The sequence below is a fragment of the Chiloscyllium plagiosum genome, unplaced genomic scaffold (genome assembly GCF_037043375.1).
Source record: "Chiloscyllium plagiosum isolate Xiang-an unplaced genomic scaffold, Cpla_swu_hap1 HiC_scaffold_27, whole genome shotgun sequence".
NCBI classification, from domain to species: domain Eukaryota; kingdom Metazoa; phylum Chordata; class Chondrichthyes; order Orectolobiformes; family Hemiscylliidae; genus Chiloscyllium; species Chiloscyllium plagiosum.
In genome coordinates this window covers 65998981-66071069 of record NW_028270165.1, presented here as the reverse complement: position 1 = coordinate 66071069, position 72089 = coordinate 65998981, and the positions used below count along the sequence as shown (strand labels likewise).

Here is a 72089-nt window from a genome sequence, read left to right as displayed (position 1 = left end):
TGAGCCTCCACCACATCCATAACTGGAGAAGAACACCTCTGTGTCCGCCTCGAGAGCTTCCAACCACAAGGCCTCAACATTGAATTCACCACTTTCCAAATCTCCCCCGTCCCCCCAACCCCATCCCAGATTCAACCCTCTGACTTCTCACCGGCCTCTTGTCCTGATCTACCTGCCCATCTTCCTTTCCACCTATTCGCTCCACACTTCCCACCAACCTATCACCATCACCTCCTCCCTGCATCCACCTTTCACCATCCCGCCTACCTTTCTTTTAGTCCCACGCTCCCTCCCACTATTTAGTTTTCAGCCCCTCCCCCTTCCAAGTCCTGATGAAGGGTTATTCCCGAAATGTTGACTTTCGTGCTCCTCAGATGTTGCCTGACCTGCTATGCTTTATCCAGCGCCACACCTTATTAACTGAGACATGGTTATTAGGTTTGCAGATGACACCAAGACCGTTTGTATCTCAGTTAGTGAAGAAGGTTGTGCTGTGCCCTGATGAAATACTCAATGAGATTATATGGAGTCTGAAGTATAATTCGGAATTTGCCACATTTTTCCTTGTGCAGTTTTTAATTTTAAAGGACAAACTGGCGACAACATTTGAGCACAGAATTTACCACAGTGCCAGGTGTTTCCTGTTGATTCAACAGAAAATGCAAAGCGCACAGTGACGGTTTTGTGGTTCTTTGGTTGTGCCGACTGCGAAACTGTTTTTCACGTATTGAAACTTCCATAAATGTTGTCGAATTCCAAATTATGGCTTGCTGTCAACTATGCTTCTGCGTGTTTTCAGGCATCATTCCATGTCTGCCTGGGTGCGATTTTTGCTGGAGAATGCCCTGCATTGCTTATAATAGTATCTGTGTTTGTGTGTTTTGCTTCTCTCTGAACGATGATGTTTCTTCACATGGTCGGCAAGTTGCCTTCTATCGTGACACAACCCATATATGGTGTGAAGTTCTGCAGCACGTCTGTCAGACATGGCTCAGCCGCTGTCTTGTGAACAAATAGAGCAAAACAGCGCAAGTGAAGCTGAATATTGTTGGTAATGTGGGTGAATGTAACCAAACAGACGAAACTGGATGCAGTTTTGTCAACATGATAACGCGATTAATGTTTTGCGAGTGTTGGAAATTTGAATTGAGAACAGAAAAAGCTGCAGAATCTTGGAACAAATACAGAGTTAATATTTCGAGTCTGCAATCTCTTATTCAGAACTGAAGGGGGCGATGTACTGCTGGTTTATGTGCTGTTCATCTAAGATACTCGAGTAAAAGTGATTGCAAGTGTAACCAGAGCAAAAGGCAAAGATTGGTTTTATCGTAGGAAAGGGATAATGTGGACCTTAAAGAGGTACTAATGATAATTGTGGTTACCAAGAAGTTACTGATCAGTCCATTTACATTTTCATCCCGATCACCTATTTGCGTTTCAAACAATCGACGACCCAGCACTGACCGTGTTAGAACAATATTAATCACAGATTTTGATAGCACACTTCCAAACTTGCTTCTGTCTTCTGCGACCAAGCTAATTTTGTATCACAAACTATGGGACCCACATTTCAACAGGAAGTGGTCACTTGGGGAAGGGTAATTGGACACACTGGCCTTTGTTTCAGATTGTCTGATTTTTTTTCTGTCTACTGTCCATGTTGAAAATTGACCATGCGTGGTCTCACATAAACAGCAGGACAAATCTAACCAGGCCAATTGTTTTCAAATCAGTATACACTCCTTCAGCAAAAGATGTATTTGAACGGGTAATCAGCAGTGCTATCAAGCAATATTTACTTAGTAGTAAAGTGCAAACTGATGCCTAGTTTGAGTTCTCAAAAACAATCCCTCAATTAATCTTAGACAATGCTGGACAAAGCTCTCTTCCCATTCAAGAAGAGAGAGACTGGTGCATGTAATATTCTCCAAATTCCGTGGTTGCCGTGCAGCTCCAACAAAAACAAGAAGCTTGACACGATGGAGGACAAAGCAGCCCGCTAGATTGGCACCATATCCACAGGCATTCACTGAAAACACTCAGGTATAGCAGCGTGCGCTAATTTCAAAATACAGTACAGAAATTCACCAAAGCTTCTCAGAGTACTCCTTCCAAACTCATGACCATTTCCATCCAGAAGGACATATGGAAACACTGCCTATCACCACCACCCATCATCCTGAGTTGGACATATGTTGCTATTCATTCACTATTTCTGTGTCAAACACCTAATTTCCTCCCCTCGCGGTATTGTGGGTGCACGTATACCATACAAATTGCGGAGATTCAAGAAGGCGCAGCTCACCACCGCGCTTTCAAGTGGCAAATACTTGATGGGAAATAAATGCTGGCCGAATGAGTGATACCCATATCCCATGAATAACATTGAAGTAGTTATGTGAAGTCAGCTGCAGAGACATTCTTTGGAGTACACAACATAATCTGTATTTCCTTTCTCGATTGAATGCACCACAAACTCTGATCTGTCCCTCTTCCTGCTTCACATGCTCTAAAGTGCAAAGAAAGAATTGCTCAAACTTTGAATTGGTCTAAATTTATTGATCATCACCTCCTGCATTTCTCTCCTAATTTTTTGGAAACTGTTGCCAGACTAAAGTGAACTTAGATATGGCATGATTCTGATGGGCCAACAGGTTTCCTAAGTTGAAATTCAATATTTTGTATTCACGAGGTCGTGCATCGAATGGATGAGGTGAGACAGTGAAGGAGATGAAATTATACTCGACCAGTCATCTTGAGGCCCTGGAACTTGATCACAAAGCACGACATGGCAGCTGGTGGAATTTCAAACCAATATTTAAAAATACAAGAGCTGGTGTCTGGATATGAATCAATTGTGGTAACAATTCACCTGATCTACTTATGTAACTGAGGGAAGGAAATGTGCTATCCTTAATATGTCTTTCCTATTTTTAACACTAGAACAGGAATAAGGTGTTATCTGGTCTCTGAATGTGCTTAGCAAGCCTCTGAGTGCAAGTCTAGTTAGGAGTGGGAAAAAATGCTGCAAGGTAAAGAATTCTAAATCTCATCAAACAGAATATAAACGTATGAATAAGCCTCTGTGGTTGCCTGCCCAACTGTTTAGCATTGGACAGTTTGCAAGGAAAAAGCATCCACTGGCTAGTTGACTGAGCATGTAAAATTGTTAATGTACGTTGGATTCACGTAGACAAACACAACATAGGCGGCAGGGTTAGGCTATTCGGACGGAAAATACTGCTTCATCTTTGTATAAGTGAGATCAATGGAATAATGCATGCAAGGTATTTCAGCTTCGCTTATATTACCTGGCATCACGTCAGTTTGAAACGATTAGCTTCCCTACAGTGTGGAAGCAGGCCCTTCAAGGAACCCAGCCAGACACATTTGCCCTCTGACTAACGCACCTAACACAAGGGCAATTTAGCATGGCCAATTCACCTAACCTGCACATCTTTAGACTGTGGGGGTGGGGGAACCGGAGGAAACGCACACAGCCAAGGAGAGAATATGCAGACTCCACACAGACAGTTGCCCGAGGCTGGAATCAAACCTGGGACCCTGGTGCTGTGAGGCAGCAGTGCGAACCACTGCGCCACCGTGGACAGGATTGAAACTTTATAGTGTCTCTAGGACATCATTTTGAGCATCATTATGCTGCGTCTCTTGACATCATTATGAAGATTGTTCTTTTAGAGATAGGGCAGTGTGAGACCTAATAAGAAAGAAATGAATCTTCTCAAATTATCGCAGCATCTTTCAGCGAACATTTTTGGGAATAATGATCGTAAATCTACAGGTTTCAAAGTCATTCTGGAAAGAGATAGGGAGAGTGGAGAAATATAGATGTCTGAATTGAGATAGGAATAATTTGAACATGATTAGAAAAGAGCTGGCAAACGTGGAATTGGAACCGTTAATTGTAGCTAAGTCTACTTTTGGAAAGAGGGAGTGTTTAAACGTAACATGGCCGGTATACTTCGGTAAGAGTGAAAAGCAAGCACATGAAAGTCCAGGAATCAAGAGATCTCGAGATTTTGATAAGGAAAAAGGTGGAACGATATGTCAGGGACAGCGCATGAAAAACAAAGCTGGAAAAGACATCAATGATATTAAAGTGTGTGTGTGTTTGTGTATCTGAGTGCCTGCATGTGTGTGCATGAATATCTGAGTGCGTGTGTGATTTATGTGTGTGTCTAAGCGTGTTTGAGTATGAGCGTGCGGGTATGAATGTGTGTGTGTTTTTGCCTGTGCGTGGACCTAAGTGTGTGTGTTTATGGACTGAGGAGAGCTCGGAGGGGCACAAACAAAGCCTAGGCGGGAAGGATTAGGGAAAACCCAAAGGCTTTATACACTTAGACTAGAAATAAGAGAATGATCAGACCGTGCGGAGAACCAGTCAGAAATAGTGGGGGGACCCTGTGCCTGCAGTCCGAAGGGGTAAGGAGAGGCCGTAAATGAGTTTTTTGCTTCAGGATTCACTGGGGAGAGGGACCTTTTTGATAGTGAGAACGCCGTGGGCCAGATTAATAGGCTTGAACACGTTGATATTAAGAAATTCGATGTGCTGGAAATTCTGGGAAGCATCAAGATAGGAAATTCCCAGGGCCGGACCAGATGTATCCAAGTGTTCTCCGGGAAGCGAGGAATGAGTTTGCTGCGCCTGTAGCGATGAACCTTGCATCCTCACTTTCCACGGGAGCATTACTGGATGATTGGAGGGAGGCGAATGCTGTTCCTCTGTTTAACAAAATGAATAGGGAAATCCCTGGGTCAGTCTTACGCCTGTGGTAAGCAAAGTACTGGAAACGATTCTGAGAGATAGGGTTTACGAATATTTGAAGAAAGAAAACATAGTTTGGTCCAAGAGAGTCAGGAAGGCTTTGTGAGGGGCAGGTCATGCCTCACAACCCTTCTTGAGTTTTTTGAAGATATGACAACCCAAATTAACAAAGGTCGAACAGTGGATGTGGTGCATATGGATTTCAGTAAGGCATTGGTAAGGTTCCCCACCGGAGACTTATTCCGAATGTTATCGGGTATAGAATATCGGGAACGTTCACTCTCTTAATGGAGAATTGTCTGGTCGAAAGAAGGCAGCAAGTGCTAGTGAATGGAAAGCATTCTACATGGAGGTTTGTGACCAGTCCTGTCCGCCAGGGATCTGTTCTTGGGCCTTTGCTCTTCGTAGTTTTTTAAAATGACGTGGATGAAGAAGTGGAAAAATATGTCAGTAAGTTTGCCGATGACGCAAATGTTGGTGGTGATATAGATAGTGTGGAGGACTGTTGCAGGCTGCAACAAGACATTGACAAGATGCAGAGCTGGGCAGAGAAGTGGCCGATGGAGTTCAACCTGGACAAGTGCAAAGTGATTAATTTCGGAAGGTCGAATTTGAATGTTGAATACAGGGTTAATGACAGGATTCTTGGCTGCATGGAGGAACAGTGAGATCTTGGGGTCCACGTACATCAATCCGTCAAAGTTGCCACCCAAGTGATAGGGTTGTTCAGAAGGCATATGGTGCTTTGGCTTTCATTAACAGGGGGATTGAGTTTAAGAGCCGCGAGGTTATACTGCAGCTATATAACATCTTGGTTAAACCACACGAGGAATATTGTGTCCAGTTCTGTTCACTGCATTGTCGAAATGATGTAGATATTTTAGACAGGTTGCAGAGCAGATTTACCAGCATGCTGCCGGGATTGAGGACTTGTTTTATGAAGAGAGGTTGAGTGCGCGAGTGCTTTTCACACTGGAGAGAAGAAGGAAGAGAGCTGACTTGCTGTTGGTGTACAAGGTAACGAGAGGCATTGATAGAGGTGATAGACAGAGACGGTCCCCCAGGGCAGAAATGGCAACCACGAGGGGTTATAATTTTAAGGTGATTGGAGGAAGGTTTAGCGGAGATATGAGAGGTAGATTCTTTAAGTAAAGAGTGGTGGATGCGGGGAATGCACTCTCAATGGTTGTAGTACAGTCAGAGACATTAGGGACATTTACGCGACTGCTGGACAAGCACATGGACGGCGGTAAACTGAGGGCTGTGTAGGTTACGTTGATCTTAGATTAAGAGAAAGTTTCGGCGCAGCATCGTGGGCCGAAGGGACTATACTGTACTGTAGTGTTCTACGTTCTTTGTTCCACTTCAATAATCGAATACATGAGAAGTCCGATTGGTACCCCTTTCTGTCCCACGTGTTCTAAAGTGCAAAGAAATAATTGTCTAAACTCCAAACTGGCCTGAATGTATCGCTAAATTTCTCATTCACTACTCCATCCATTTCTCTGAAACTGTTGTCAAATTGAGATGACCTTAGCTAACCTTTCACACGCATCAGTGGTTTTCGGGGGTCTACTTCGATATTTTCCTTCCATGAGGTCGTAGACCTATTGGGAACGTAGGTTCCGAGGCTAGACAGCGACAGGAATGAATTGACACTGCATCTGTAATCCTGAGGTCGAAGGGCCTTGATTACAAATCATGCCTTGCAGGTGATGAAATTTCAAATCAATTACTGAGAACAATTACTGTAGTAATCCACCTGATATGCTCATAATACAGAGGGAAGGAAATCCTCATACTGTTGCCAATTTCTATATTTGGAGCCACAACAACTTTCAGCGTTGTATCTGAACTGAATTCTGAGTTCGCTTCGCAAGCCATTCATTTCCAAGTCACTTCGGTGTGAGTCAAAACGCCGACCAAGCTGGAGAATTCTAAATCGCATTGAAAGATCTATAAATATATGAAAACAAAATAATGGTAATTGCCTGTCTAATTGTTGGCAATGGGAAAGTTGAGTTACCGTGTCAATTTGTATCAAGAGTTCACGTAGATAAACACACAATAGGAGTAGTCTTAGGATTTTCGACCCAAAAATTCTGTTCCATCACATATAACGTGACAGGATACTTGTCAAGTGTTTCACCTTTGCTTATTTAAATGAGCTTATGTCAGTGTGGAAGGATGAGACAGCGTGGAATTTTGAAAGAGTATCGAGAAGAACATTCTGCAAGGCCGTACAAGAGATGGAGCAGTGGCAGAGTTTTTAGATTGAAGTGAGGATAAATTCAGTATCATTAGACAGGAAGTGGCAAGCGTCGACTTGGAGTCGCTACTTTGTGTAAGTCTACAATTGGGAAGTGGGAGACTTTCAACTCTGGCGCAATGAGAATTCGTGTGAAGTTATGAAGGGCCAGGGACTAAGCTTCCAGGCAAATTTGGATGTAAAAGGACTGTTGAGTTTTTGATAAAGCAAAAGATAGAGCAATATGTCAGATAGAATTGTATGCAAAAGGAAGGAGAGGCCTTTCAAAAGGATAAAAATGCAGAGAGGTTCTTAAAGTAGAAGTTAACAGGCAAACGAGGAGCAACGAGGTATCTTTGGCAGATAGGATTAAGGAAACTATGTTCACCTACCACCCCAGTCACTTTATAAGTATACAATGAGGAACAGGGAAGAATGCAGCCTAACGGAATGCAAAGGAGTGACCTGTGCGTGGAGCCAGAAGACGTGAGTGGGGTTTCAAATGAATATTTCTCATCTCGATTAAGAAAGGGGAAAGACATTGAAGCTGGGGAATTCGGTTAGAATGGTGAAGTTCCAGTAAAAGTTAAGATTAATAAGGAAAACGTGTTTCATGCTGTGGCGGGCAGCAAGTTGCTTTCATCATAGAGTATGGTGACATCTATCCCAAGCCGTTATGTGAAGCAAAAGAGGAGAGTATTGGAGCCCTGGAGGACATATTGAACACTTTGCTGGCCCGAGGGAAGTGCCAGGTGACTGGGCGATAGCTGACGGTGTTGTTTGGTAACGGCAGGAGGGACTGGTGAGCTAGTATATCTGACAAGTTAGCCTGATGTCAGCGCAGGGAAGTTATTGGAAAATAAGTCCTTATGATCTCATAGGATTAATTAAAAACTTGGAAAGGCATGGGTTTGACCAGGAATAGACAGCATTGATTTGTTAGAGAGAGAGGGAGAGAGAGAGAGATCCTGTCTGCTTAATTTAGCTGAGTTTTTTGGAAAGGTGATTAAATATCTGTCTGAGATTATTGCAGTTAATGTAGTTTACACAGACATCAGCAAGGCCTTTGTCTGGGTCAAACATGGATGCTAGTGATTGGAGTGATAATGTTAAAATGGGTTTGGCCTGCTAAGAGCAAAGCCGAAAAGAGACAAATATGTAAAAGAGAAAGAGGGTGAATAGTATTCGAAAGGAAGGAGAGAGATTCTGTTCTGAAACTGTTGGATTCATTTTGCGTCATGAAGAGTGTGGAGTGTAGAAGCAGAAACTGAGTTGTTTCTCCACCTGCCCGAGGAGATGTTGAGTTGTAAAATGTTTTCAAACAAGCCAGAACAATAACCTCCTGGGGTCGTGTGATTCTATGACATGGATTCCGGAGTGTGGACGCGCTTCCAAGTCGAAATCTTAAACGTCGTTGATTCTCTCAAAATGAGCTGATGTTTGGAACCCGGTTTCATTGTACCCATTAATGGTCACATCACCTCTGATTGGTGGAGAAGACCCGAGTTAATTTCACAGTGCGCACACGTCAAAAGCTATTGGTTGTTGGAAAGAAGCACGTGCCTCTCCACAAACAGTGGCTGACGAACTAACTCTTACAGGAATCGATGAGTCAATAGATGCGTTAAATGAAGCTCTGTATGTCTAAAGTATCATTTCGCTAATGTTCAGATTTCACCTGTTACCAGCAGCTGGGACGATGCTTGCAAGCCTCCTGAACTTGCTTCTTCTGCAGCTATTGAACTGTGAGTTATGGTCTATTTTACCATATTTCCTTAACCATCGACACGTCAATCATTAGCTAGAAGCAGGTAGGAATAACTTAATGACCAGTTTTTGCGAGAGAAAATATTGATACAACGTGTCATGACAATTATGTTCTCTTCATTATTTTTCTGATTGTTTATGCAACTGTTCCTGAGGGATCACCACCCCCAGGAGAAAGTGAGGTCTGCAGATGCTGGAGATCAGAGCTGAAAATGTGTTGCTGGAAAAGCGCAGCAGGTTAGGCAGCATCCAGGGAACAGGAGAATCGACGTTTCGGGCATAAGCCCTTCTTCTTGGGGGATCACCACCCCCAACCCTACTCCCCAATCCTGGCATTTTATTCACGGTTTCTGTACAGGTATTGGAGTTGAAAACCTCCTAAGCCAATTTGGGTCTGTTATTAATCGTGTCTCTCGTTTGTTTAACATTGTGTGTAACAGAGAACCCTGTTGACAAACAGAAAATTTCCTTCATTTATTTGTCAATACCTGGGACAATGCAAAATATAAACTGACTTTTTTGAATTTTTAGAAGCATGTGCTGGCAGTAATTTTGCACAGTATTTCGGCCGTTTAATTCCACCACCATTTTGGAGAAAGCATTGCATTTATTTTGCGCCCTCCATGGAATGAAGGAGTTGCGCCCTCCATGGAATGAAGGAGTTGCCCGCCAGTTTGATACACTTTCTTGTTGAGACAGTTGTGTAATCTTGGAAAGGTGACAGGCAATGTGTTCGGAGGCAAGTGTTACAACATTACTGTGATAAGGGGCGCAGTTAGCTGATTATCTTGGAAAGACAGAAGGGGCTCTGAAACCGGTAACGCTCACTCTGCTTTTCTACCACAGATGCTGACAGACCTGCTGATTATTTCCAGCAAGTTTCTGATTTTGTTGCCGATTCCCAGCACGTGCAGTTCTTCTTTATCCTGAGGTGTCTTTCTCGTTTTTTTTTGAGTTTGTTCGAAAGTTTATGACTGACCAGCTCAACGTGTATAAGGTCCACTGCTTGTTTCGGCACAGTTGTCTTTAAGAGTTCAGGCAGATTATCCCGTTTAGCGTCTTTTCCAAAAAAAAAGTTATTTTCTTTTCTTATACAACAAAAAAGGTTGCTGTCTTGATAAAATATCTTTATACGTAAAAGTAGTTATTCGAACACTTCGGTTCTGTGCTGTCGCATGTTGAAGTTAAAAACAACCCCACTAGAGTTTGATTCTATTCAGCAGAGAAACCAAAGTCATCTCTTTCTTGGACAATATCATATTTACATATATTTGAGGCATCATAAGAGTCCGATACCTGAACGGATCCCCATTTGACTGAAGCAGGAAGACCTCAGGCAGTGGTCTTTCCTCACTGCACCCCATGCTTGGTGCATCCCTAAGTGCTTAATCCTGGACTTGGAATCACCAGTCGGCAACACTCGGCTGAAGTGGTCTCTTTGCTTTGGAAGATGAAGACGTTTCAGACAGAGCAAATAATGCCTTTCAACAGTTCATGGCCCTCCAGACGCAGTTGCTATTTGTCTCGGTGTGTGTCCCAGCAACAGATTGATGACTACACCGTCCTGCGTCACGGAGCTGCTCAGGATCACCTCGACAAACGTCCCGAATCTTCCTCCAGACTGCATTTGCAAAGGCGCACTTCAGAAGGAGATGCGTGATAGTCTCATGTCCTCCAGTCAACCCAGGCGGATGATTCGAGGGCACCGTGTGGTGGCACAGCCCTATTGACTGTGCATGAGGGATTTCACAGAAATTGCCCTTCACACCACTAGCCAAGTGATGTCTTGTTACATATTGGAATGTTCTCGTGATGAGGCGTTCTGCAAAATGACTTGCAAATGCTGCTGAGGGAATAACCCAACACTATCCAACCTCTTCTTTTCCAGCGGAATCTCCAGGACATTAAAACGTATGCAAAATACACCCACTACTGCGCTGTTAATTCAGCGTTGTAAATTTACCTCACGCTGCTGGAAATGTGTTTGAACAAATGCCTTTCCGAACCAACAGCGAGACTGCTGCAAATTGAAGCAAGGCTGATAATCGTACCAGGTTTTGGCGGTGTTAGCGCATCGAAAATTTAAATAAATTTTAAAGATATTTCCTTTTCTCTAGTTAGAGTTGTGCAAAACTTAGTTTTAGAGACGATCTAAACTAAAATATCGAGGCAGTTTTCGTGTCCTGTCTTGTTTGTTTTATTTTTGCCAGGAGTCTTGTTAAAATAATCTAAACGTCGAGAACGATGCGGGTTCAGCAGATTCTGGGCTAACAGTGAACTTGGTGTCTGTAAAACACTAGCCAATACTGTGTTTAATATGTTTGAACTGACACAGGCATAGACTTTCTCTCAGTTGTGCTTATAGCAAGGGCTGCTTGACCAGGTTGTGACATAAGTAATGGAACTGTCATTTTAAGTCACCGATTCTGCATTCATGATTTGTATAAGCATATTGTTGCAGTACAGATATTTTGCTATAGATAGTCGTTAATACCGTAACTGATCCAAAAGCCATATCACTGAAACATCCTGAATGAAACATGTGCTTGTTTATTTTTAATGATGAATGGATTAAATGACAAAAAATATTAGTCATGATTCGGAGATGCCGGTGTTGGACTGGGGTGTACAAAGTTAAAAATCACACAACACCAGGTTATAGTCCAACTGGTTTAATTGGAAGCAAACTAGCTTTCGGAGCGACGCTCCTTGTGTGATTTTTAAATAAATATTAGGATAACAATCCTGCGATTTTTTTTAAATGTTTGTTCAAAAACATGACAATATCTGATTTGGTCAGCAATACTGAAATTCCAAATTCGTGTTGGCGATCTTAATTCAGGAAACACTGCATTCTATTGAATCTGAGCATATCCACAACACCCGAGGAAGAGGATTACAAAGCCTTGTTCAAGCATCAGTCAATTAATACCAATATCATTCCAGTCAGGATTGGCACTTCCATTTGGCAGAGTTCCATTTCCTGTGCCCCTTTGTGGGTGGCGTGCCTGCTGTTTGGTTAGGTTGTCTGAAGGCGCTGAGTTGGGTTGTGTTAGTCAACTTTTCAGGTGCTAATTCCAGAGCTGAGCATTGATCATGGATTCATGATGTTTTCGAGGCCACGGGATAATTTTCATGAAGCAACTGTTTAATACATAGAGAACGAAGTTTTATGCCTTTCTGCTAACAACAATTTTTGTTGTGTTTGGATAACAGGTTCGTACCTTGAAGACATGTAGAGAATTCTGGAAAAACTCAGAAAGTCGAGCAGCATCTATAAAGACAGAAGCACGGTTAACATTTCAAGTCTGGTATGAATATTCTGCAGACGTGAAGCACAGAGAATAAAACTGTCCTACCAGACTCGTAAAGTTAACACTGTCTCTCTTTGAACAGATCCTGCTAAACCTCCGGGGTTTCTCCAGCGTTTTCTGTATGTGTTTGAGTCTTCCAGACGCTAAAGTACTTTTCCATTCACCCAGCAGATTTGTTAGACTAGTGAAATTACTCTGGGTCTGGGTCTCTTGTATATTTTTATTTTCCATTCGAGTTCAATCTTTCAAAGTTGTGAACGGTTAGACACGTTGGTTTGTTTCATGTGTATGTTGGAGAAAATTCAGAGGCATGAGATTGAGGGTGATTAAGCAGTTTGGATTGGAAACTGGCTTTCTGAAAGAAGACAACGAGTGGTGGTTGATGGAAAATATTCAGCTTGGATTTCGGTTACTTGTGGTGTGCCACAAGGATCTGTTTTGGGACTACTGCGGTTTGCCATTTTTATAAATGACTTAGACGCAGGCGTACGTGGATGGGTTAGTACGTTTGCAGATGACACTAAAGTTGATGGAGTAGTGGACAGTGTGGGAGAATGTTACAGGTTGCAGGGGGACTTGGATAAACTGCAGAGTTGGGCTGAGAGATGACGGAGTTCAGTGCAGCTAAATGTGAGATGATTCACTTTGGGAATAATAACAGGATGGCAGAGTACTGGGTCAATGGAGAGATTCTTGGTAGTGTGGATGTGCAGAAGGACCTTGGAGTCCATGTATGTAGATCCATGAAAGTTGCCACCCAGGTTGATAGTGCTCTTAAGAAAGCGCACGGAGATTAGATTTCGTTGGTAGATGGATTGAGTTCCGGAGCCGCAATGTCATGTTGCAACTGTACAAAATGCAAGTGCGGCCGCACTTGGAATATTGCGTGCAGTTCTGTTTGCCCCATTACAGGAAGGATGTGGAAGCATTGGAAAAAGCGCAGAGGCGATTCACTAGGATTTTGCCTGGTCTGGAGGGAAGCTCTTATGAGGAAAGACTGAGAGACTTGGGTCTGTTCTCTTTGGAAAAAAAGGGCGAAGAGTGGATTTGATAGAGATATACAAAATGATCAGAGGATTGGATAGGGTAGACAGTGAAAGTCAACTCGTACGAAAGGGCATAACTACAAATTGAAAGTTGACAGATTTAAGACAGATGTCGGAGGCAGATTCTTTACTCAGAGAGTACGTAGTTAGCTCCGCCATATTAGGGAGACTTAAACAATCTTTGGATAAGTACATGGGGGATGAGCTTAGATTAGTTCACAGGTCGGTGCAACATCGAAGGCTGAAGGTCTGCTCTGCACTGTATTGTTCTATGTTCTAGCTCTTTTTTTTCTTTTATTTGAATTGAATTCCTTATTTCCAAAATTACTCACTATCCGGGGATAATTTAAAATCCAGTCAGGACGTTATTTTCTTTTTGATCGATGACGAAAATCAGACAAAAGGAGCGGTAAATAAATTGATGCCGACATTTTGAGTGTAATTTATGTTCAACGTTAATCCACAGTGACTCAGTGGTTAGCGCTGCTGCCTCAGAGCACCAGGGACCCGGGTTCTATTCCTGCCTTGCGTGACTGTTGTGTGGCGTTTGCACATTCTCCCCTTATCTGCGTGGGTTTCCTCCTACACTCCAAAGATGAGCAGGTCAGGTGAATTGGCCATGCTAAATTGTCCATAATGTTAGCTACATTAGGCAAGCGTACATATAGGGTCGTGAAATCGGGCTGGGTGGGTCGCTCTTCGGAGGGTCGGTATGGACTTGTAAGGCCTGTTTCCATACTGTAAGGATTCTAATATAATCCACATGCAAAAGTGACGACGGACCTGTGTTTCTGGCTAGTTTCATTTGATATATTGTCCATTACGACTGACTGTTAATTGAATTACAGAGATTTCAGACAAATTGCAATTACATTTGAAATTTAACTATACTGTCCAAGTTTCTTGATAAAAATATCTGTCCCCCGTGTCTCGCTGAAGTAGTCACGGAAAGAATGTGTCATCATGCTAGTTACGCGGATTCAGCTGGAAAAAGACAGCAATAGTCGTAAGGATAGAGTATGTTGGAGTGAAATGAGTAGAACTCAGTGATTGCACCCATTCTCAGCGTATTCCACATTGAAAATTGTGTCCTCCACAATATTGCCAAAGAATTATCATGTCAAGTAGTAAATCTTGAAAGGTGTTCAAACGCACATGCATGTTCTGGAATAATCGGAATTATTCTGCAATAACATCCAGTCTCGTGTTGCAAACAAAATTGCTTCTGTAGCCTTAGTTTGTAACAGTGCTCCAATGAGTTACTGTGTTCGAAATGATGCCACTGATCTGATGTGGATTTATTGTTTACAAAATGGCCCAGTTAGTGAGACATGGTAAAAGTCTGATATATCACATTGGGGTCAGCAACCAATCTGCTGCAACATTGTGCAGAGAGTTTCGAAAGATATTTCATATTGCAAGCTGTTTGGAATATATGGAACAGTGTACGAAACAATTGTTACAAATTCTCACAACCAAAGGTATTAATTAGTAGTATTTGGGAGAACCGGTGACCCAGTGTGTGGTTTAATGAAGTGAATAAGTTCAGTCTGAGAAAGCAGAAGAAGTGAAATTTTACTGGATGAAAAAATGCAATAACTTGGTGCATGCGTCAGGCAATAAAATACTGGATTAGAATTTTGTTGTTCGTTTACCATGGCTAACTGCATTCTAAAAAAAACAACAACATATATTTAACACATCATTGTAAGGACATTGTCAAATCACAATAAACGGGCAAGAAGATGGTTCAGGTCGATGAATGATTTTAAAAGTGAATCTACAGATACGGGTCTGAATAAATCACAGCCAGTGCTGAGAGACCATTTGTGAACACATCTGACAAACAGCTTAAAAGCTTAAATAAAACGATTTCGAGATGGAAATCAATGAATTAGAGTCTTACAGATTATTTAGAAGTTGTATGGGAGAGACTTCGCAGGAAACGAAAAATCCTCAACGTTTATGACACATGCGGGAAAATTGGGAAAGGAGTACAAAATATTATCAATGGTAATAACTAACAAGGCAAGCTCAGTAAACATTTGAACTTTTATAAAATGCAAAATGGCTTCGTAACCATCCTGTCCTCAGTGCAAATGAACGTGAATAGTATATACTCAGAGCAACGATATAAGTGTGATGAGAAAAGTCACTGCAACTAACTAGGCAGTCTGTTGAAAGAGGGACTACAGGCTTCTTTCACAAAACGACCATCTTTTTTTGGTTTGAACACTAAAACTCTTGTTTTAGACAAAAACTTATCAAACTCTCTCCATTTATCAATAGTAGAATTGCATGTCTTGGAGTTTGAATGATAGAATCATAGAATCTCAATAGTGAAGAGGAAGGCCCTTCGGCCCCACAAGTCCAAGCCGACACTCCAAAGAGTATCCCACCTGGACCCATTCCCCGACATTTCCTCTGACGAATGCACCTAAACTATACATCCCAGAACACTATGGGCAATTTAGCACGGCCAATTCACCTAAACTGCATATCTTTGGATTGTGGGAGGGAACCGGAGCACCCGGAATAACCCAACACAGACACAGGACTAATGGACAAACTCCACATAGGCTTTCACCTGAGGCTGGAGTTGAGCACGGGTTCCTGGAGCTGTGAGGCAGCAGTACTTACTGCCTGTTAGGCATTATTCATGACTGACCCTTGCTGCTGCTGTGTAGACGGGGAACACGATAAATTCTAATGTCTAAGATGCCAAATGCAACATTTAGAAAGAATCACTCATTCGGAATTTATTTGCTGACTAGTTATTGTGTATCATTGTCTCTTCCAGTATTGTTCGAGTGAAAACCTTACACTACAGCAAATGTTTGATGGGAGCGCCTTGCTTTGGCCACGAGGAAATATTAATGCTCTGCATGGCGTTCATAATTATGTTAACTATGTAGTCAGTGCAGTATCGAGCAGAACAATAAGTAATTTTGTGAAAACTCCAAGCTGCCAACTCATGGATCACAAAGAGGCTCGCCAGCGTCCAAGTACTGTGCCTGCCTGTGTGAAAACCACTCGGTTAAATTCTTGCAAAGAAATGAGCATCGATGTTTGCTGCATAAGTCACAATTCTTGTTTTCTATGTATTGCTTGACATCATGATTTCACACTTCAATTTTTCATTTATTTCGAAAATTAATGACTATTATTACCTACAGTTCAGTTGCATATATCGAATATATTTCCAAGTGTTGCACTGATTCCTGACACTTTATTCTGATTCCTCAATTTCAGGCAGACTTGTCGACACTCAAGCCGCTAGCACAGGTAAATGCACGTCATTATCACATGGAGTAGAACCGCTATATTCTGGTGTAACCGTCCAAATACCATTCTGTGGTGTTCATCCTCATGCATTGAACTTCATGTGTTAAAATATCATGTCTATATAACTGAAGGGGATGCATTACACCTGAAGGTCTGTATTTCTAAGGTTACTGGTGATGACAGTGTGAGCTGTGAACTCCCACTCACACTGCTGTTCTCAGGTAGAAAGTGAATGAATGAGGGTTCCTGGAGAGGAGAGTGTGAAGGATCAGCTTCCACTTATATTGCTGTTCTCAGATAGAGAGACAATGAATGGGGAGAGTGTGAAAAATCACCTACAAACACACAGTGCTGCTGTTGGAAACTCAGTTTTATTATTTCAGTCACTACTGAGCGGTGAGATCGGTCTCACATAACAACACAACCCAGAATATTTCTGGCTGCAATAGGCGAAAATGCCGTTGCTTTTTCTGATGTTCCCAGGGCGTGTCCATGGTGCTTACTCGGCAGTGAGTGCTGAGCACGATGGAAAACAGACCATTCCTGGCCCGCCCCTTTCGGCTTCACTGAAGTTGAAATATTTTCTGAACACTTGCCTGGATGGGTGCAGCTTCAACATTACACAAGAGGTTCGACACCATTTAGGACAATGCAGCCCTTGCTTGATTGGCACAATATCAATAAACATCGACGCCCTCCATCATTGACGCTCAGTTGCAGCAGCGTGACCCATCGACAAGAGGCACTGCAGAAATGCACTAAAGCTCCTAGGTGAGCATTTGTCAAGCACTCGACCACTTCCATCGACAGGGACAAGAGGCAGCAGATACATGGGATAATCACTGCTCGTGTACTCCCCATTCTGAACCACTCACCGTCCTGTTTTGGAGATATATTGCTGATTGAGAATCCTAGAATTCCCTCCCTAAGGACATTATGACTCTACCGACAGCAGATGGACTGCAGTGGTTCACGTAGGCAGCTCACAATGACCTACTGAAGGAGGCGGGGAGGGATATTTGATAAATGTTGACTCAGGAAGCAACGTCTATGTCCCATGAATGAATAATACAAATATTTTCAAGTTGGCCCGTTTAGAATAGCTGATTCTTTGGAAACATTTCTCTGACCCTCGCTCTCTGTGAGTGAGCCCCATTCAATTAAACGTCCCTTCCACATTCAACATATGTGGTTCATTTTCTGAGTTACATTATTGCAGAGTGTAGGGTGTGCCATCCCCTCATAGCTATTGCACGGTGAAGTGGGGATTTGGGCTGTGATAAGAGGTTTCATGTTTATAAGTTGTTAACCTCCGTTGCTATTCCTGTGTTTTACAGAGACGGTGAGGCTGAGACTTGAGAATGGGGGCAGTCCTTGCGCTGGTCGAGTGGGGATTCACTACTTTTCGCTGTGGGGGACTGTGTATGATGATGAATGGGACCTTCTGGATGCTTCTGTTGTTTGTCGGGAGCTGGACTGTGGGAGTGCGGTCTCTGCCCCAAGGCAGGCTTACTTTGGAGAAGGATCCGGACCCATTATGACCTGGAACGTTGAGTGCAATGGGACCGAGCGCGCTATGCGGGACTGTCAATCAGTGACATGGGGTCATTACACCGGGTCATACACCAATAATGCTGGTGTCATCTGCTCAGGTAAAAATCGGCCGCCGTTTCCCTGCAGTTGTATCACAACCCGGCACTGTGTGAATCCAGAAAGTAATACTGTGACTGAACAGTAGTTGTTCAACAACTGTCAACATCATTACAACAGTACCACTGATTTATTCGTTACCATTACATAAAGTGTTGAACATTTGAAGATAATGTGAGAAATGAGTACCTGCTGTTTACTCTCCGGTGAAGCAGCAGGAACAGGTGTCCACTGTGATGTCATTTGAAGCCACATTGAGATAGCTGCACCGCTGCAACTATCATATATACATCCCAATGGAAAACGCGATTCGATATTGTGCCTGCCGGCAGAATCACTTTGTGTCATTTATCTGCAGGCTGAAAGTGTTTTCATCCCTCTCTATCAGACTAGCTAAGGCTCCGGTATCTGATGGTGACTATAAACGAGGTCGACAGGACACCAGACCCACACAGAATGATGGAATATTTCATAAACAAATGCACCAATCTATCATTCATCAGATGAATGTTCATCAGTCAATTATGTCAATTATTGTTCCAGTTACTTTTTTTTTCTGATTCAGTGGGTTTTATTTTCAGACCACGTCCTTCCAAGATTGGTGCCTGGAAGTGCCGAATGCTTTGGCAGACTGGAGATACAGTTCGTTGACACCTGGAAAACAGTGTGTGGTCTTGACTGGGATTTAAAAAACGCCAACGTGGTTTGTGCAGAGCTTAATTGTGGCGTCGCCGTGTCTGTGTCAAGCTCTGCTCATTCGGGAGGCGGTAATGTGCTCATGGCTACTGAGGTCATTCAATGTACGGGCAACGAGACTCATCTGGGGAAGTGCCCTCGGTCTCCAGCCAATCACCAGGATTGCAATGCACGCAACAATGTCACCATGATATGTTCTGGTGAGTCCAGAGGTAATGAAAGAAAATGAGATACATTTTGCTTTAACGTTTGTGAAAGTGATGGCGCAGGGATTCCTGAATTGGTCTAACAGTGTCAAATCTAAACCAATCCTTGTGATTTCCAATGTGATCACGCGCTAAATTATTGGAAATTTAAGATGTTTTGAAATGTCTGTATTTGCATTGGAAAAAAATATTTTCAAGTTAGTTAACTGTCTGCAGTCAACATACGTTATTGTCTAGATTATCTAAAGGTAGATCATCGCGGTAATAGTAAGCATGAGTGAAGACATTGAAGTGAATATCGAGCAATTAAATTTATGCCAAGACGGTCTTTATTGCCCGTCTTTTTTAAACTGTTCGAAATTATTAAACATCACGCTTTCCATAAATTCTTCAGCAAGAATTTCCATCTCACAATACGTCATCATCAGACGTGTATCATCATGGTCATTTGTTCCACCATTGTATTCTGAACGGAACGTGCGTCCAAAGCCGAATATTTTCGATCCCTCATTTTCTATGTTGATTTTCAGCGCCCTTGCCGTAATATCACTATGCATTTTACAATAATGCCCATATCATCCGGTATCCCACTGAGTATCATTCCAATTCACACCACAACTCTTCCCGTAACTTTAACATTTATGTCCCTTACTCTTCCAATGATCATCTCATGAGATCAATTATTTTTCTTCACCTGCCTTGATGGAGCAAGTCACAATCTTGGGTGACTCTATCTGCGCCAGCACTACCGCTTAAAAGCCAACCACCTCAGGCCCAAGACAACCTTGTCGCAAATAGAAAGCTTTCATATTTTTATTCGAGTATCGCTCATTTGCGCTTCCAGAAGGACGATAACAACTTTTGTGAATCACGCATTTGCATATAATTGTGCACAATGTTTTTCTATCGGCCTGAGGAGAACTAGATAAAAAATCATCATAACTTCTCTGTTTATTCACGAATTCATTCTATTGACAATTTTAACTTTAAGTTGCATTGCTGATTATTCTGCCAGGTATTCTATCAAATTCAACTATCTCAGCCTTTGAAGGTCTTGGTCCTTCTGCCTAAGCACACTTAATCAATAAGTAAACGTTGAAGAAATGAAAAAAAAACTTTAAATATACCTTACAAGTAATTTTCTAGGTTGCCAAAATTTTCCCCACCACCTTTATTTGCCTTACGTTCCACCATTTGTCTATCCTTCTGCTGTCCTTTGCACGCCCAACTAAAATTGGTGCTGAAAATGTGTTGCTGGAAAAGCGCAGCAGGTCAGGCAGCATCCAGGGAACAGGAGAATCGACGTTTCGGGCATGAGCCCTTCTTCAGGTGTTTCCAGCAACACATTTTCAGCTCTGATCTCCAGCATCTGCAGTCCTCACTTTCTCCCCAAGTAAAATTGGTCGCTGTCATGGTTTGAACACATCAATATCTGGTATCATGAGCTAATTTTGAACTTTTATCCGCATGTGAATGCAAATTTTGGGAAAGTCTGTGCCCCATTCTCAAAAAAATCACAATTGCACGGCTTGTTGTCCTTTGGCAAATAACTTGTAGGAAGCTAGAAATCACCAATGTTTGCCACACAATCAGAGAAATTTTAACTTAATTTAAATCTCAAAGATGTTTCAACTCCTGCGTTGACTTTTGGTAGGAGTCAATGGTATTAATAATGAACATCATTAACAGGGCAAGCTCGGCAAACCTTTGAATTTTTACAAAAGTGCATTACGGGTTCGTCACCATCCTGCCCCCAGTGCAAACCAACGTGAGCAATGCATACATGGGCAATGAGGAAAGATGATGGAATTAATTAAGCAGTGTGTTAAAAGAGGTAGCATCATATCCTTAGACCGAATACATTTCGTGGTTTGTTTTGACCACTGGAATTGTTTGCAGACATTTATATATTGAACTGTTTGTCTTGATCCACGGTAAAACCGCATGTCTTGGAGTTGGGGAAACTGAGAATTCCTATTAGACATAGACATTATTCATGACTGACCCTTTGCAGCTATGTAGATAGGGGAACAGAATGTAACCTAATCTTTCAGGTGCCAAATGCAACACTTTGAAAAGAGAATCGCACTTTCTGGATTGATTTGCTGACTAGTTATTTGAGTCCTGTTGCTCGAATAAACATCCTAAGCTTATGCAAACTTTCGGTGGGGGCGCCTTGCTTTGGTCATTGAGAAATGTTAATGCTCTGTATGGGGATCATAACGATGTTGAGTAAGTCGGCAGCGCAGCACCGAGCAGAACGTCCAATAATTTTGCGAGAGCTTCACACTGACAACTCATGGATGCAAAGGGGCTCATCAGTGCCCCATCGCATTGGGTTGGCAGTATGTCTGCCTGTGTGTAAACAAATAAGTTACATTTAGGAAGATAAATGACCATATGTGTTTGCTACAGAAATTTCATTTCCTGTTTCCTATATATTGCTTGAAATTATGATTTCACATTGGTGGTTATCATTTATTTCGCAAAATGATGACAATTGCTACTCTCACTTTATTGGTATTTGGTGAATTCATTTCTAAGAGTTGCATTGCTTCCTGACACTTTATTCTTATTCCTCTATTTCAGGCAGACCTGTCGACACTCAGGCCAATAGCAAAGGTAATTCCATGTCATTATCAAATGCATTGGCATCACTAAGTTCTGGTACATCCGTTCAACACGGAAGGGAGATGCATTACTCTCGAAGTTCTCCATAGTCAGGATTCCTGGTGACGAGATTATGAGTAGCAATTGCCCACTGGGCGTTCTCAGATAAAGAGACGATGAATCAGGAGAGTGCGAAAGGTCAGCTAGAAATGCAGTTCCGCTTTTTGAAACTCATTCAAATTATTTCATTGTGCATCGGTCTAACATAACCATACATCGGACAATAGTTCTGGCCGTGATAGATGAAAGCACCGTTACATTTTCTGATGTTTCAGCGTGGGTCCAATTTTTTTCTTGCCAGTCAGTGCTGTGCACAATGGAACGGAAACCATTACTGACCTGTCCCTCTTGGTTTTCCTGAAGTTGAATTATATTCTGAACACTTGCCTGGATGTGTGCATCTTCAACAATACACTGGAAGCTCGACACCATTCAGGAAAAATCAGCTTGCTTGATTGGCACCACATCCATTCCCTTCACCATCGATGTACGCTCGCAGCAGTGTAAACCAGCAGTGGGTGGCATGTGGCATGTGGCACTGTAGTTAGCACTGCTGCCTCACAGCGCTAGAGACCCGGATTCAATTCCCGCCTCAGGAGACTCTCTGTGTGGAGTTTGCACATTATTTGCGTGGGTTTCCTTCGTCTGCTCCGGTTTCCTCCCACAGTCCTAAAATGTGCAGGTTAGGAGAATTGGCCAAGTAAAATTGCCCGTAGAGTTAGATGTAGGGGAATGGATCTGGGTGGGTTGTGTTTCGGCTGGTCGGTGTGGACTTGTTGGCCGAACGGCCGGTTTCCACACTTTTAGATTAATCTAATTTCAACAAGAGGCTCTGCAGAAATTCACCAAAGCTGCTGAGTCAGCACCAGCCAAACACCCGACCTCTTCCATTTAGAAGGACAAGAGTCAGCCGGTACATGGAGTAACCATCACCTGTAAGTCCTCCCTCTAAACCACTCACCATCCTGTGCTGGAGATGTAATGCTAGAATTCCCCTCCCCACCCCTCCCCTGAGGCCAGTGTGACTCCGGCTACAGCACCTGGACTGCAGCAGTTCGACAAGGCAACTCAACTCCACCTACTCAAGGAGGCGACTCGGGATGGGTGATAAATGCTGACCCAGGCAGCGACGCCCATATCCTCTGAATGAATAATAACTATCTTCTCAACTTGGCCAGTTTAGAGTAAGTGTTTCTGTGGAAACATTTCTCTGACCCCCGTGTGCGATTATCCCTTATTAAAACGTCCCTTCCTCTTCCACCCAATGCAGTTCGGTTTCTGAGTTATTTGCAGCAAAGTGCATTTGTCCCACTCCCTCAGAGCCATTGCATGCTGAACGGTGAATCTGGACTGTGTTGAGAGTTTTCATGTTAAACATTGTCAATCTTAGTTGCTATTTCTGTACTTTGCAGAGACGGTGAGTCTGAGACTGAAGAATGGGGACAGTCCTTGCGCTGGTTGAGTGGAGATTCACTACCAGGGACAGTGGGGGACTGTGCTTGATAATTATTGGGACATGCAAGATGCTGCTGTTGTGTGTCGGGAGGTGGACTGTGGGACCGCGCTTTCTGCCCCACGTGGGTCTCACTTTGGAGAAGGATCTGGACCCATTGTGACTGGAATGTTTTGGTGCAGGGGGACAGAGCGCACTCTGCGGGACTGTCCATCATATGAATGGGGTCACTACACTAATCCACATTCCAATGATGCTGGTGTCATCTGTTCAGGTAAAAATCTTCTGTTGTTTCTGTGTCATTGCATCAGAACCTGTTACTGTCTAAAACAAGAAAGGGATATGTTAACAGAATGGCAAATGCCAGTCATAATTAATGTCGGAATAATAGAATCACTAATTTATTCGGTATCATTATATAAAGTGTTGAATATCAAAAGGTAATCACAGAGTTGAGTACCTGTTACTGTTTTCACTCCGGTCAAGGTGCAGGGCAGGCGTACTTTGTGATTTCACTTGAAGCTACATTGAGAGAGTTGCACCGCTGGAACTATCACACATGGAACTCAATGCGTAATAAGATTCTACGTTGTGTTAGCTGACAGAATCAGTTTATATAATTTATCTGCAGTCTGAAAATCGCTTTCAGTTGGACCCGCTGATGGGAAGGAATCTGGGAGGTGAATATAAATTTTAGTGTAGGGGGACTACATCAGCATAGAGTGATGGAACGATTCACGTTCGAATCTGACATTAATCGAATGAATATTAATCGGTCAATAATGTTAATTATTGTTTTTGCAATTCATTATGATTCAGTGATCTTTCTACAGAGCAAGTCATGTTAGTACCTGAAAATTCTCAATGCCACGGAAGACTGGAAGTCCTGTTTGAAGACACCTGGCAAACTGTGTGTGGTCTTGACTGGGATTTGAAAAACGCCAATGTGGTCTGTGCACAGCTTCATTGTGGAGTGGCCGTATCTATTTCAAGCTCTGCTCGTTCTGGAGACAGTACCGTACTCATGGGTTCGAAAGTCTTTGAATGTACGGGCAACGAGACTCAACTGGGGAATTGTCATCGGTCTTCAACAACTCACTTCGATTGCAATAGACACAACAATGTCACCCTGATCTGTTCCGGTGAGTACAGACTTAAAGGGAAAAAAGACACATTTCACATTAATGTTGGTGAAAGTGATGGCGCTGGGATTTCTGGCATTGCTCGATCAGTGCCAAATTTAAACTACTCCCAGTGTTTTCCAATGTAGTCACGCATTAGTTTTAATGTGGTAAAATATACATGCAATTATCGGAAATTAAGATGTTTTGAAATGTACCACACTTGTATTGGAAAAGAGATTTCTTCATGATTGCAAATTGTCTGCACCCAACATATTGTATTGTCCAAATTGTCTAAAAATCTATAATGAGAATACTATGATTTGGAGGTGCCGGTGTTGGACAGGGGTGCACAAAGTTAAAAATCACACAACACCTGATTACAGTCCAAAAGGTTAAATTGGAAGCACTAGCTTTTGGAGCGCTGCTCCTTCATCCGGTGGCTCCTTCATCACAACCACCTGATGAAGGAGCAGCGCTCCGAAAGCTAGTGTACTTCCAATTACACCTGTTGGACTATAACCTGTCGTTGTGTGATTCTTGAATGAGAATACTAGTAAGCACAAGTTAACATAGGTATATTGGAGTGAATATCGGACAATTAAATTCGCATTAACACTAGTTTTTGTTTGCCTTCCTGGCCCCAGAAATATTTTGAAGGACGGTTCCAAACTCTCCAAAGCAATTGGATACCTTTCTTTCCAACAAATTCTTTAGCAAGAATTTCTAGTTCACAATACCTCGTCACCTGACATATGTCGTCATGGTCATTTGTTCCACCATCGTATTCTGAACCTAATATTGATTCTAAAGGCTATCATTTTAGTTCAATCACCTTTCACGTTGATTTTAATTTACGTTGTTTAATATCAATGTGTATTTGACAACAGTGTTCACTTGTCCGAATCAATATGATTCAAATGCAGACCACCTCTCTTGCCCTCGACCGTGACATGTGTGTCCACCATACTTCTGGTGATCAACGGTTGTGATTAACTTCTTTATTCTTCAACTGCCTCGTTCAAACAATTCATATTCCCACATAAGTCTATCTGTGCACTTATATTTGCTCCCAAAACAGGAAACCATGGGCCCCGGTTGGTTGGTGGGGAGAACAGGTGCTCTGGGCGAGTGGAGGTCCTGCACGGGGAGCAGTGGGGAACGTTGTGTGGTGATTTCTTTGACTCAAAAACCGCCAGTGTTGTCTGCGAGCACCTTCAATGTGGGACTGTCAAGTCGATCCACAGAGATGATCGATTTGGGAGGGGATCCGGACCAGTGTGGACGGATAAGTACAATTGCCATGGAAATGCGAGACGATTGTGGGACTGTCCAATTTCACAGGGAGACATGCTCAACTGCTCCCATGGAAATATCGCCAATGTCATCTGCTCGGGTGTGTCTGGTAAGTCTGGTAGATGTCCTTCCTGAGGGAAAATAGTTAATCCGGTGAAATTTTGCGATAATTAATGTTGGTTTCCATGTCACTTGGACAAAATTTCATGCTGGGATTATTCACTGAGTTTGAACACCATCAGCTGCCATTTTGAAATGTAAAAAAAGTGACATCCTTCCTAAACTTCACATTCCATCGCTTTAGTAATCAAAGTTCCATGCTTGATTTGGTACAACGATGTTCTGATATATCACAGCATTTTGTTTCGGACTTAATGCGTCTGAAATCCACACTTGTGCCGAATTTCTAAATCTTTTACAAATACTGCGCGACATGGCAATGAATTATCTTCATCTCTGCATCTACCTAGAACATACTTCAAAGTCAAATCCCCCTTTCTCTCCGACGATGTTTCCAGACTCACTGCGTTCCTCTCGCACATTCCATGCGTGCTTCAGGGGTGGTGAGGAAATCCGAGTTAGAAATACTCTGACACATTGGCAGGATGTCGGTGGGGGGGGGGGGGGGGGGAGTTTGCAACTTCAGAATGGACATGTCAAAAAGAAAGACGTTGATTGCATTGTTTGGAATCTTTACTAATGTTTCCTGGGATAAAATGTAGCCAGACCACAGTGATCTGTTGGGAAAAGGCAGGGATCATTTGAATTCCCTGCTTCTCAGTTCCTTCGTATCACCTCCCAACCAACGTTCTGTGCCCTTCACAGGCCATTTCATTTCCTCTTCTCAAATGTTTGGAAAAGAAAGGTGATAGCAATACTAAAACTTTCTGTAAAACTGTCGGAACAGCTATCTCTAATGATTTTTAAACATCATACATTTACCTTTAATTGTTATTTCTCGATTGTATCTTGGTCAGTGCAATGGTTGTTCTAAATAAATCTCATGTTGCAGATGAAAGTTGGTCACCAAGACTGGTGAATGGGAGAAACCGCTGTGATGGCCAAGTTGAGGTTTACTACAATGGAAGCTGGGGCAGAGTGCAGGACTCCCTGTGGGATGAGAATGCTGCTCATGTTGTCTGCAGACAGCTGGGGTGCGGTTATGCCTTAGAAACGCATAACTCTTCAAACTACGTGGACAGTAATGAGGGTCCATTGGTGCATGGTATCCAGTGTCACGGACAGGAATCACAGCTCCGGGATTGCAGCATCTCCAATTCTTTGAAATCGTCTGTGACTGACAGTGGGGGCGTAGGCATCCTCTGTTCAGGTGAGAAGATTCCTCACAGATAAAGGTCTGATTTAGTCTGTTAATGTTGTCAGATATTCTGTTTCAGGGTTTTATTCCATCTCGCAGGAAACTGTAAAACTCGCTTTACCAGAATCAATATACCATGCTGGATTGAACGAAGCAGGGAGTGGGTATTGAAATTATAATCATCTGCGTTATTGTCCAACAGAACATATCCAGTTAAGGCTGTCAGATGGAGGAACCCGTTGTGCTGGTCTATTGGAAATTTACTACAAAGGGACATGGGGATCAGTTTGTGATGACTCCTGGGATGTGAGAGACGCTGAAGTGGTTTGTAAACAACTGGATTGTGGAGGTGCACTGGAAAGGGCACTTCCTTCCTCCTGCGGACCGGGCACAGGGCCAGTTTGGTTGAAAGATGTGAACTGTTCTGGAAACGAATCATTTCTCTGGGAATGCCCTTCAGCACCATTCGGTCAGCAAGACGACTGTTCTCATAAAGAGGACGTAAGAATAATGTGTTCAGGTGAGAACACGCTCAATGTTGTGAGTGGCATAGAATGTCATCAACCAAGCTTCATATGAACGATTGTATAGTGAATTATGAAGTATTTACAGCAGAGGCAGCAATTGAATGCCGTGTTCCAGATCAGGCCAATGCTACATTGAGTTCAGAGTTTACTATGGAGAACGACATGGAAGACATAGAATGTAGGGAAATTGATGGCGACATCTTGAAAAATGTTCATATTACAGAGGAGTTACTGGATGCCTTGAAATTGATAAAAGTGGTTACATCACCAGAACATGAGCAGGTGTACCCTAGAACCCTATGGGATGCTAGGGAAGTGATTGCTGGCCGCCTTGCTGAGACATTTACACCATCAATAGTCATAGGTGAGGTGTTGAAAGACTGTAGGTATGCTGACGTGGTGCCACTATTTAAGAAATGTCATAAGGAAATGCCAGGGAACGATAGACCGGTGAGCCTGATATTGGTGCTGGGCAAGTTGTTGGAGGGCGTCCTGAGAGACAGAATTTACATGAATTTGGAAAGGCAAGGACAGATTATGGATAGTCAGCATGACTTCGTGCACGGTAAATCATGTCTCACGAAATTGGTTGATGCTTTTGAAGAAGTAACAAAGATGATTGATGGGGCAAAGCAGTAGAGGTGCTGGGTTCACAACTTTTCGTCATTTACAAAAACTGATTCGGATGTGAAAATAGGAGGCCTAGTTAGTGAGGTTGCAGATGACACCAAAATTGAAAGTGTAGTGGGCAGTGAAAAATGTAACCTCAGAATAAAATGGGATGTTGATCAAATCGGGCAATACGCTGAGGAGTGTCAGATGGATTTTAATTTGAATGAATACGAGGTGCTGCATTTTGGAAAAGCAAATCAGGGCAGGAATTATACACGTAATGATATGGTCCTCGGAAACGTTGCTGAGCAAAGAAACCTTAGAGTTCATGCTCATAGTTCCTTGAATGTGGAGTCGCAGGTAGATAGGATAGTGAAGAAGACGTTAGGTATGCTTTCCTTTCTTGCTCAGAGTATTGAGTACAAGAGTTGGGAGGTCATGTTGCAGCCGCAAAGGACATTGGTTCGGCCAGTTTTTGAATATTGCGTGCAATTCTGGTCTCTTTCCTATCGGAAGGATGTTATAAAACTTGAAAACAGAAAAAAATAATTTGCAAGGAGATATTGCGAGGCTGGAAAATTTGAGCTATAGTGAGCGACGATTCTGGGGCTATTTTCCCTGAAGTGTCGGAGACAGAGGGGTAACCTTATTGAGGTTTATGAAATCATAAGGGGCATGGATAGGATTTCCCTAGGTGAGTGTGTTCAGAAATAGAGGGCATAGGTTTAAGGTGAGATGGGAAAATATAAAAGGGAACTAAGGGGCATCTTTTTAACTCAGTGTGTGATACTTGGATAGAAAAAAACTTCCAGAAGAAGTAATGGACGTTGCGACATTTGCAGTATTTGGAAGGCACCTGGACGGCTTTACGAACAGGAAATGTTCAGACGAATGTGGGCAAAGTGCAGACACATGGGACTAGATTAGGTTAGGATAACTGGTCGGCATGGATGAGCTGGACCAAAGAGTTTGTTTCTGAGCTGGACATCTCTATGACTCTCTGGTTTTATTATCAGTAATAAGCAGTCTTCCCATGCATATATTTATCCAAATAATACGTCATTCAAAGTGGGAAATGTGTAATTGATGGACCAGCGTCACTAGTCTGGGTGAAATGAATATTCTCTGCAATGTCCAAAAGGACTTACGTGTCACAGACTGTTATTTATGATTTCAAGTTTTATACACAGCCACTGACCAGCCCAGCCTTCTGTGTCTCCCTTGATCTCTCTGAAACCAAGTATCAGAAGGACTTCTTGCTTACAATTAGTGTCTGCCCTCTTCATCCTTTCTGTCAGATTTCACCACATTAGACTTAAGTGAATTAAAATTTTATCACGCACTGGACACCCATACTGCCCATTTATTACTATGCATTTGTCTTTGTGGTGATCGTCTTGAACTTCAACCATCCTCTGTAATTTGTTGTCAATCAGAATGTTCGTAATTTGCTTCCTGCAATATTAAATAGCCATGCGATCTGTCCCAATTCCAGCAGATCACTTCCAATCTTCTGTAAAGCTGACAACCTATTGTGACGCCAGACTTTCGGTTTGCTGTCAGTTTCTTTACTCTACAACTTTGCATTATCAATCCTTTCAAGGTTCTCGTGGCACATTGTTCAATGTCTTTTCAAACTCCATGAACAATGCATCTTCTGTCTTGCTTCCCCTTTATATATCTTGAACTTCTTCCAATCGCATAAGATTGCTTATGTATCACCTTAGTTTATGACACCTGTGCTGCATATCAGAGGATGGTCACTGTTTCGTACTGAAGACATAAACTATCTGTCAATATGGCTGTCTGTTATTATATAAACAGAACACAAGGAAATGCGGCTGGTGAATGGAAAGCATCGGTGTGAGGGGAGAGTGGAAGTGTTCTACAATGAGGCCTGGGGAACGGTGTGCTCAGAAAGTCTGGACTTCCACGATGGGGAAGTGATTTGTAAACAGTTGCAGTGCGGTGCTCTCCAGTCCATTGATTATTACACTCAGTTATTCGGAGCAGGAACGGGACCTATTTGGCTCGATGACGTGGAGTGCCTGTCACACGAGCCAACCCTGTGGCAATGTAAGAGAAATCCGTGGGGTCAACACAACTGCGAACACAGGGAAGATGCAGGTGTTGTTTGTTCAGGTAACACAACAAATCTCAAATTTCGGTTGTCATTTCAAAAACTGATTTCCAATTGAGTCAACATGTTCCTCCTCTTCACAGAGACCAATGTAACAAAGGAGCAGTCCCTCAATTCAAATTCTTGCCATCAGCAAGCAGGTGCGTCCTCATGAATGTGTCAACTCTCGGAATGAAGTTTCTGTTTTGTCATACTTTCAGTAATAACCAGTTCTTTATCACAGATTCGCAACACAGCGTGAGCCTGGTTGGAGGAAGCAGCAACTGTTCTGGGAGAGTGGAGATAATGTGCGATAAAGGTTGGGGCGCGTTGTGTGGTGATTCCTGGGATATAACTGAGGCCAACGTTGTCTGCAGAGAGCTGGGATGTGGCTTCGCTCTACCATCCCAAGGAGGGTCCGCTTATTCCCAGGGTAAAGGCATAATCTGGCAGAATGATGTGAAGTGTAAGGGAAGTGAATCCTCTCTGTCCGACTGTCTCTCCCTGGGACCAACGCAAAAGGAGTGTGATCACAAGGGAATTGCCCATGTGATCTGTTCTGGTAAGCATTATGTTGACGTTGTGACGATCGCACGTCATTAAGTTTGCAAAATACTGCTGGAATTTGTCCTCCTGAATTAAATTTCACCTTCACGAATATTTGCATAATCTCTTCCACAGGACCTGATTTGTTGCTGTCATCCCGTTCAACTCCACCTGCTGGTAGTTATAATTGATACTATCATTAACATTTGTGTTGTTCCATTCCTGGTTACTGACTTTGATACTTTTGGCATTTTCGCGGTTTTGAAACTAATTTCAACGTTTTCTGATGCATGGACTCTTTACAGTTATACAATGCATATGGTAACTCAGCGAAATCTCTCTTTAATCCTTTCTTTAAGGACAGGCAACGACATCTATTTCCATACCTGGCATCATCTGCTTAACGTTGGCAGTCCTGTTAATCTGTGATTTGATCGCGCTGCTGGTCATAATGCAGAGAAAATATCGAATGAAAGGTGAGCCTCTCGTCTCCCGACTGAACTGAGCTAACACTGACCCTCTGCTCGTGTTTCATATTGTGTCGGTGTTGTAGATTGTTATTGCACTTTTCCATCATTTGGCCTTGACGATGATGACGACGAGGTCGTTTCTGGCTGTCTTCTCTTGAAGCGCCTCATTTAAATTGGCACAAAGATAAAACTTTAAATTACTTCAAAGAAGAGTTATTTTAAAATCAGAATTGCATTAAATATTCATCAAGTCCTTCAATACCTGGAGAGTGAAACTGAATTAACCCTTAAGACAATATTTGTCCTGAATCACTTTTATTGAGCAAGAAACGTAAAGATTGGATGTCCCTTAATTTAATGAATCTGTCCATAGCACTCCAGAATAAGTTATTAACTGTTACAATGTGTCTTTAATTTTCATTGAGAGGTTGGCCCTCTGCCTCTAATTATTTATTCATCAGTTAGTTTTCCTTTACGGTTCTTCAGCTTCTTGGTACTGATGACAGAAGTCAAGATCAATGAAAGGATTAATTGTTCGGTCATTGTTCACTGGGTTCTCTTGAGTAACCAGATCATACCTGTTCACTATTTATACCGATTTCAAAGAAATTGTCTTCCACTGGGTGAGCGATAACAATCAACACGAATATTGTCATATATTGAAAATGACAAATGCTGGAGATCACAGAGGGTCAGAAGACATCCACGCAACTCTGATGAAGAATCACCTCTATTCGAAACATTACTTTGCTCTCTCTCCATGGATGCTGTCTGACCCGCTGTGATCGCCAGACGTTTTTGCTCTCACAATAGATTCCAGCATATGCATAAATTTTCTCCTACGAATTATAAAATGCGTTAGCTTCTGTCCATGTTAAGTTATCTTAAGAATAGTTTACAGTCACCCGTCAAAGATACAAACTTATTTTATGGTTATCAATGTCAAAAAGCTTCTCCATATTTCACGTGCTCACATTTTTGCACTCAACTAGTATCGGCAGCCATACAATTGTCTAGTTACAATATTCAGATTCTAAAAACATCATTGTACTCGAAGCTTCCTTTATTGCAACACTGTCATCTTGATCATTGATGTGTAACCGCCCCATAGTCATCAAGGATTTTTCTATTGTCCATCAAATAATAATAATAAAAAACGTCTTCTTTGCGTTAAGCAGTTTCAGTTTTGAAAGTCATCATTTTCCCACGCATGCTCCATTATGAGCTGAGAATTTATATTTTAGTAAACATTTGCATCTGGAATTAATAATTCCTGATTCGAACAGAATTGAAATATACATCCCAACAAGCAACACTTCACTCTCCATGCTCAACTAAATAAGCGTTGCATACTGATGAGAAATGAAAATTAATCATGGCCTGTTCACTTGCTTGTCCAAATTGTTGCTGCCATCAGTGATCAGTCAGCATTGCGCCAAGACTCTATTTTCCTAGATTTCGTGAACTACATGTGTTTTGCATTAATGTTGCTTCAGAAATAAACTCAGTGTTGTTGCGCGTGTTCAGCTACTGGTGCTGACCTGTTTATCCCTCCTTTAACAGGCTGTTACACTGGTGACTCAAGCCTTGGTTTGTATCAAGGAATTTATGAAGAAATTGCGGACATTCCCCCTGTCAAGAAGACTTCTGAGAAACATGGACCAGGTACTGTATGTATTTCCGGTCTCATAGTTAATCTTAACTGGATAAGTTTGGCTTCCCTTGAATTTCCCGTTTTCAATGGTCTGTGAAATAAGTAAAAATGACTAGTTATAAACTCCTTGTCCTCGTGTGAAAGAAGCTATCATAGGGAATGTGTATTTGTCTGTGTTTAGTGACAGACATATTTGATATATTATAATCACCATTTCCTATAATTGATGAAAGAAGAATACTTCTGACATTTGTCATTAAATACGAACTGAATGACATTTTCCAGCTCGACCCTGATTCCAAACTGACGATATAAGATATCCGATACTGTGAATAATCAATCGATTCACTGATTGACTTTACAATAATATAATCATAGGCATTACTGTCAGTTGCACATACCTTCATTTTGGCAGGCTATTTAACGATTTTATATAGATAATCACCGAAGTGTCATCAGTGCAAAGAGAAGTCGTTTGCCCCAATGTATCAGCACAAATTCGAATGCCTGTTGCTGATTCGCCTGCTTTCCCCATGTCTCTGAACACAATTTATGTTCAAATAATCATCCATTGCCCACTTGAACGGCAGAAAAATAATTATCAAACGAGAATTTGTGCTCTAACATTTTTACTTGACTGATACTGTGAGAAAAGTGGATGCTTAAAACATCCGAGGCTGGCATGCATGGAAACGACTGCCTTCTAAGCCTGCTGACGAGGAACGAGTCAAATCAAGTAGACCATAGAATTTAGGTTAGAACTAGAGACTTTGATCTTCATCCTAGGATCAATACGATAGTGTTGAGAAGGAATGTGACACGACATCGCTTGAAATGATTGACTAAGTTATCGAACTGAGAAAACACTGAAAAATAATGTAGCAAAGCATTCTCAAAGAATGGCATATAACGATAAACAAAAGCCCAGAAATGGCATTTAATAGATTCAACAAATGCACATTGTGTTACCGAATTAAGAACACTTAAAGGCGAATCAGACACAAAGGAGTTGTCTTGAGACTGAAGGCAATACTTTCACTTTCTCACGTACTATGATATTGAGAATTAACTCATTAAAAGTAATGTTTGGGAAAATATTTGTCCAATATGAGGGTAAAAGTTTGTTTCAAATCTCTCATTGCAGTTAAATTGGACTTGAGTAAATTTCCATTGACTCTCTGCAATCTGTGCATTGAATGCTTTTTCTATATAATAGGTTGCATTGAAAATATTCCCGTTATTGTTAAAGAGGAGCCGAAAGAATTATGTTTTCGTCTTTGTTGTTACGTATTAGACTACAAATCATAAATCCACAGTCTATTCGACGAAGAGAGATAGCAGGAGAATGAGACCTTTCGGCCCCTCCAGTCTGCTGTTTTTCAATCACAGCTGATACGTTTCTCAACCACTTTCTCCTGAGTTCTCCCAGAAACCTTTTACCCTCTTACCCATCAAGAGCCCATTTACCATTGTTTTGTTACAGTCAAAGACTTGACAACCACAGCTCTTCGTGTTAATGAATTCTAAGGATCCACCACCATGTGGTTGAAAAAATTCATGTAATTAAATTTCTAATTGGTCGTGCCTTCACTGCGACAGTGAATCTGACAATAACTCCCCATTTCCGTTTTTAGTCATTTCTGCTTCCGTTGGTTCAGTTAATCGCATCGAATACTACACCAGCTATGGCTTCAGTGACAATAATCCGGGATCAGACGATCTTGATGTGAACGCCAACAGAGGTTTGGGTGCGTATGTGTTCACTTTCTGTCAGTTCATTTTTGTCCTTGACTCTCCCTCTGCCGTCCGAACATCAAACTGTACATGTTCACAAAACTGAGAATGACACTGGCACTGATAGTGCTTACATGAGCAATGTTAATGAATAAGAAATGTGCTGTTTTGGACTCATAGAGAGATGGTCCACTGAGACCGTGCCTGTAAAAACAGGGATCTAAATATTCCAAACCCAGTTACCAGCACGTGGTTCTTTGCCTTGTATGGGCTGACATCGCAGGTGCACCACTGAATACTCTTATATATTCTCAGCATATTTTGCCTCTAACATCATGATGGTCAGTGAGTCGCAGTTTCTCACCAGCTTCCAGCGAAAACAATTGTCCTCAAATCCTCTTTAATTCTTCCGTCCCTTCCCTGAAATCGATGCCTCCGATCTTTTATCTCGCTCGCCCTCAAAAGAGAAGCATTCCTTCCTTTCTACCCCACATATGTCCTTCGTAATTTCTTATCAACGCCTAAGTGTCCTCAGCTCGATGGAAACAGATAAGAATGGTTGGACAGGAGCAAGCCATTCAGCCTCCAAAACGTGTTCTGGCGTGCAGTGAGATCATGGGTAGTTGTGTGTGGTCTAAGTACAGATGCCTCCTTTGACACTTATCCCTTATTGACTTTGTTGAAGAAAAAGCATAATCTGTCTCATATTTAAAAATTGACAACTGATCTGAATCAGCTATTTTGAGAGGAAGATAATTCCAAATCCCTCCCAGCCTTTCTTTTCTGTGATGCCTCTAGAATTGCCGTTCCCTAAATCATAGATTATGAATAAGAGATCCAGAATCGAGAACAATTCGAAATAGTTCATCCTTATCTACTCATTTTTAAAAGTTTTAATACCTTCAAGATTGTGCTTAGCTTTCAAATTTAGAGAGAAAATAGACCTAATTTGCTTTAAATGTCTATATATTCCCCAAACGCTGAACTCCTTTGAACCATCTAACGCTTTGAATTCTACGTTCCAGCACTAATGCTCTATTCCAGCACGAATCTCATTTTCTCTATGTTATATATTGTAATTTGCATCAATGACAATCAATCATGCGTTTTCTTCAAGCTCCAGTTCAGGGCCATTACGATGACGTTGAGACTGAATCTCACGATTGCCAGTCTCAATTGGAAAGTAATCCCGATGAATCCCTCGCACTGACAAATGCTGACAATGGTCTTTGTTCACTCGGTGAGTTGAATTACAGTTGCTCACATCATAATCGCCGCTCTGTGCGTCCACGCTGTCTACATTCCTTTCCATTCTAAGATCGATCTTGCATGTACAGAAAATCTAAGAAAAAGATTCAAATTGATCGAAGCTTTATCTCCGCAAATTGTCTCTGAGAAAGTGTAGTGTTCATGGAGAGGATCGTAATTTCAATATCATGAAAAATTGCATTATTTTGAAAAATAAAGTACTTTGATATTGAGCAGGCTGTGCGTTTAGTCAGCTCTTTGAATAGCAGGCACTGGCTTCAACCACTGGTGAGATAGAAAGTCTATAAAACTAGTGTTTACAATGAATCAGCGACTGGCTGGATTGAAAATATAGGAGGTAGGATTTTTATTGGTCCAGGTTTTAAATGATGTAGCTCTTACTGCTCACTTAGAAGACAAAACCTATGGATGCTTACTTTTAAAATCAAATAGAGCTTGTTTTGTTGTGTGTTATGAGATTCCTTAAAATATTTCCAGAAGTTAATGCAGACCCTGACGTTGTTCTTATTTTCAGAAGAACTATTTGGAATATTCCAGGAGATATGCTGCCGGTCAAACCTCTTAGTTATAAACAAAACAGAATTCAGTTACAATATTACCTTTGTTTTTCCTTTGTTCATTAACGGGATTAGGACGTTGCTGGTCATCCCTAATTGCCCAGAGGGCAGTTAAGAGTTAAAATAATTTATGTGTGTCTATTATCATACATTTGTAGGCCAGACCAGGTAAGAAGGGTAGTTTCCTTCCTAAAGGTCATTAGTGAACCAGATGGGCTTCTACTAACAATCAACAATGGATTCATGGTCATCATTAGACTCTTAATTCCAGAATTTTTTTGAAGCAGATTTCGAACCCAGGTCCCAGAATTTTCTGGGTCTCAATATTAACATTCCCTCGATAATACCACTATTCCATCCCCAAACAAAAGAGAATAGAGCAAAGAATAATTAACCTATTCGAAACCACAACACAATATTCCAACTTAATGATGGGGTTCCAATATTTTCAACAATCCCATCAAACACCACTTGGAACAAAAAGAAAGCTCGAACACAGGGTCTTATGGGAGAAAAGTCAGAGAGTGGAACCAGCCTGGAAATGCATCTTTGGATCCAGCAGCTTTTACAACAGTACTGTACTAAAACCAAACCTAACCAGAGGAAAGGAAAGCTGGGAGAATTGGCCACACCCCTTTCATTTTGAAGTACTGTTTTTTTCAATACTTGAAAGGCTGTTACCAAACACACTATCTCAGAAGGTATTTTCAAAATGGCCCTAAAACCCTTCAACACAGATTGTGTGTCTTTTATGACCTCTCTGAAAACAAAACAAGGACAACATGACCTTGTGAAAGAAGCAGCACCGTCACACGTGGAACTGCATTCATATCAATTCCCAAGGAAGAATGATTGTTTGAGAACTGGAACATTGTACCTGCCTGTAATTCATGGGGATCGTTGTACAAAAATCCAGTTAATCTCATCAGTAGATCAGTCATTTTCAAAATTTCCAACAGGCAATTGAAAGCAACTTACTCCAATCGTCCGAGCCATTCCTGTGACCAACTTGGGTTATTCTGTACTTTATCCTCGAGCCCTCACGGAGATCGTTTCTTATTTAATTACCTGTCAACAGATCTGTCCTCCAAAATATCGGATTTACCACAGTGCCAATCAAGCTGCTACATCTCGTCATATTTATTTCTCACTGTAACATTACTTCATGCTAATATTTGTCAAAAATGAACTGTAACAGTACATATCCGATTTCTCCAATGATAGTTCCAATTACCACAGTATTTAAATATATCTTATGAATGTCATGGATACAGGGATGGGGCAGGAGGGAGGGTTTCGGGTTTTTGGATAATTGGAGCTCTTTCTGGGGTAGGTGGGACCTCTACAAGCAGGATGGTCTTCATCGAAACCAGAGGGGTACCAATATCCCGGGTGGGAAATTCGCTAAAGCTATTAAGGTGGATTTAAACTAATACAGCAGGGGGATGGGAAGCAAAGTTGTAGGACAGGTCGAGAAGAGGATGAGTAGGGAGTTCCCAAATCAAGTATCTGACTCTGGCAAGCGAGAACCTGGTTTGAAGTGTGTGTACCTCAACGCAAGGAGCGTCCGAAATAAAGTGGGTGAATTGGCAGCTTGGGTTGGTACCTGGGGTTTCGATGTTGTGGCCGTTACAGAGACATGGATAGAGCAGGGACAGGAATGGCTGTTGCAGGTTCAGGGATTCAGATGTTTCAGTAAGAATAGAAAAAATGGTAAAAGAGGGGGAGGTGTGGCATTGTTGATCAGGGACAATATTACAGTTGTAGAAAGGATGTTTGGGGACTCGTTAAGTGAGGTAGTATGGACTGAGGTTAGAAACAGGAAAGGAGAAGTCACCATGCTGGGAGTTTTCTATAGGCCTCCGAATAGTCCCAGAGATGTAGAGGAAAGGATAGCAAAGATGATTCGCGATAGGAGTGAGAGAGGCAGGGTAGTTGTCATGGGGGACTTCAACTCTCTAAATATTGACTGGGATCACTACAGTACAAGTACTACAGATGGGTCGGCTTTTGTCCAGTGTGTGCAGGAGGGCTTCCTGACACAGTATGTAGACAGGCCTACAAGGGGCGAAGCCACTTTAGATTTAGTACTGGGTAACGAGCCTGGCCAGTTGTTAGATTTGGAAATAGGTCAGCACTTTGGAGACAGCAATCACAATTCTGTCAGGTTTACTTTAGTGATGGTAAGGGATAGGTGTACACAACCGAGCAAGAGTTACAGCTGCGGGAAGGGAAATTACGATGCAATTAGGAAAGATTTAGGAAGCGTAGAATGGGGAAGGAAACTGCAGGGGATGAGCACATGCTATTTATTGACTGAAATTTCCCTTCCATTGCTATATTTGCCATGACTCCGTAATCTTTCTGTAAGTGATCATGTAAGTTGCTGTTTATGAATAAAAATGCAGTGAAGTCATTCTTGTGTTGAAATTCTGTGTCTGTTTGCTGACGTCAGTGCCATAGAGAATATGTGTGTGTCAGTGAGTGTTGTCTGTGTTTGAATGAATGTGTATGAAAGACAGTGGGCGAGAATGTGAATTCAGTTATCTGTGTTTTTTCTGAATGCGTGCGAATGCGAAAGAATGGGTGAGAGTGGTGTCATTTTCTGTGATTATGCAACTATGTCTGCGATTGTAATGCGAGTGTAATGGAGTTTGTGCGAATACTTGGAAGTTTTAATGCATTAGGGAAGTTCATGGATAAACAGAATGATGATAGAAACTTTCGGAGCATTAACATCTAGAGGATCTAGGTGTACAGAATCACAATTCCCTGAAAGTGGCAACATTCATAGGTCAACATGGCCTATGCTATTTTACTTCCATCATCAGTAAGGGCTCAGAGCATAGTTTTTTCAAGTGTCAGATAGCTTTCTTTCAAAGTTTAGGATAAAGCGCGGACTGCAGATGCTGGAGATCAGAGTCAAAAGTGTGGTGCTTGAAAAGCACAGAAAGTCAGGTAGCATCCGAGGAGCAGGAGAATTGATAATTTCGGGCGTAAGGCCTTCAGGAGAACGTTTTCAAGGTAGGCATCCTTGGCAGACGTTTCACAGTAAGGTTACAATTAACTAGGAGCACGTGAGGACTGGAGATCAGAGTCTACAGTGTGGCGCTGGAAAAGCACAGCAGGTTAGACAGCTTCCGAGGAGCACGTGAATTGACGTTTCGGGCATAAGCCCTTCTTATGCCTGCCGGGATTATGTCCCAAACATCGATTCTCCTGCTCCTCGGATACTGCCTGACCTGCTTTGCCTTTCCAGCACGACACTCTCGACTGCTTTGAAAGTTCAGTTCGGCCGCTTTAAAATACTGTGTACAGTTCTGGTCGTCACGCTGCTGGAGGCAGGTTGAGGCTTTGGAGAGGCTAACGACACGGTTCATCACGAAGGCCTGGTTTGGAGGATTTTTGCTACGAGGCGAGATTGGACAACACTGGCGTTTTGTCAGTTGAACATCAGAATCTGAGGGGCGAGCTGATAATGTTTACCAAATTGATGGGAGTCACGGAGAGAATGGAAAGTTGATGTACGCCCCTCCCCCCGACCCCTCCCCGCATGTCAGCAATGCCAATGACGTGGGAGTCATGGATTTTAGAAGCCTATCGCCAGATACAATGCATATCAATAGGCGGCGAATAAAAGGAAATGGTCACCTAGAAATGAAAGATTTCTCGTTTAGCAAGTCGCCAGACTTCATGACAATATTCGAGGGCCAACGGTTCTGTTTATGAATTCTTTGATCTATCAATAGCGGGATCACTTAGCTCCATCTATCTACTGTTTGTCAGCTTCACCAAGTTGTCCCTTTCACTTTTAGTTCTGCTGTCCTGATCTCTAAACATACAGGAAAAAAAGGACACTTGGATTCTGACAGAGAGAAAAATTGATCACTGACGATGGAGCAGGATCCATCTCTGGCATCCAACACAGGCTTTGGTGTAAAATCTGAAGGGACTTCCAAACTGGGCGGAGAGGAGCGATTAAATATATGGAAGGAGACAAATCTGGGGGTGGTTGCCAAAATTGGAAGTGGGATCGTTTTGAAAGTAGTCTTCTTTGCTAACTTCGCCAGATCTGCCTCTCAGTTTTAGGTGTGCTGTGACAATCCAAAACAAGCAAGGACACCGAGACTCTGGGAAAATTCATTACCACCGACAGTGCAGGGCGCAGCTGTGGGATCCTGCACAGTTGTGGTGTAAAATTGGTAAGGTCTTGCAAACTGGGGCGTTTTTGGTGTGTCGGTGGGGACTAAATATTTGAGAGAACACAAATTTGTGGGTGTGAAGGGGAAATCTGGGAGGGCACAAAATTTCAGAGGTGCTAATTTGACGGGGGAGGTCTTGCAAAGTTTTGGAGGAGTCCAAATGCGAAGGTGGGGAAATTGTGAAAGTATGTGAATTGAGGTGTCAATATCTGAGGGCCAAAAAATTGAGGGAAACATTTTGTGGGCAGAAGTTGAGTGTCAAAGTGAGCCAGAGATAAAAAAAGTCATAAACGAGACTGGCTGAAAGAAAGAAAACGAGATACAGATGGCATGTCTGTGCCTCTGTCTGTATGCAATGAGGCCTCTGTTGCATTTGGGGGTGAATCCACTGAAATGGGGTTAACACCCATCCACGTTTCTCTCTGTCTGCCCTTCATGTGTTTAAAGCCGATGGTCATGTTGGTGTGTGCTTCTCTTTGTGTGTCTCTGTGCTTTTGTGTCTGTGTGTTTATTTCATACTGCACTATGACACACTCTGTACTGGAGGGACATTTGAATGATGGAATTAATTACCAAACCAATTAAAGGTTCAGTTTCTCCTTCTTTCGTTCAAAATGGTACAATGCTGACCTCTGGTGGCATCCCCCCGCTACTACACAAGCGGAAGCATATTTTTAAGGGGGAATTATCAAAGTCTGTGAATCTGTCAGGTTGCACAATGGTTTCATTCTTCAAACGATGTCTTTGGGGAGAGGGAGCAGTTGTTTTGTTCTGATCCACGTTGCCACTGAGATATCAGTGGGAGGATAGGAACAAACCCAGCGCTTGTCTGCTCCCGTAACTTTTGTTTTCTTTCCTCACTGAACAATTCAAAGTGTGGAGTACAAAACATAACAAATTGCAGAGCCTCATTCCTGATGAAGGGTTTATGCCCGAAATGTCGACTCTCCTCCTCCTCGAATGCTGAATGACCGGTTGTGCTTTTTCAGCATCACACTCTTTGACTTTCCAGCATCTGCGGCCCTCACTTCCGACACATTGTAGAATTCGCGACAGGGTTTATCGTGTCTTCTGACAAAACGGTTCACTCAGAACTGCCTGGATGCAGTTGCAATGAAGATGCACCATTAAATATGTAAATTGTCAGGAATACAGCTCAAAGATAAATCATTTCCACATTGCACGGGGAACACGCACTTTTCTGAACATGTGGATGTTTCATTCTAAGGGACAACGTAGTACAATGTCAATCTATTCCTCACCATAATTTTTTTTGTGTGTGTCTATGTCTGAGTTTGAGCATGTCTGTGGCTGTGTAGTGTATAGTAGCCTCTCCGTAACCGCAGGGGATACGTTCCAGGACCTACCCCAGAATCCCAAAACCACCATTTCCAGGTAGGGATAGGAGCAAATTCATTTATTTTAATGGGAGAAGTACCTTCCCAATAATCTCCTGGCCCTAATTTCCCTCTAGTGTGTTCGGTGCAGGGTAACTGAAACCACGGAAAATGGTTCCACGGATACAGAGGTCAACTTTTATGTGTCTATTTGGTATTAATGTGTTTGATATGGTGTTTTTGTTGGTGTGCTCGTGTGGTGTTTTTTTTTTTGCCTTTAATGCAACTATACGTTATTTCCTCTCTTTCTACCTTGTTCTCTGTTGCTGCTTCATTCTCCCACCCGTCTCTCTCCATCCGCTCTTCCTCTCTCTCTCCTCTCTCTATATCTCTCACTGTCTCGTTCTTGGTCTGTCGCCCTTCTTTCTTCCCTTTCTCTCCTGCTCTCACCCTCTCTCTACCTCTGTCCCTCTTCCAATGTCTCCCTTTTTCTTTCTCATTCTCTCTGTCGATCTATCCTTTTCTCACTCTGTCTCACACTCTCTGTCCCTCAATCTACCCCTCTCCAATCCTTCTCGCTCTCTGTGTTTCACTCTCTCTCTCTCTCACATTCTCACTGTCTCTCTAAATGTCTCTCCACCGAGCATCTTCCCGTTTCTTCTATGCATTGTCTCTATCTGTCTGTCACTCTCTTCCCTCCTTCTCTCTCACACTCTCGCTCTCCTTTCCTCCCTCCCCTTTTCTCTTTATCTTTCCTTGTATTCCTGTCTCTCTCTCACACACACACATTCTCTTCCCCGCCTCCTTCCCTGTCTGTCTTTCTCTCGCTATCAAACCCCCTCCATCACCTCCATCTTTTCTCTGATTCTCACTTTCTCACCCTCACAGCCGTCCTTTTATGTCTCTTTCTGTAGTTCCCTCTCTCTTGCTCAGTCTTTCAGTCGCCCTTTCTCTGCCCACTTCCTTTCTCTCTCTCTGTCCCTATCCCTACCTGGAAATGGTGGACGTGGCGAGAGACCGAATGAAGCACACCTACCAGTCACCGGGAACCACGTGGTGCATACTGCAAATCAGCTCTTGCCAACTGGGAGCAGCGATTTCGCCGAATCAAGAGCTGAATGTGGCAGTCCCGATGTCGGGCACAGAACTCACTCTTGATTCAGGGTATTACCACCAAGGATGAATTGACGGCGATGTCAGTGCAGACAGTGTCAAAAGGTTCGCCCACACAATCGGGATGCAGGGAATCCCGCAATAACAGGACCATAGGAGATCAGATCGAACTCCCAAAATCCCATTAGGGCATTAGGTGTCAGCCTACAGCTCACGGTGCGCAGTGGTTGAAGAAAGTTGTCAAACAATTGTGTGGAATTTAGATGAGTTGCGGTTTGTGGGCAGAGAAATAGCACGTGGAGCTTAACGCGGGCAAGTGTGAGGTGTTGCTTCCGTTTATTGGTGGGTGAATTGAGCACAAGTGCCAGGGAGTCAAGTTGCAGCTTTGCTTAGTTCGCACTTCGACTGTTGCATTCAATTCTCGTCACCACATTACAGGAAACATGTCCAGTCTTTCAAGAGGTTGCTGAGAGGTTTACGGTTATGCTGCCTCCATTGGAGGTCATGGGTTACTAGGAGAGGCTAGACAATCTGTGTTTCCTTGCTCTGGAGCGGCGGAGGTTGAGGTCTTTAAAATACTGAGCTGCATAGATAAGGTTGACAGTTGGAATCTATTTCCCACATTTGAAATTTCTAATAAGACGAAGCATGAGTTCAAGATGAGAAGGGGAATGTTGAATGGAGATGTGAGGCGGATATTTTCTTTGCACGGAGAATGTTAGGTGCCTGAAACGAACCTGTGCAGTTCTGAAAGGAGGTACTAACGAGAGGTTTAAGGCTCTTTTCGATCCGCACAAGGATATGCAAGGGATGCAGGGAAATGAATGTTGGGCAGGAGAATGAATTAGTTTAATTTGGCGTCATAATATAAGCACACCACAGTTGCCCGAATGTCATTTGTCAGTGCGGCGCTGATATACGTTCTATGTCCTTGGGCAGGTCATCATGAGTCATAACCTTCCCATTGTGCTCTTGCAAGGGGGTGGCCGGACGAAATTTCTTTTTATTCATTCACTGGATGAGTGCATTACTTCCTTGTGTTGTTATTACTTAGCCATCTCTAATTGCCGAGACGTGAATTAAGAGATTTTGCTGTGGGATGGGAGTTTCTCTCCCATCCCAAGTAGAGATGGCAGTTTCTCTCCCTGAAGTCCATTATTGAACCAGATGGGCATTTCCATCCACCAAGAATGGTTTCGTTCGATTCTTATATCCAGAATTTTCGAAAAAATAAATTCAAATTCCAACATACGGCCTTAGAAGAAATGGAATGCCTTTCAGAACGGAGTGGAAGAGAAAGTTCTTCAGCTGCAGAGTGGTGAATTTGGAATTTGTTGCCATAGAAGGCAGTGGAGGCCATGATATTGTGTATATTTAAGGCAGAGATAGACAGGTTCTTGATTTTAAAGTGTACCAAAGGTGCCACAACGAAGGTGGGAGAATGGGGTTCAGAAACTTGCCAGGTAAGACTGAAAGGCAGAGCAGACTCGATGGAACGAATGATCTAATTTCCGATCCTTTGTCTTATGAACTTAACTGGAACCTTGTTCCGAAGAACGTTACCTTGGTCTGGATTAACAGTTCAGTGAGAATTGTCACTGGGCCATCACCCTCTCCAATGAGAAGCTCTTGCTAAAAATAAAATATGGATGTTCCCTCTGATGACGTGGACATTGGGAGAGGGTTGAGCAGTGAGTATGGGAAAAGGTGAAAATATTAAGCAGAATATTTCATCAAATGAACAGGCGCTGACTGCTCCCTATAGTCCCACCTCTGCTTGCTGAGGAATGCATGCTGCCCACCCTAACACTATACACCACTCAAGACGGGTTTCCCTTCTGTTAACCCTGAAATAAGCTCAGAACAGTCACTCTTAAGACAGGTTTTGCACCCGTCTCTTTCAATCGTTATCTCGTTCCTTATGCTGTTACCATAGAAACAGATTAAACTCAGCTCCGGATCCTTAGTGACGGTCACAGTCTTATAGGGATCGATGTCTCCCAACACAGTGAATAGGAAATGATTTGGAACATTTGCTGGCATCTCTTGGCGTTACCTGGTTTTGAGTACATTGAAAAATTTGAGTGAACGGATACTTGAACACACTCTTCAGCTGCTGTCTGACTTTCGTCTGGATATTGGCATCACCCACAGTGTTCGTGTGGTACCTGAGGTGCTGTAGCATGAAGCCTAATTTCTGGACAAATACGTTTATCCAGACAGACAGACACCCTAAATGCAACATTTGGTTCCAAATCGAATACAGCGTTACTGGTGACCACAACGGGCGAAACTTGTTGTGATAACACACAGCAAAATGATAGATTTCCATTGACTCTCTATTTCTGGATCTCTTGAACTCTGGCCAAAAAGTCTCCTGCCGGCTCTGCTTGTGAAAAAAAAATGTACCAGACGGTGAAAACATTGGGCAGCTGAATCAGGACAATGGCTGTCCGTGGTGAAAATGTACTGGAGAAACTCGATTGAAACCCAGATCCGAGATTCTCGAACATCTATCGTTACAAGGCAAAACCAGGGCCTATTCATGTGAAAATAGGAAAAGAAAGATAGCGAGAAAAAACAAGCGACAATGAAGGAGGGAAAAGAGAGCAAAGAAAAGAGATGGAGAAAGAGAAGAAAGACAGCGAGAGAGGGGACAAAAAGAGGGAGAGACACAATGAGAGGGTATGAAAAACAGAGGCCAGAGTTAAGAGTGGGAGAGAAAGAGACCGAGACACAAAGGAATTAACAGAGAGAGAAAAAGACAAACAGAGAGAAAAAGATAGAGATCGAGAGTGAGAAAAAAGAATTGATAGTGTGATAGGAAGGAAAACAGGCACTAGAGAGTTAGAGAGAAAGAGAAAGCAAGAAACAAAGACAGAGAGAATGATAGAGATAGATAGCTAGTGTGTGTGTGAGAGAAATATAGAACGATGGAGAGGCAGAGAGACTTTGGGAGAAAGAGACAGAATTACAAAGAGAGATAGAAAGAATGAAAGAAAAGGAGAGCGATGGACAAAGAGACAGAAACAGAGAGAGGAAGAAGTTAGTCAGAGAAAAACAGGAGTTCAGGAAAGGAGCAGAGAGACTTATGAAATGATAGCATGGGTCTCAGCTTTTCTCTCTCTCAATTGTTCCACGTCATTCAATGTTTTTAAGGCAAAGGTAAATTTTTGAACAGTAGGACTTGGGTGAACGGCCGCATGGGTTACTGGATCTGAGTCCACAAAAAGATCAGTCTTGCGCTGAGCTTCGCTGGGGTACTATAGCAAGTCTGTGAGAGAGGTGCTTTCCAGAGAACACGGTGGTGTGGTTAAAGCTTTCCCAGGCTGAAATTTAGCCATTTCTTTTTCTGTCCAACTGTTTATATGTCTCACTGTGTTACATCTCCACCTATCGTTTACACTTTCACCTACCTTCTGATGGATATACAATATGCAAACATCTTACCAGCTACACTGAGTTCTGAAGAAATGTCACTGAATCTGAAACGTGAACTATGCCTTATATCCACAAATGCTGCCGAATCTACAGGGTGTTTCCTGCAATTCCTATCTCTGCTTGCGATGGAAGTTTCAGTGTGAGGCATTTTGGGAACAGTGATCATAATTCCGTAAGTTGAGTTATGAATGCGGATAATACAAGTCCTTTAGTAAAAGTTTTAAAATAGGGGAATGCAAATGATACTCGCATATCAGTAACTGGAGAAATTAAATTTGACGGCTTATTTGTGGTACATCCATTTTGGACAGGCGGGATTCTTGTGAATGTCAGTTGATCAGAATTCATGAACCCCACACAGTTAGACAGCATGAAACAGGCTCTACTCTCCAACTGGCCGATGGCATCAAAGATTACCAGACATTAACCTGTCCCATGTTCAGGCGTTTGTCCGATAACCCTTCAAATCTTTACTTTTCGTGTCTTTTTAATGTTGTAACTGTACCTGCGTCAATATATTGCTGTGAGGAAGGTAGCTCAGACTGGCAAGATTCATAAACATGGATGACACGAGATTCTGAAAGTTTAGTCAAAGTGGAATAAAAACAAGTACGTCTTTTGGCAATTGAAATAAATCAAGAGTCTTCAGGAATGTAAAGGGTGCTGTATAAATTTAAATGAGGAACTAGGTGCGCTAAAAGAGGCCAAGAAATGTTCTTAAAAAGTGAGGATCTCAAAGGATTGCCTAAGTATTTTCAGAAAAAGAGGGTAACTGGCGAAATACTCAAGGATAAAGGAGGGAATTTTTACTTGCAGCTGGAGGAATTGGATGAGGCCCTGAATGAATACTTCACATCAGTATTCACGAATGAGATAGAAATGATGGTGGCATAGGGAAAGGCTCCTGGTCTCTCACAATATCTCTCTCTCGCTCTCTTTCTCTTTCTAGCCCTCTTGTATTTAAAGTGGTACCGTGCCACATACTGCTGGCTTCCCCACTCGACTGAATAGGGGATGGTGAAGAGTGAAAACCCTCAGAGGTTCAGTCAGAAAGAGAGAGATTACGTCGCAGCAGTATCAATCACATAAACACACACACCCACACACACGCGTGCACACACACGCGTGCACACACACGCAGGTGCACACATGCGCACACACAAGCACACATGCATTCCATTCGTGTGGAGGGGATTGCAGTTGTACTAAGAGTTACCTCGAGTGAAACATACTCATATTCAGAAATGTGTTTGTTCCCTCTGCAACATACTGTATTTGCGCAGTATTCCTCACTTTATGCACACTGAATAGCATCTTTCCATTTCAATTGTATTCAGGCACCTCCGAATGAGCCGTTTTTTGGAAGGAGACATGGAGAACTGTAATGGAATTTCTGTAAATTGTAATGGTTTGTAAAGTACTCTTTCAGACTTAAGTGAGAAAAGAGTTCAAAGGTGCTGGGGGTGAGGCCAGCGCAGTTCATCTCCTTGTGCTCATATGTCAGGGGCAAAATCGATCACAAAAAAAGTCTTGTGTGTCTCCAAAGACATTACTTGAAGAACTAAAAAAAAGTTGCAGTCTGAGAGATGGTTTCCCACAACAAAACCTTCCTGTTTGTGCAGTGGCGTGGAGGGTGGAACTTTATCCATTAAAACATGGGAGGGGCATTGGGGGTGAAAACGTGGGGGCCGGAGAGAGAGAGAGGGACAGCGCCGTGGTTTCGTTACTTTTAGATTCATTCATTCATTCAAACTTCCCTCCAGGCCAAAGTCTCTGCCTCTCTTTGACCGCATCAATGTCTGCCGCTCAAGATATTGTTCCCCAAATCTCTTCCCCCTCCCCAGGAATTGCCATCTCAATTTTCTCCCTTCCAAGATTTCCTGCCCAACTTAATTTGTGCTCCCGAAAATATTGTTAAGCCCCCATATTCTCACCTACAGGCACCACACCCCAATCCCCCTTTTGCAAGACCGACCAAACCCTGTGATTGGTCCCACCGATATGCCCTGCTTTATCAGCAGTGATGAATTCTCCGAATGGTCACATCCCAGGTGCTTTTTCCCAGAACATTTAGGGAGTAGTGTCGAAAAGTGCGATGCTGGAAAAGCACAGCAAGTCATACAGCATCAGACGAGCAGGAGAGTCAACGTTTCAGTCATAAGTCCAAGCATACCTCAAAATGAAGGGTCAACTTGGTGAAGCTAACAAACCAGACTACTTGCATGACAACTGTATAGACACCAAGTGAGAGACAGAGCTCGACAATCCCACAGGCAACTGACTAAACAGCAAAACGAAATTCCAAAAGACTAACAGGCACTGCGACCCGCCAAGACAATGCTAACACATGACGCTATTTTCCAAACATGAAGCTATTTTGCTCCACCTGGTCCAGATCGCTCCATTTCCTGTCTATTCAGACATCAAGGTGTCTCTGACAGGTTTCTATCCTTTCCGCCTCCATTACCTCCTCTGGCTGCCATTCAAGGCACTGACCATCCTCTGTGTTAATTTTACAAAACCTTTAAACTTATCCACTTTTACCTGAAAAACATGTCTCGGTGTAATTGACATTTCTACCCTGAGAAAAAAAATACTCAAATGATCCATTGTACCCATGCCTCTCACCGTCTTGTAAATTTCTATCAGGTCTCCCCTCGGACTCCGACGTCCAAGTGACAACGAATCAAGTTCATGCAAACTCTCTTCGTAGTTAATACCCTCCACACCCGTCAACATACTGGTCACAGGTCTCTGTGCCCTCTCCAAAGCCCCGACATCATTCCAACAGGGTGGCAAACAGAAAGTGACGCAATATTCCAAACGTGACGGAAGTAAATGTTGATCGCCTGCAACTTGACTTAGAAACATATGCTCAATGCGCTGGTAGATGAAGACAAGAATTCCATACGCCTTCTTCATCACCTTACCCACCTTTCTTGCCACTTTTAGAGAACTGGCATCCCTCTGCAGGCTAAGGTTTCTGAAATTTCTGACAATGATTTTCTACTCCCATGCTGCCTTCCAAAATACTCACATAAACAATAACACTCACACTCATAGGCACAGTTAAACAATCACAGACAATTACACCCACTCTTACTCACTCACTGACACTCGCAGGAATTAACACAAACACAACAAATACACTAATACCCTCAGTCACTGACCCTCATACACATTCACTGTGGCATTGCGGTCGACAAAGAGACACAGACTCGCAAAACAAGCATGAATCCGCCGCACTTTTTACCGAGGAAATTCAATTTATATTGTACATTGTCACGAACAGCAAGATTCACAGTTCACAGAGATTATGGCGATGCATGGAAGATTTTCATTCATTTAAAAGCTGGCTCTTTCCCTCCGTTCTCTCTCTGGCTATCTTTCTTTGTCTCTCTCTCGCCCTTCCTTGGAGAGAGAGAGTGAGATAGAAAGAAACAGAGAGAGAGAGACAGAGAGAGAGAGAGAGAGAGAGAGCGAGACAAAGAGAGAGAGACAGAGAGAGACACATGCGCGCACACACACACATACGCACAGTGTGTGCGTGTGAGAGAGGAAGAGAGAGAATCCCATTGCCTTGCTCCTCTCTGCATTTTGTCTTTCTGTAACTCTCCTTCTGACACTGTACCTTTTCTGTCCCTCGTTCTTAATTACCGGATCTTTTCCTCAACCCACCTCTCACTCTGTCCAATTCTCCACCCAGTTCCTTTACTTTGTATCTGCCACATGCTCCCAGTCTCTCTTTCTCGCTCCCTTTCTTTCTCTGTTTGTCGTTCTGCCTTACTATTTCCCTCTCCGTGTATTTCTGCCTCACTCCCTCGCTGTCTCGCTCTCCTTCTCTCCATATTTTTCACTGTCCTTCTCCTTGTCTCCCTCATTCTCTCTTTCTCTCCCTCATTCTCTCTTTCACTCCTGAGTTCTCTGTCACCTTCATATTTTCATTCCAAATGATGATCTTTCTATTTTTCTCTCACGCCAGGCTTGTTTGTCTGACTTTTTTTCATTCTTTGAAAGGATACGGATGTCACTGGCGAGGCCAGCATTTATTACCAATCCATAATTGTTGAGAGGGCAGTTAAGGGTCAACTCCATTGCTGTATGTCTGGAGACAGGTCCAGGCCAGACCAGTTGAGGATAGAAGATTTCCTTCCATAATGAGATTAATGAATAAGACAACAGACAATGGTTTTATGGTCTTCACGAGACCCTTCATTCCAGATTGTTTATTGAATTCCAATTCCTCCATCAGCCGTGGCAGGATTTGATGCCGGATGCCCAGAACTTCGCTGAGTTTATGAATTAACAATCTCGCAATAAAACTGTTAAGTAACCGTCTCCTCCTTCTCTGTCTGATTTTCCCGTTTTTTAAAATGCAGTAGCTTTGTACCTCGATTACTAACTCCCAGTTACGGCCTCTCTCTCTGTTTGTTTCTTGCTCCATCTCAGTCTTTCTCCCGCTCTCGCTCTCTCTCTCTCTCTCCCCTGCTCTGTTTATCTGTTTCTCCATCTCTCTCTCTCTGTCTTACACTCTGTTTATCACTCTCTCTCTCACTGACTGTTTCTCCCCTATATCTATCTCTGTCTCTCTCTGTCTGTCTGTATTTCGCTCTCACTATCTCTCTCTCTCTCTCTTCACATATCTGTGTCTGTCTCGCCGTCACTGTCTGTCTGTCGTTCTCTCTCTCTCTCTCTCTCTCTCTACCTCTTTGTTTCTCTCTCTGTACACTTCTCTCTCTTGAGTTGTCATTTAGGATTTGGAGGCATATGGGATATGATCTCTATTCCCCTCCGTGACCCCACTTCATCTCTCTGACCACATTTCTTGCCTGCCCCATATACTCACAATGGGATCGTGTTGGAATTGACTGATTAAAGAATGAACTGAAGAATTGATTGAAAGGATATTTTAGCACATTCTGGAACTGCTCTCTGAACTTAGTCTGGGTCACAGCATATATCCCAGTGTTTGTGCAGCAGCTCAAGAGCTGCAGCATGAAGCCTAAGTCAAGCACATATCTATCTAACCAGACAGACCGATATCCCAAGTACCACATCCGTCTCCATATGGAATAAACCATTAACAGTGACCACAACAGGATGAAATTGGTCGACATAGCGAACAGTAAAATGATCGATTTTTTTCGACTCTCCATCTCTGTGTCTCTCGATCTCTTCCCACTGCTTCGAGCCCACAGTCTGCGGCGAGCTCTGCTGGCCATTGCAATGTGCCTTACAGTGAAAACATTGAGCAGCAAAATTAACGCAAACGGGATACAGGGATTCAGAATGTTGTGGGCGGTCTCAAATGCTGCCCAAACTGGAGAATTGGTAACATTCACCCTGATGAAACAGAACCAAGGGTAGTTCTGCATCCAATACCGGCCACTGAACATTAAGTACCAGAAAAAGTTCTTTGAAGAGCTCAGCATAGACACTGTCCCCAGAACCACAGCCGCCGTTTTCTCATTGCAATATTTACTTTTCAGCTTCTGGCAACAAATGGCCACAAATCGATCAAAGGTGAAGCTGACGGTGAACCAGACAGAACAGTCAGTGGCTGCATAAAGCAGGACGGCGTGGATATTACACACGCGGATTCTGCGAAGGAAAGTAAACTTTTCACGATAAACAATCGGAATCTGTCTCAATATCAGGTCGAGGATAACCACCAGTTGATCTGCCAGTACCATAGCCGTCAGGTAAAGTTTGACACTTTTGGATAGACCACATTTCTTACAAGATAGAATCATAATCGTCAGGAAGTTACCTGTCAGGAATGGGATTCAAACAAATAAAAGTATAATCGCACATAGTTGTTTTTATAATGATCAACTGCTTCAGATGATACGCTTAATTTACAAGATGATAATAAATTTCTACATCTTAAAAAATCACTCATACTGTTCTCTTAAGTCTACTTCCATGTCTAAAGATTGTGACAATGTTGCTCCTTTGACAAGGTCAAGTTGTCCTTGGTTGTTTTAGGTAGGAAATTAGTTAGGAAATTTGTATCCTGTACACTAATAAATAAAGGGTAATTAAAAACAGTGAGTGGCGGCAGGTTACTTGTCCGTCACCATGTTTTCTGTTGCATGCAATAACTGAAAGACATTTAGCCACCTCCATTTACAAAATAGACTAATTAATCCATATCCTTTAAAAGTTATAATGCATAATCCCTTCCAAAATCACTTGGAAAATGGATAAGGTAAAAGCCCAGGATGTTGACAGTGGCAGGGTAAGGAAATGGTCACACTTTTGAATGTTAAGGTGAAAGGTTAAAAGCTCTCATGTTAGAGATGGTAACCACCAAGACGCTGATAGTTGGTGGTGGACGACGTGTTTCAGTGATGGTATCCCCAATGAAAGTCAAAGGGGCAATGAGCTCCCAGGATGTTGATAGTGAGGGAGATTCAATGATGGTATCTCAATTGCGCATCATTGGGGCGTTGGTTAGATTCTCTCTTGTTGGAGACGGTTACCACCAAGATGTTGATACTGGTGTGGATGGGATTCACTGCTGATAACTCCATTGAGTGATAAGGGGGCGAGTGTTAGATTTTTTCTTGGTAGGAGACGGTAACTCCCAGAATGTTGGTAGTTGGCTGGGTGTGGATGGGAGTGATTTGGAAATTCAGTCATGGTAACGCTATTTAATATCAAGGGGGCAACGGTTAGACTCTGTCTCAATGGCAATCCCAAGGACGTTGATAATTGGGGGATTCAGTGAGTGTAACGCCATTGAATGTCAAGCTGGTGACGGTTAGATTCACTCCTGTTGGGAGACAGTAACTCCGAGGATGTTGTTAGTGGGGGAATTCAGTGATGGTACCACCAGTGAACATCAAGGAGGCGTTGGTTAAATTATACCTTGTTGCCTGGCATTTGTCTGATGCGAATGGTTGTTGGCGCTTTTCGCCCAAGCATTGACATTCTCCAGGTCTTGTTCCATTAGAACCGAAAACATTTCATTATCCCAGGACGCTGATGTGACAGAATCGTGGATGGGGAGGGTTTCAGGTCAGAGGTTAATTCAGAGGCTGCGGTTTCCCGGAGGTAGTGACCAGACAGGACAATATTGGTTACGGCTGTGTGGGAGATTGGATTGTGGAAACGTGAACTGAAGTTACGACAAGGACAATGTCTTGTATATTCTCAAATTTTAATGGATTAACAGAAAGATAGAGCAAATTAGTGATGAAATATAATATCTGAAATTCAGACTCACCAGGGACTCCAACTAGAGCCAGGAGTGGATAGTAACCTGCTTGAATAATATGAAGTAGAGACTTGATCCGAAATGTTAATGTTATCCACTTATAGTCTGAGGAAAGCCAATATATTGCCATGGATAAACTCGCCATTCTTGTGTTGTTCACCTCCATTGCTCCCAAATACTGATCTCGCCTCTCCCTTTCTGTCAGGGGCCGTTGGTCTGTGGGAGGATGGGAGCTGTTTCTCCCTCTTGCACTGAGCTGCTCAATAGAGCAAGCACTTTCTCATTAATACATGCAGCAAGCTCCCTAGTGACACCTGTAGAGATGATCCACTGGGAGATTCAATGGTTACAATCACTCAGCACACAGGCTGCGTTAACCATTTCGAATCCATCAGTTTTCACCAGCAGTGCAATATGGAACATTTCCCTGCTCTGTGTGTGATGTAACAAGAAATGGTTTATGATCAGAATGGCTGTGAGTGCCTAGTGGCGAGACAGCAGTGATCAGTACGGGGACCCCAGGTATTCACAATACATATTAACGAATTAGTGAAGGGAACAGAATGCAATTTCTCTATGCTTACTGATGAGGCAGCTTGGGGGGAGATGGGTAAGATTCTGAGGTGGATGCAGAGATGCTTAAGCGTGTTGTGGGCAAACTGAGTGAGGGGGCAAGTACATGGCAGATTCAATTTAATGAACATCAATGATAGTTGATCAACTTTGGGAGCAAAAACAGGACAATGGATAAAATTCCAAACGGCGATATGTTGGGGGAGGTGAGTGGGCAGTGTTGCAATGGGACCTGGGTACCCCTCAGACACAAGTCGCTGAAACTCAGCATCACAAATGCAGCGGTGGGATGGGGCACGGAGACAGTAGATGCGATATAGACCATCTTAACGACACCATCAGAGTGAGGAGCAGGGCTATCTTACTGCAACTTTGAAACTTTCTCTATATGACGTGGACTGGGTCAGCATTTAGTTTTCACCCCTACTTGTCGCCCTTAAGAAAGTGGGGTGAACTGTCGCCTTGTCCGTGCAGTCCATGTGCTGTAGATAGAGTTATGACGTTCTTTCAGGGATGGAATTTCAGGATTCTGACCCAGTGACACCGAAGGAACGACTCATATGCTTCCAAGTCGGGATGGAGAGGGGGTTGGAAGAGAACTTGTAGGAGGTGGTGTTCCCATGTATCTGCTGCCCCAGACCTTCTAGTTGGAAATGGTCGTGTGTGTGGAAAGTGCTGTCTGAGGAGCCTCTATGAGTTGCTACAGTGCATGTTTTAGATGGTACACATTGCTCCAACTGAGCGTCAGTGCTGGAGGGAGGGAGGGGACATTCGTGGATGTGGTGCCAATCAAGCGGGAGCTGCTTTGTCCTTGGACGGCCTTCTCGAGTGTTGTTGGAGCTCCTCCCATCCAGGGCAAGTGGCGAGTGTTCCCTCACAATCCTGGCTCGTGATTTGCTTATGATACATAAGCGTTGCTAGGTCAGAGGGTCATAGAGACATGCAGCAGGGAAAAACACTCTTTGTCCAACTCATCAATGCCGACCAACTCATCAATGCTCGATTCGCTGTTGTTAGAGGTGGTAACGCCCAAGGATGTTATTATTGGGGGAGTCAATGATAATGCCACTATTGAATATCAAGGGTTGGTGGCTAAATTCTCTCTTGTTGGAGATAACAATTTCTGAGAGTCAAACATTCTCACAACACGCGAAGTGATCTCTTGGTCCAACCAGTCCATGGTGACGATAATCCCAAACTAAGCTCGTCTCGCATGCCTGCACTAGGCCCAAATCCTTCCAAGAATTTAATATTTATGCACTCTTCCAGATGTCTTTCGTGTGTTAATACTGTCCCCACACCTACCTCGTCCCCTGGAGGTTCAATCCACATACGAAGTGCTCCTTGCGTTAAAAGAAATTCCATTACGTCCTTTTAAAAACTCCCTCTCTCACCTTAAAAATATGCCCCCTAGTCGTGGAATACCCTCACCTTGGAGATAAAACTGCCTTTCACCTTATCTATACCCGTGATAATGTTGTAAACCACCATAAAACCTTTTGCCAACTTCTTAATCTCCAAGGAAGAGTATCCCAGCCTACCCAGCATCACCTTAAAACTCCATCCTTCAATTCCCAGCAACGTGCTCGTAATAATCAGCTGAATAATAATCTTCCTATAACAGAGCGAAATGAAAACAAACACAGTGCTCCAGAATAGGCGTCACCAACGTCCGAACTCCATTACTCCAAGGTTCCATCAATGAAGGCAAGCGTGATAAATGCCTTCTTATAGAACCTGTCAACTGTGACGCAAACTTCAAAGAATTATGCACATGGACACCTCTGACCCTCCGTGCGACAGCGCGAAAGTAAGCACAATATTTCTTTCTCAGCCGTGGAATGTTTTTGTTGATGATTAACAATTTGCTGGAGCATGCCCGTTAGGTCTTTCTATCATTTAGATGTCTTCTTGCAAGAGTACATCACTGGCACACACATCACTCACTTCAATAGCCACCTTGACTGGTTTGGCATAATAAGAGGTGGCTGACACTGGACCGATGGTTGGCACAGCTTTCAGGCCGTCAAATATCTTCTGACTGTCCGCCGTCCACAGGAATTTTCTGTGCTTCTTCAATGCCTTAGTCAGTGTAGTAACCACGCTGCTAAAATTTGCTTACGACTTCTATTAAAAATCATGCAATCCCAGGAATTTTAGTACTGCCTTCTTCGTCGATGGTATGGGAAACTCCCAAATAAACTTTGTTTTCACATCCCGTTGGAACATCTGTCCACATTCTAATGACATAGCCAAGCATTATAACTTGCACGCTTGCGACCACACTCTTAACCAGCTTTATAACTAAACCCGCCTCCTGAAACCGTTCGAACAATTCCAATAGATACGACAAGTGTTCCTTTCATGTGTGCCTAAGAATCATCATGCCATCGATTCGTAGCGCGCAACTGCTTAATCCAGAATGACTTTACTGCCTAGCTTTTGAAATGGGGCAGCCGCATTTTTCATACCAAATGGCATGACTTTCAATTGATACAGTCCATTCGACGTTACAAAAGCAGAAACCGTCTTCACTCTTTCAGGCAAAGTTACCAGCTGGTGTTGTTATGGAGTAGGCCGAAACACTCAAAACATTCTTAAGCAGGCAGCCAAACCATAACTTTGCAGTTTGTTTCGGTAGGTTTACAGTGAAAATTACCTGGAGTAAGTTAACGTGGTTGACTGCCAGGTTTTAAAACGGACAAAAAAAAAATTCACAAAATTACGGAATGAAACACAAACAAACAGAACAGAGAACCCTTACGGAATCCAATCTATCTGAACTAGACTTAATTGTGCTGTTCCGAATATGTGCAACAGTCCCTATAAACAAACCCCCATAACCACAGAGGAAAAAATGAAACAGGGCTTGACAGATCGAAGATGGAAGTGCAGAAGGAGAGAGAGTCCAGCAGCCTGTTTCCACACAGCCCACAGCTGAACTTCACTGAAGTTCTGAACTAAATTGCTCAGCTCGAGAGCTGGCCACGGCCCCTTCACTACTACAGATTACTGCTAAAAACATAAAAGCTTTGGCGTAAATTCATTTCTGTATATGTAGGAACAAAGAAAAGGCCTCCAATACCCTTTTATATCTGTGCCAAACCCAGCCGTTTCAGAGCCCGGGATGGTTCACGAGCCCCCTGAAAAAATCAAGGAGACAGTGCCCTTCAGAAAAGGAACAGCTTTTAGGGGATAAAAAGGACCAGTTTTGTGTCACCTGCCCCATTAAAAAAATGAACTAACAATATCAAAAGATGGCTTCAGTTTTAAAACCGTTCAAAGATTGTTTAGTAGTCCAAAACACACATATACACTAAAATAACTATCCACATGCAAACATGCATAACTCCGTGCGAATTCAGGTCGTTGCACACCCATCGCCGAACGCCTCTGTATCTCATTCGAGTCTTGATAATGCATCACAAATCACGCTTTTGTGACCCATTTGGAATTACAAACACAGAAATATTTTTCTTCTTCTCTGATAAAGGTACCTGCCAGTAACCACGTATTAAGTCCAAATTGGTTATTTAACAGGCTTGTCCAACATTCTCGATACAGTCCTCCAATCTAGGAATTGGATATGAGTCCTACTTTGTTACATCATTGACCTTCCCATAATCCACGCAGAATCGCAGAGTCCTGGTTTGGGAACGAAGACAATCTGTGGCGATTTCCACTCGCTCTGGCTTGGTTCGATGATGTCCTTGTTGAGCATGTCCTCCGCCTCCTTCTGGACCTGTCTGGCTTTGGAAGGATTAAGCCAATAGGGGTGTTGTGTTATTGGAGCAGCATTACCGTCATATACTTCATGTACAATAGTATGACTCCTCCCCATCTGATTCTCAGATATGCCCTTATACTGCAGTAACAAATCTTTCAACTGTCTTCCAAGTTCCCGAGATAGATAGCTTACTAACCTATCCCACTCCACTAGGAGTTCTTAATTATTAAAATTTATTTTGTGTCACCTCAAAATCCACATCATCTGGATTTCATTCCTCAGTCTGCAAGGCAGTAACATCTGTTTCTCCAACTCTTTCTCTCCAGTATAATACGGTTTCAACATGTTCACATGACATACTCGATACTTTTTCTTTCTATCTGGCATCTTTACTAGATAGTTCACCTGACTCAACTTTTTCTCAATTTGATAGGGACCACTATACCTGGCTTTGGTGGGATCTCCAACCACTAGTAGCAGTACGAACACATCACCCCCTCTGGCAAATTTCCGACTCTCAGAACTTTTATCTGCCACCTGCTTCATTCCTTACTGTGACCATTAGCTAAACCACCCACTCGATTTAATCTCTCCCTCACCTCCGATGCATAAACTATCTGTGACATCTCTGACTTTCGTCCTGTCAATTTTCCTTTAAATAATTTCAAAGGGCCTCTCGCTTCATGCCAGAATATTAACTCGAAGGGTTAGATTAGATTAGATTCGTTTGCGGCCTCTCTAATGCGAAACAACAGGGATGGGATCCTTTATTCCAATCATTTGGGTAATCCTCACAGAATGCTCTCAACATGGTCTTCAGGGTCTGATGCCAACTTTCTAAACCTTCCTGGGATTCAGGATGATACGCGCTGGATTGAAAGTGCTGTATATCTAAGCTATCGATAACCTCCTTAAACAGCCAAGTAGTAACATTTGGCCCTTGGTTCGACTGTATCTCTATGGGTAGCCCATACCTTGTGTAGAAGGATACTTACTCCTTTACCACCATTTTTGCCTTGATACTTCGTAATGGAATGGCCGCTGGAAATTTGGTAGACAAATCCATTATGGTCAACAAGTATTGGTTCCCACTATTAGCTCTCTGGAGGAGACCTGCGCAATCAACTATAACCCACGTGACATGTTCCTCAAATTTGGAAATTGGCAACAACGTTGCTGGTTGTATTACCACCTGTGGCTTGACCACATTCTTGTCCATTCCAGGACAATAAAAAAAAGTTTTTAAACCTTAGCCTGAGTCTTATGTAATTCTAGCTGACCTGCTACACGTAGTTCATGTGCTACCCGTCACACCGCCTGTCTGTATGTTACCAGCAACAGAATCTGTTGCACTTTGGGCCATTTCTCCTCTGCACTAACCTGCCGTGGTTTTAGGATTCTATTTTTCAGATAATAACCGTCCAGAATATTCTCTGCCTCCTTTTCAGATTACACATCCAGACATGTATCTTTTACCATCTTTTCTAGCTGTTGCAAGTCTCTTAGTCTTTCTGACTGAACTGATCCTTCTGTCTGACCTTCTGCCTGTTCTAGTTTCCCTGCAGCATTACATCAAACAGGGTATCCACTAAAAGAACAAATAGGCTAGCTTGATTCTAAGCTTTCAAAATGGTCTTTAAAGTTTGATGTCACCTTTGTTATTCTCCCTGCGATTCTGTATTGTACACAATTGACTTGAAGTATTTAGTCCCATACTATGCATAAATCCCCTGAATAGCTTTCATGTAAAATTTAGCCCTTGATCTTATTGTATCTCTGGGGCTCGACAATATACAGTAAAACAAAACTGAATGATTGTTTTACAATCCTTCCATCCACGATGCTGCATAATGCAATGGCCTCTGAAAATTAGTGGATACATCCATTATGTTCAGCAAATCCTAATTCCCACATTTTTATTTTAAACTGGGGTCTTACACAATCAGTTTAAGACTCTTGTAAAATGTGCACCTAATGCAGGCAAGAGGACTAAGGGTGCTGGCTTTTTGCTGCCTGAGTTTTTCAATTCCATAACAGGCATGACACGTCCGACAAAGTTCAACTACATCGTTATGGAGTTCGTGCGAATAAAACTGTTTTTTTCCATTTTGGTTTAAGTTTTTCTCACTCCGAAATTGCTCCTGCTTCTAATTCATGTGCTACCTAATTCATAATGCAATTTGATGAACTTTTGTCCATTTCCCTTTCGCACAATTAAGTGATACAAAGTATCCCTCTGCTCCCCACCTACTCATGCATCTGTCCAGACACATCTTAAATGAATCTACCGTGCCTGTCTCTACCACCTCTGCTGGCAACGCATTTCATGCACCTCCCACCCTCTGTGTCAAGTACTTACCGCACGTATCCCCTTAAACATTTCACCTCTCACCTTGAAAACGTAACGTGTCACTATTGAATCTGCATCCTGGGAAAAAGCTTATCTCTATCTACCCAGTTTATACCCTTCATGATTTTGTAGACCTCAAGCAGGATCCCCCTCTTCATAGCGAGCACCTACCATACCCGGCAACATCCTTGTAAACCTTCTCTGCCCTCTCTCCAAAGCGTCCACGTCGTTTTGGCAATGTGGCGATCAGAACTATACACAGTGTTGTCAATGCCGCCAAACCAATGTTTAGTACAATTTTAACATGGCCTGCCAGCTCTTATACTCAATACCCCGTCCAGTGAAGGCAATCATACCATATGCTTTCTTGATCACTCTATCCACCTGTGCAGCCCCCTTCAGGGTACAATAGATCTGAACTCCCAGATCACTCTGCTCATCAACTTATCCCAAGGCTCTTCCGTTTACTGTATAATTCGATCGTGAATTAGACCTCCCAAAATGCGTCACCTCACATTTGCTTGATTTTCTACTCCATCTGCCACTTCTCTGCCCAACTCTCCAGTCTATCTATATTCTCCTGCATTTTTTGACAGTCCCTTATGCTTTCTGCTATTCCACCATTCTTCCTGCCATCTGCAAACTTGCTGATCATACCAACAGTGCCCTGATGGTCCCCATTTCCTCATCAAAGCATTATATTTAAGACCATAACAGTACATGACATACTCAGATTTTTCTTCTGTGTATGCTTATTGATACAACCACTTTAATATTTCACCTGTCTCTTGTAATTCAGTTAACCTCGCTGAACTAAAAAAAAATCACTTTGTCCTCCACTAGCTACTTTTTTTTTCTTCAACTTTTGATCTAACATGGTTTCTGATAATGGTACTTCAACTTCCTTGTCTTTGATTTCTCCCCCTTCTTCAACTTTGGTTTTGTTGCCTTGTTGCTGCACATTTTGGAAAAATCTCAGGATTTACTTCCAACCACAGTCGGCATCACTCGCATCTGTCATCGAGCTGTATCATTGCCAAGGACAATCTATATTCCCGGAACCAAGAATTTCTCTATTACTCTCCATTTTTCACCAGATCGTTCAAATTTTTTTTAATATATTGGAGCACTGTCATGAATTCCACATTCTACCACCGTTTCTAGAAATATTCCTTCTGAATTACACATCAGCTCACCATCAAAGATCGATTTGCCCTGGTTTCTCATAAAATTTTAATTTCTTTACCTTCTTCTTCTGGAAAATATGGGTAACCTCATCGTCGAGATTAAATTCTTGAAAGAGATTTGGCACTTTTCTCTCAAGCAACTCCTGACCAGGCTGTACATTCTGATGCAGCTGTGTTTAGCTTCTACTGTGCTTTCCTTTATCACTTGAACAAAACTCACTGGTTTATCCTGTTTGTGCACACTCATCTTCCCAGTGCCTGTTCTAAACCACCAACACTGCGACTTCATGTGGCCTCCTTCATTGCAGTGACATCAGTAGAGATTTTTTACTTCTCTTTCCTCAACTTGAGTTTCCTTTTTGCCCAGTGGAAAACTAGCTTTATTGTGTTCGATGAAATCTCATTTTTCCTTCCCACCTGACGATTTCTCTTTTCCCCAATTTCTCTCTGCCACAGACTCAAATTGACGTTTGAATCGGAACTTTGATTTATGAACCAACTCGTATTCATTTGCCTTTCCTGGTGTGAATCACTTAACCGTCATCCCACCAAGTCCCTAAATTACTTTATTTTCAAATAAAAATCTACCTTAGCTTTAAAAGCGTTTACTGAATTAGCGTCAATCACTTCCCTGGGCAAGGAATTCCATAGATTTACAACCCTGTGAGTGAAGACTTTCCATCTCAAATCAGTCCTAAATCTGCTCCCTCTAGTCTTGAGGCTATGCCCTTTTGTCCTCGCTTCACCTGAAAGCATCCTCTCTACTTCTATTTTATCTGTCCCCTTCGTAATTTTATATGTTCCTCTAAGATCCCCCCACCCTGCATTCTTCTGAATTCCAATGAATATAATCCCTGTCTACTCAGTCTCCACTCATAAGCTAACCCCTCAATTAAAGAATCAACCTACTCTCACTACTTCAGGCAGTGAATTTTTGAATTCGTCTAAAATTATCATCAGTCTAAAAATCTCAATTGGTTGATCAATTTCAATGCCCTTATTCATCTAATATAATTACTGTGTTTGATACTATCAAAAAACAATGCGCTGTTGACCAGGTGCCCTCCTTAGGTTCCTCAGACATTGTCTGTAGGCTTCTGCCACTAATACGTAAGATGGCTTTCTTCACCTCCTCACGCACCCCACAAATCTGCTTTGATGCAAGTGACTCATTGGGTCTTCCTACCAACTTTGCTTGGACCAATCCCCTGGTAACCTTCCAGTTAATTTGTTAAGCCATTTTCTCAAATGAAAGAAAAAGTTGTATACATCCTTCTCGTCAATGGGCAATGTTTGGACACATATAAACAGATCCCCACCAGGTTTTTCGCTGCTGTTTCATTTTGCTTTCCCTATCTTTGTGTTCTGCCAAGCCGACCGTTTGCCTTGCTATTCCCATTAGTTCAATCTGGGTCATTTGAAATTGAATGGCAGCCATTTCTAAAGACTCTTCTGGCATTCCTGGCATTTGCCATTGCTGCACGATTGTCACATCATTTTCCCTCATTCTCACAAGTCGCAGGCAACCTCAAGTCCAACTCTTTGGAAAGTCCCAAAGCTTTGCCTTACTCACGTCGTCACTCCCCAGGAAACTCGTAATGACTGAAAGAGTCGTTACTACACAAGGCACCCCTTGCTCAAACCAATCAAATTCAACATCCAGAATAAAAGCCACGACGATTCACCACTCTTTTCAGCCCAATGATCCCAAACCCAAACTGAAATTAGAGATTTTGATTTCGAGAGCAACCCCCAATTTGTTATGGACCAGAGTCGACGCCTTCTAAGTAGATGACGAAGGTAGCCTACACCTTATTTATTTCTTACTTTAAAAGTAAATATGAGGTGCTGTGTTCCAGATGCAATTCTATTAGTCCAATGACTTGACATTAAGCAAGACACATTTTGCTCAAAGAACATAGTTTAAGTACAGCAAAAGAAAGAAGGAATTGGAATACCTTAATTCTCCTGGAAAACCTAACAGAGCAATCGATACCGTAACTGCTACTAATGAAATGTTCCAACATAGCAACATCCCATAAACATACCCACCTGGCCAATTGCAAATTCAGACATAGATTGTCTCACATGCGATTCTCTAATCCAGGAGGAAAGAATATCTAACTCCAATTCTGAGAGAGACAGTGAGAGAGAGAGAGAGAGAACTCCAGCAGCTTCTGCAAACGAAAGCTAAAAGCTCTGTGTGTGGAATCTTGACAACACCAATTCCGGTTGCTTCTATTGCTGCAACTTTAAAAGAAAAAGACAGCCAATGTTTGTCCTTTATCTTCTCATAGATCACCCTATATCTGTCCTTCGACCTCTCTCTAAAAAAAATCAGGAGAATGCAACACCGCTTAAAGCCCAGTATCGCCATATGACAGATGGAGTGCAGTGAAGACTGATTGCTGAGATGACGGGTTGTGGTATGAAGAGAGTCTGGAGCAGTTACGATGAACGATTATCTTACAATCCTCTTTGGTTATGGGGCCAGTGTCACGTCACCAGTGCACTGCAAATTTCCAATGAGTTTTAGAGTAGGAGCGGGGTAAACTCTGGAAAGACAGCTACAATGATAGAAGGCTGATGATGGAGAGGTACCTGTAGGAAACAAGGTTTGAAATGGTATGAAGTTTCTCAACGACCAGCAGCATCAGTGAATAGGTGTTGAGTCGTATCCTGATAAACCCAAGGAAGTCGGTGCCTTAGTGAAAGTGTAACTTGATGATCAATCCAGAAACCACAGGTAATAATATTTGGAAATGTGTTCCAATCGCGCCGGGGCAGACGGAGAAGTTAAAATCGATAATGATTTGGAATTGAAAGCCAGTCTGTTCGTCACTCTGCAATGACTATCGATTTTTGTAACAACTGACCTGGTTCGTTAGCATCCTCAATGGAAGGAAATATGTTCTGCTGACCAAGTCTGGTTCAAAACAAGGCTCAGGGAGGTTGCTTCACACTTATAAAAGTTCTCTGGTTTATCAAATAATAAACACAAACCTATTGGAAAGAAAAAAATGTATTTGTGATTCAGGCTTAAGTGACTTTTACTGTAGGGAACAGAGAGACAACTCCTGAGCTGCTGCCGAAATGATCTTTTCACTGCTCAGGCACAGAACGGATGGGTCCACCCAGTCGTTTGAGTTCTCATGTGGTCGTTGGGCATGGGAAAGTTAGTTGTGGGGATGGGAAGCCAGAGTCGGGCTATTGAGCTCAGTATGCCTGTTGTAACCGAATGCAATCTATTGTGAACTAGTGACCCTGTTTTGATCCAATCCAATTCAATTTTCTTGTCATTGGTCAGTCCTGCCTTCCCACGAATTTGTCTTCGTTGCATCCTTCCTCAGAAATGGAGACACCAAATTGTGCACACAGTCCTCCGGGGCTGGTCTCACCCTGCACAATCGCTGTGAGACACCCCACTCCTGGACTCCAACCTTCTCGCTATGAAGGCCCACATCTCATCCACCCTCTTCACCACCCTCTGTGTCTTCATTGTTGACTTTGGTGTTTATGGGACACCCAGGTCTCGTTGTCCCTTTCCTGGTCTATAAGCACTCGGATACTCATCTGCCTTTCCTTCTTTTTTTCCCAAAGTGGATCGCCTCACATTGATCCACATGAAACTGCAAGTGTTCCACACTTGCCCACTCTCTCAGATTATCCAAATGATGCTTAAATTTCGCTGCTTCCTCCTCACAGGTTACTCTCCCAGCCAGGCCTGGGTCAGAAGTGATCGTGGAGATAATGCATTTAGTTCCATTCACGTAATCATGACGATATATGTTGTGTGCAGCGAGGGTCAAACACTGGTCCCTGTAGTTCCCTTTAGGCATTAGATCCCACGCTGAACATGACCAGTTTCTTGCTACATGCCACACAGAGCAGGGATCTGTTCCACATTGCAGTGCTGATGGAAACTGTGGGATTGGAGATGGTTAACTCAGCCTGTGTGCTGACTGAGTGTCGTCATTGGATCTCCCAGTGGATCCTCACTGCGGGGGCCACTGAGGACCTTGCTAGTTCTATTCATAAGAGAGTGGAGAGTGCATGCAGTGTGCTACCGCATCAGTGCAAGAGGGAGAAACAGCTCCAGATCAGCAGGTCCAGAGAGAAAGAGAGGGAAATGGGAGATCAGAATCTGGAAGCAATGGAAGTGAACGGCACAACAACTGGGAGGAGTTTATCCATGGCAACTTACTTGCTTTCCTCAGACTATGAGTGGATAACTCTAACACATCGGATTGTGTATACACTTCATGCTATTCAAGCAGGTTACTATCCAATTCTGGCTCTCGTTGGAGTCCCTGGTGAGTCTCTCAATCCATAGATTATATTTCAAAACGACTTTGCAATTCCTTTCCGCTCTAGTGATTACAATTTTTGGAATATATGAAATATTATCCTAGTCACAAAGCTGAGTTCACTATCCTGCTGCCCTATCTCCCACAGAGTCAATAACCAATGCTGTTCAATCTGTTCACTCGCCTATCAGGTATTGCAGACTCTGAGATAAACTGTAACTGCAAATCCTTCCCATCCCCAATGCCGTTGCTTCACCATCTTGGGATAGTTAAGTAGTCCGTGGTCAACTGTAATTATATCTGGGCAATACCCAGCCTTGGGATGACAAGGGGTAAGTAAGTTTTGCGCCAGGCAAAGGGCATCTTCAACAAGGGTGAATATAATCGTCGCTACTTGATATCCAACGGTGTCACTAACATTGAATCAACTCTACATCAATATTCTGGGCGTTACTATCTTCAAAGAGAGAGAATCTAACCGTCTCACCTTCACATTCAATGGTCTTGCCATCACTAAATCCCCCACTGCCGGTATTCTGGGTTACCATTGACCAGAAACTGACCTGGACCAAACACACAAACACAGTGGTCACAAGAGTAGGTCGGTGGCTGGGAATCCTGCAGCAGGTAACTCACTCCTGACTCCTCGAAGAGTCTTCCCCGTTGGCAAGTCACAAGAACGGAGTATGGTGGAATACTTCCCACTTGCCTGAATGATTGCAGCTCCAATAACACCCAAGACGCTCAACAATTTCCAATGATGGATGATATACCATCTGGAATGATTAATTTAAATATATCCATAGAGAGAGAGGTGAGGCTTCAGGATAAAGGGATTTATGCAATTTTCTCGGGAGGAATTGCTTTGAAAGCAAATCTTAACTCATAAATTCGTATCAGCCTTTATTCTTTGTGTCTTAAAGTGCATGAAAATGAACTGCCAGTGACCTAGCAATGACAGAAGTGCAATTAACCACATGCAAGTTACAACATAGGCGTATTCAAAATATTTTTAAATATTTTTAAATGTCTCTACCAGTTCCTTTGTCAGCTCATTCCATCCACAAGCCATGCTCTGTGTGAAAAAAGTGCCTCTTGGGTCCTTTTTAAACCTTTCGATCTGGACCTCTGTATCCGAGAAAAAACGACATTGCCTATTCAACCTAACTTAGCCCCTCATGATTTTAGACATTTTAGCTTCCACAGCACTTTCAACTCAGTCATGGCAACTATAATCACCTCTGCCCCAACTCTCTTGATGTTCTGGGATCCTGCTGGTGTCTTTCGTCATGAAAACCTTCTGTTTCCTCTGATAACGATAAAACCATAAGACCATAAGAGGTAGGAGCAGAAATTAGGTCATTCAGCCCAGTGGGTCTGCTCCACCATTCAATCATGGCTGATACATTTCTCAAAACCAATCTCTTGCTTTCTCCCCGTAACCCTTGATTCCATTGATACTGAAGTACCTATCTATCTCAATCCTAAATATTCTCAGTGACTTGATATCCACAGCTTTATGTGGCAATCAATTCCATAGATTTGACAATCTCTGGCTGAAGCTGTTTCTCCTTATCTCCATTCTAAAATGTCTTCCATTTACTCGAAGGCTGTGTCCTCGGGTCCTAGTATCTCCGACCAATGGAAACATCTCCTACCATCCACTGTGTTGACGCCATTGCCTTAGTATCCCTGTTTCTCCCACTTGCATGAATAACATTTTTCCATTTCCCTTGCATCTCCCACTTGGATTCATCAGCGCACTGACCAAAACTCCAAATCACAGCCCATTAACATTCCTGAATATATTGACGACTGGCTTACAGGTTGCATCTCTCCCACTTTACACTAATTTCCCATATTTCCTACAGTTAATTAATTGCATCACTGGAAGCTGTAGATCTTTGCAAACAATCTGAACAAGTCCTCGTTCAAACTGTACACTTTGTCTTGGCCAAATGTGCAAATTTGTTTTTGTTTATTTGTTTTCCATTCCTGACAGTAAACTTTCTGACGATAATGATTCTATCCTGCAACAAATGTGGTCTCTCCAAAAGTGTCACTCTTTACCTAGCGGCTATGGTAGTGGCGGATCAACTGGTGGTTATCCTCGACCTGATATTGAGACACATTCCGATTGTTTATCGTGAACAGTTTACTTTCCTTCGCAGAATCCCCGTGTGTAATATCCACGCCGTCCTGCTTTATGCAGCCACTGACGTTTCTGTCTGGTTCACTGTCAGCTTCACCTTTGATCGATTTGTGGCCATTTGTTGCCAGAAGCTGAAAAGTAAATATTGCAATGAGAAAACGGCGGCTGTGGTTCTGGGGACAGTGTCTGTGCTGAGCCTGTTAAAGAACATTTTCTGGTACTTTATGTTCAGTGGCCGGTACTGGATGGAGAACCAACCCTGGTTCTGTTTCATCAGGGTGAATGTTACCAATTCTCCAGTGTGGGCAGCATTTGAGTTCGCCCACAACATCCTCAATCCCTGCATCCCGTTTGCGTTAATTTTGTTTTTCAATGTTCTCATTGTAAGGCACATTGCAATGGCCAGCAGAGCTCGCCAGAGACTGTGTGCTCGAAGCAGTGGGAAGAGATCGAGAGACGCAGAGATGGAGAGTCGAAAAAAATCGGTCATTTTACTGTTTGCTATGTCGACCAATTTCATCCTGCTGTGGTCAATGTTAATGGTTTATTCCATATGGAGACGGATGTGGTTCTTAGGATATCGGTCTGTCTGGATAGATAGATATGTGCTTGACTTAGGCTTCATGCTGCAGCTCTTGAGTTGCTGCACAAACACTGGGATATATGCTGTGACCCAGACTAAGTTCAGAGAGGAGTTCCAGAAGATACTAAAACATCCTTGCAATATAATTCTTCAATTTATTCATTGATCAGTCATTTCCAACTGTGTCTCATTTTATGGATGTGTGGGTTGGCGAGTATTGTGGACAGAGGAGTGGAGTGGAGTCAGAGCTGTGGTTCAAGTTCCCAACTCCTCAATTTCAAGAATAGACAGAGAAAGACTGGCATACATTACAGAAACAGAAGACGAAACCGAGGAGAGAGACAGAGACAGGAGTTGAGAGACTAAAATCAACATGGAAAGCTAACAGATCAGAAATAGAGAGCCAGACACAGGACGGGTCAGAGGGAGAGAGAACTATGGAAATGAGAGAAAGGCAGAGAGGTAGGGGAAAAAAAGAGAGAATGAAGACGGGGGAGAGTAATAGAAGGAAACACTGAAGGCAACAGAGTGCGTAGGAGAGATTGCATATGGGAGACAAAGACATGACTTGAGAGAAAGGAATAAGGAAATAGAGCACGTCATAATGACACAGAAAGAGATGGGGAGACATATTCTAAGGGTGAAATAAGAGAGAGAGAGAAAGGGGAAAGATAGAGAAGGTGGAAAGAGGGAGGACCAGAGAACATATAACATCAAACTGTACAGCATAGTACAGGCCCTTTGGCGCTCGATGTTGTGCTGGCCTTTTGTCCTGCTCTCAGATCAGACTAACGTGCATACCTTTCATTGTACTAACTTCAATGTGACTATCCAAGAGTCGCTTAAATATTCCTATTGTATCTGACTCTAATACCACTACTGGCAGTGCATTCGACCCACCAACCACTCTCTGTGTGAAGAACTGACATCTCACATCTCCCCTAAACCTTCTTCCAATTACCTTAAAACTATGCCAACTCGTGATAGCCATTTCTGCCCTGGGAATAAGTCTCTGTTTATTCACTCTATCTCTGTCTCTCATCATCTTCTACACATCCATCAAGTCACCTCTCATTCTTCTGCGCTCCAATAAGAAAAACCCTTGGCTTCCTCAAAGTTTCTTCATAAGACATGCCCACCAGTCCAGGAAGTGTCCTGGTAAAGATCCTTTGCATCCTCTCTAAGGTTTCCATATCGTATTTGTAATGAGATGGCCAGAAGCGAATACAATATTCCAAGTGTAGTCTAACCAGGACTCTATTGAGCTACAGCATAACCTCACAGCCCTTAAACTCAATCCCCTTGCTCATGAAAGCCAATGTACTATACTCCTTCTTAACAAACCGATCAACCTCGGTGGCAAATTTGAGTAATCTATGGCCCTGGACCCATAGATCCCCTTGTTCATCCACACTGCTAACAATCCTTCCTTTAAACCTATTTCTCCATCAAACTTCGACCTTCCAAAGTGAACGACTTCACACTTTTCCAAGTTGAACTCCATCTGCCACTTTCAGCCCAGTTCTGCATCTTGTCAATGTCTCATTGCAACCTCAAACAGCCTACCGCACTATCCACAAATCCACCAACTTTCGTGCCATTGTCAAACGTACTAACCCACTCTTCCACTTCCTCGTCCAAGTCATTTACAAAAATCTGAAAGAACAGAGTTCCCAGAACAGATCCCTCAGGAACACCAGTGTTCACCATGGTCCAGTCTGGAAGCTTTCCATCTTCCACCACCTTCTTCTATGGGTCTTCTATGGGTAAGCGAATTATGTAGAAAGGCAGACAAATTTCCCGCTATCCCATGCCTCCTTGCTTTTGGAATGAACCTAACATGGGAAACCTTGTCAAACGACTTGCCAAAATCTATGTATAGCACATCCACCGCCTTACCTGTTTTGTCACATCCTTAAATAATTCTGTAAGCTTAGTGAGGCATGACCTGCCCCTCACAAAGCCATGTTGACTGTTTCTAATAAAATTATGGCTTTCCAAGTCATCATCAACCCTGTCTCTCAGAATTCTCTCCAATACTTTGGAAGCCACAGACGTGAGACTGATTGGTCTATGATTCCCAGGATTATCCCTAGTCCCTTTCTTTAACAAGGGAATAACATTTGCCACCCTCCAATCATCTGGTACTACTCCAATGGACAGTTAGGATGCAGCAATCTCTTCCTTCGCTTCCTGTAGTAACCGTCGGTATATCCCGTCTGGCCCGGGGATTTATCGATCCTTATGCTTTTCAAACTTTTCAGCACATCGTCTTTCCTAACATCAACTTGTGCTAGCATATCAGTCTGTTTCACGCTGTCCTCAGAAACATCAAGGTCCCTGTCACTGGTGAATACTGAAATAAAGTATTCATTAAGGACCTCGCCTTCTTCCTCTGTCTCCAGCTGCAAGTTCCCTCCACTATCCCTGATTGGCCCTACCGTCACTCTGGCCATCGTCTTGTTCCTCACGGAAGGGTAGAACATCTTAGGGTTTTCCTTAATCCTACCCACTAAAGCTTCTTTGTGCCTCCTTCTAGCTCTCCAAAGTCCATTCTTCAGTTCTTTTCTGGCGACCTTGCAACCCTCTAAAGCCCTGCCTGCTCCTTGCCTCCTAAACCTTAAGTAAGCTCCCTTCTTCCTCTTGCCTGGACGTTTCACATCCATTGTCACTCAGGGCTTCAACTGACCATCCCTTCCGTGCCTCAGTGGGACAAACCTGTCCAGCACTATCAGCAGATGCTTCCTAAATAACTTCCACATTTTTATCATCCTTTCCCTGAGAATATCTGATTACAATTTAGGTGCCCCAGTTCCTGCCTAATAGCATTGTAATTCCCCCTCCCCCGATTAAATACTTCCCCATACCATCTGCTCCTAACCTCGTCCATGCGTATAGTAAAGTTTAAGGAGTTGTGATCACTATCACCGAAGAGATGCAAACGAAAGCAAAATGTAGCAGATAGACATAGAGAAAGGTGGAGAATGCGAAATAAGGAGAGAAAGAAAACACTAGTGGCAGGGAAGGTGAAGAGAGACAGACGGAGAATGACACATAATGACACATCGTGCATAAAGAAGACTTTAGAAAGAGGTGAGAAACCGAGGTGGAGGAGTTCAGTGGGAAGAAAGTAATTCGAGAGGTGACCCAGATGTTGGAAAAACTGGGCAAGTCAAATCCCATAGTGAACCCTGGTTTGACGCATCACCTTGGTTACCATGGTGAACACTTACTGAACACGACTTTGAACAAAAGACCAGAAAGTTCAGACCAACGAAGGAAAGTCCCAAACCTCACTCTCCAACGCAAGTAGTGCTTGAAATTAACTCATTAAAAGCATAAGGAGAAAACATTTGACTGGTATTAACCAAAAATGGCACCTTTCCAGACACCCAAAACTCGCTGAAGGTGATGCTTTCCTCCAGTGTAGTGCCCTCTCCTTCTCCCTACGCTGTTGGAAGGAGGTAATTGAACTAGAGAAGATGCAGAGGAGATTCTGTTCATATCTCCCGTTCTGGTGGATCAACGGATTTCAGAGTTTGCCTCTTTTC

General features: G+C 42.8%; 3 protein-coding genes across 3 annotated transcripts; all 3 read left to right on the top strand.

Moving 5' to 3' along the window:
- Positions 1–8654: 8654 nt before the first annotated feature.
- LOC148144506 (scavenger receptor cysteine-rich domain-containing protein DMBT1-like) lies at positions 8655–19021 on the top strand. Its single transcript, XM_087975364.1, has 4 exons — positions 8655–8779; positions 16414–16446; positions 17784–18098; positions 18678–19021. The coding sequence occupies exons 1-4, from the start codon at positions 8698–8700 to the stop codon at positions 19019–19021; spliced, it is 774 nt and encodes a 257-aa protein (XP_087831490.1). The 5' UTR covers positions 8655–8697.
- Positions 19022–23084: 4063 nt separating this feature from the next.
- On the top strand, positions 23085–55891 carry LOC148144505 (scavenger receptor cysteine-rich type 1 protein M130-like). Its single transcript, XM_087975363.1, has 14 exons — positions 23085–23395; positions 23955–24263; positions 25324–25647; positions 26551–26868; positions 27059–27376; positions 29820–30137; positions 30219–30275; positions 30359–30676; positions 30796–30837; positions 31020–31136; positions 32694–32795; positions 34419–34532; positions 35636–35758; positions 55857–55891. Exons 1-14 carry the CDS (start codon positions 23185–23187, stop codon positions 55889–55891), a joined length of 2706 nt encoding a protein of 901 aa, XP_087831489.1. The 5' UTR covers positions 23085–23184.
- Positions 55892–65352: 9461 nt separating this feature from the next.
- LOC148144504 (putative G protein-coupled receptor 139) lies at positions 65353–68704 on the top strand. The gene is made up of 2 exons (XM_087975362.1): positions 65353–65809; positions 67806–68704. The coding sequence occupies exons 1-2, from the start codon at positions 65353–65355 to the stop codon at positions 68702–68704; spliced, it is 1356 nt and encodes a 451-aa protein (XP_087831488.1).
- The last annotated feature ends 3385 nt before the right edge of the window (positions 68705–72089 follow it).

What these genes read in the sequence shown, in the direction of transcription:
- LOC148144504 (XM_087975362.1), top strand. Translation starts at nt 65,353, where the DNA reads ATGACCAGTTTCTTGCTACATGCCACACAGAGCAGGGATCTGTTCCAC. An exon ending in GGCTCTCGTTGGAGTCCCTG is followed by an intron (nt 65,810 to 67,805) that starts GTGAGTCTCTCA and finishes CATTCCTGACAG; the next exon opens with TAAACTTTCTGACGATAATG.
- LOC148144506 (XM_087975364.1), top strand. Translation starts at nt 8,698, where the DNA reads ATGTTCAGATTTCACCTGTTACCAGCAGCTGGGACGATGCTTGCAAGC. An exon ending in TCTTCTGCAGCTATTGAACT is followed by an intron (nt 8,780 to 16,413) that starts GTGAGTTATGGT and finishes CCTCAATTTCAG; the next exon opens with GCAGACTTGTCGACACTCAA. An exon ending in CACTCAAGCCGCTAGCACAG is followed by an intron (nt 16,447 to 17,783) that starts GTAAATGCACGT and finishes TGTGTTTTACAG; the next exon opens with AGACGGTGAGGCTGAGACTT.
- LOC148144505 (XM_087975363.1), top strand. Translation starts at nt 23,185, where the DNA reads ATGCAAGATGCTGCTGTTGTGTGTCGGGAGGTGGACTGTGGGACCGCG. An exon ending in GAGAAAATATCGAATGAAAG is followed by an intron (nt 31,137 to 32,693) that starts GTGAGCCTCTCG and finishes CTCCTTTAACAG; the next exon opens with GCTGTTACACTGGTGACTCA. An exon ending in CAATGGTCTTTGTTCACTCG is followed by an intron (nt 35,759 to 55,856) that starts GTGAGTTGAATT and finishes TTCCTATAACAG; the next exon opens with AGCGAAATGAAAACAAACAC.